The 72,089-nt window shown below is 41.2% G+C and overlaps 1 protein-coding gene across 2 annotated transcripts; it reads left to right on the top strand.

Annotated features, from left to right (window-relative positions):
* The first annotated feature begins 32,376 nt into the window (after positions 1-32,376).
* Positions 32,377-63,777, top strand: RBBP6 (RB binding protein 6, ubiquitin ligase). 2 transcript variants are annotated; one of them, XM_027610045.2, is made up of 18 exons: positions 32,377-32,542; positions 37,997-38,096; positions 40,673-40,709; positions 45,222-45,266; positions 47,354-47,442; positions 47,558-47,654; positions 48,051-48,190; positions 50,807-50,979; positions 52,219-52,322; positions 52,866-53,203; positions 54,624-54,720; positions 54,861-54,939; positions 55,042-55,096; positions 56,269-56,337; positions 58,082-58,444; positions 58,735-58,836; positions 59,686-61,446; positions 61,788-63,777. In XM_027610045.2, the coding sequence occupies exons 1-18, from the start codon at positions 32,377-32,379 to the stop codon at positions 63,355-63,357; spliced, it is 5,385 nt and encodes a 1,794-aa protein (XP_027465846.1). In that variant the 3' UTR covers positions 63,358-63,777. The 2 variants fall into 2 exon arrangements, with proteins under 2 accessions (XP_027465846.1, XP_027465847.1); XM_027610046.2 differs by lacking the exon at positions 58,735-58,836 and having other exon boundaries at positions 61,788-63,357.
* Positions 63,778-72,089: the final 8,312 nt, after the last annotated feature.

Genomic DNA, 72,089 nt, shown 5'->3' with positions numbered 1-72,089 from the left:
GATGTCCTATGTGTTAGCTGTTCTTCCCTTTCCGGTTGATGAAGACACAAATAATGCCCGACCCTATGTAAGGTCCACCCGATTCTGATGGGTGGTCTTTCCTTGGCCTCCGGTAGTGTTCTCACAGGAATGCATGATCAGCCCTCAGCTGCAGATTTAAAGGGAACTCTCTGCAGACCCCCTGCGTCTTCTCTCTGTTGAGAGAATCTGCTCCCCTTCCACCAGGACCTTGAACAGCACTTGAATGGGATCTTGAACCAATGAAGTTTTCCATAAGTAGTCGTTGCATGAATAAATATTGGCCTGCTCTCCATGTGGTAAGTGAACCTGGGTCAGGGCCTAGCTTTTGCCTTCCGGAAAACATCCCACAATGTGCAAACCACAGGCAGATTCTCCACTAAAAGAGAACAAAGGTCATTTCTCCAGGAGAGATAAAGTTGGAGATCAACATCGTGCTGGGACTTAGAGCCACCTGCTGACATCCGTGACCCCAGCCACCCTAGTGTGGTCCCTCCAGAACAGAGATTCCCCAGGCTCTAAAGCTGCTGCATCCAGTGAGTTGCCACTGGGCACGTGTGGCTGTCAGGCACATGAAATGCAGTTAGTCTAAATGAAGACGTGATTGTAAGTATGAAATACACCAATGTTTTCCAAGATCTAGTATGAAGGAAAGAATGTAATGAATTTGTCGGCTGAGAGCATGTGGAAGCGGTGATAGTTTAGGCATACTGGCTTAAATAAAACATTGTTAAAATTAATTTCACTGGTGTCTTTCCACCTTTTTAAGGTGGTTCCTAGAAAGTTTCAAACAACATGAGTGGCTCATGTTATAGTTCCATTAGCTGTGGAAGGAGAGGGCATCCCACCCAAAAGGGCAGTTCCGGGCTGGCCCCAGAGTCTTAAACCCCATCGCCACGACTTGAGGCTGATGGGAAGTGGAATGAGTGAAGGAGCAGGACGCACAGAGACAGATGTGATATATTCAGTTTCTTGTTACTCTGACGCAGTTCCCCACCCCATCCCCCAAGCAAATGAACATGAGTCACCGACCCGTTGCCTTAGGGAGAAAGTTGTCAGCAGCAAACCAGAGAACAATGGAAACGATGTCTGAGTTTGTAAGATGAAAGGCCAAAGAAAAAGTCATATTCCAGACTAAATACAGCCACCATCAGCTTCATCTCTTTACAACATCCAAGAGGGAGGGGTGGTGACCTGCGACCAATGACTTAGATTTGTGCAACTTGCTTTCTTCTTCTGGAACTGGGGCTGATAACCGTGCCCACCTCGCAAAGCTGCTGTGGGAGTTAATTTACACAAGGACTCGGAACACTGACTGACCCCTAGCAAGTGTGGCCAAAGTGTCTGCTCTTACCTGTGAGTGAGCCCTTGCCCAGTGTCATGGCTGAAAGGCCACATACCTGGTCCAGTAAGGACGGCGGTAGATGCCATGTTGATGATTGATTATCGCCGGGAGCAATGCCCGTATGTACCCCAGTCAATGCTCAAGGTCCTTCTGATCAATGCCGTGATGTCAAACCTCCCACCTTTCAATGAACCAGAACATTCAGATGACTTTCAAAGAATAGTATAGCTCTGGATTCCTAGTGGTAGGGGTCCCCTGGGGCAATTTTCTCCAGGGCCTGTGCTACACCCCTTTGTAATGAGACTTTCTCCCTGCAGTGCCCACACTCCCCCTAATTTGCAGAAGCCTGCAGGCCTTAAAACAAACAGGCTGTGACTGGGTTATAATGCGTTAGGGTTATATTTGCATTAGGATCTAAAGCTGTGTACAAAATGTCTGAAAGTGGTTGGCTTTTGAAGCAACAATTCTAGGAGCATTAGCAGGTTACCTGGACCAGCCTGTGCATGGCCATCTCTCCAGGGCATCATCTTCCAGTTCTTGCCGCTCGCATCACCCGCTGAGACTGTCTAGCCCCTGGGGTACTCTCCCCTTAGCAGAAGAGGCCATAGAGAGTTCTGCTTCTAAGGGGACAAGGGTCAAGTACACAGGAAATATCCATGCACATTAGAGGCAGCAGGGGAGGGGACTATTGAGATCTGAACTCATTGTTAGCAGCGGGTTTCGTAGACTTGAAATTCTCAAGAGCAGACATCTTCCACCTCTTTATGGACCCAGAACTTATCAGAATACAAGCACAACAGTGTTTCGGAATGAATGAATGAATGAGTGAATGAATGACTTAACAGTCATGAGGAAATGGCTGAAATCATGCACTCTCTATGAGATTATAGAAGGAGAGGCGCATCCACTTTAAGGGACATCCAGGGGGGAGAGTCAGGCAACCACCTATAAATATTTCCTGAGCACTTACCATGTGCCAGGCCCTGTCCTAGCCGTCAGAAAGAATGCACTAAATAAGGACTCTTCCCTCCAGAAACTCACATTCCAGAAGAGACAGAAGAGGAGTCAGAGAGGTCGGAAAGTGACCTGTGAACACAGTTCTAGGTCTTTCAGAGGGAGAAACTGAAGCTCAGTGAACAGTGTACTTGCCCAGACCACACAGCTGGCAAGTGGCCGTGCCAGGATTTGAACCTATGTCTGTGTGAACCCCCAAAGAGCCACAGACAGAAAGGAAGGAGAGAGGGATCAGGTGCCTGCCCTGGTCCAACACACCAAGAGGATGCAGCCCAAAGACAGAAAGAATCAGCCTGTAGCTGTTCACAGATCCCAGGCCAGAAATGAATCAGCTGCTTCTCTCCTTAGCTTCAGGCCTGGGCCCAGGCAAATCTTGGTCGCCTATGTCCCTATGCCAGCTTCTCATCTCTAAACTACTGATACCCTCCCCATCCAGCTTTAAAGCCCTGAATCAGTTGATAGGCATAAAACTCTTTTAAAAGTTCCCGACAGAAAAAAAGTAAATAAATAAAAAAAAAATAAAAGTTCCCAACACATAGTTAACTCTCAGAAGCTGTTTTTATGACTTCCCGTTTCTGTATCTTTTGTCCCCTTTTTTTCCCCCGATGAGTTCTCGGAAGTAACTCAACTGCATTTGCCCTCAGTGGGAACTCCCCATCCTCTCAGCCTAAGTGATAAAATCCAGGCGTTGGTTACCAGGGACAGAGACACACACCTTGGAAGGGGTTTGTCCAGTTTCCAAGCACACGTATGTTTTTGCCTCTAGAGGGTTAAGGGGCTTTGAACTTTGGGGTTAGCCTGACCTCTAGTGGTCACGCAGAAAACAACAGAAGGCTGGTAGCTGCCGCTCAAATGCAGAAAGGCTAAGGCTGGGCCCCAGCCCGGGGCTTTACTGGGCAGCCTTTATGGAGAGCTCACTAAATGCTGCGTTGTGCTAACGCACAGTGAAGTTACACCCCGTGGTGAAGTCCACTCATTTAAATGTGGCGGGGTTGGGTCTGGCTCCAATCCTCTCCGGCTCCAGAAACTTCTTTGCCCACAAGTCACCGTGCCTGGCTGGAGAGAACCATCATTTGTATTCAGACAGATAATCCCGCCTACAAAGCCCATTGCTTACATAACTGCAATGACACAAACATCCTGACAAAGGTTTTTACGCCTACTTTTCACACCTAGAAGCTGCCATTCTAAGGGCCCGCCCCCAAAGTCAAACTTGGTCCTCCGTTCAAAGCATATTTATCCATCTGCATTGGATACCACCCTAAACTCTGGCAATCGATGGAAAGCAAAACATGAGATCCCTGCCCGCAGGAACCTAGAGGACTAAGGAATTAGTTCCAGAACGGAGGTCCCCTGCTCCCTATTCAAATGCTCTTCTCTCTAGGGCATGAGAACCACCGCTACGGAAACAGCTCATTTCAGGGCACTGGGCTTCCCACCTGGATGAGAGACTCAGCAAAGACGGGTATGCTGACCCCTTACTCCACCCACGCAGCCTCCCCTGGGAGGAGGAGTCAGTCAGCTGGGAGCTTCCTGCATTCAACCGGGAGCTCAGGCGCCCCGCCCCTTCCGTTACACGGGGTTGGAGGGACTTGGGTTTGCTGCATGTTAGCGCCACTGGGGTTACCCACAATTTGTTGAATATGACCTGCCCCGCACTAAGCAGTTCGTGTGCATTCTCAGTCGGTTCTCACAGCGCTCCCACGAGGCAGGTTCCACTGTATTGCCATTTTACAGAAGACAAAACTGAGGCATCAAAGTGACTAAGCAGCTCGTCCAAGAGACGGTAGAGCCAGGACTTGAATCCAGTTCTGCCTGACGCTGAATCCCGCACTTTGAGCCGTGTCCTCTACCACCTCTGGCCACACTTCTGGGTGTCAGAGCTTGATCTGTAGAGCTCCACGCACCCCGTTTCCTACTCATTGTTGGCCTGAGAGATGGGATGTGAGTGCAGATAGTTTATTTGGGGAGTGATCTCAGAAGGCACTGGGAGAAGATTGGGGACGTGTATTAGTCGGCTAGAGCTGCCATAACAAAATCCCCCACCCTGGGTGGGCTTACACAAAAATTTATTTTTTTGCAGTCCTAGAGGCTGGAAGTCCAGATCAAGAGGCCAGCAGGGTTGGTTTCTCTAAGGTCTCTCTCCTTGGCTGGCAAATGGCCACCTTTTGCATGTCCTCAAGTGGTCTTTTCTCTGTGCACATCCCCCTTGTGTCTGTGTGTCCTAATCTCTTCTTTAAGGACACTAGTCAGATTGGATGAGGACCCACCCTAATGGCCTCATTTTAACTTAACCACCCCTTTAAAGACTCAATTCGGTTTTACAAACATGTGGCCCAGACCTCCCCCGAACAGTCACATTCTGAGGTCCAAGGGGGTAGGGTTTCAACATAGTCATTGGGTCTCCGGGGGGGACAGTTCAATCCATCACAGGAAGTAAGAGAGGGGAGAAGGAAAGAAGCAGATGAAGGATGCTTTACTGATTAGGTTACTGCTGTGGGCAAGCTGGGCTCTGGTCCCACTGAGGACATGTGGGAGATGGTGTAAAACCCTCTCAGAGTTATCCCATCCAGCTAGCAAGCTAATGGCTGCCCCAGAGCATTAACTCTCCAGCCCTCCTTGTTCAGGAGGAAAGATGGGGCTGAGATGCAGCCGCTTGGAGAAGGATGCAGTCACCATGGAATAGAATGGTGAATGCCCAGCTATGCCTCCACCACCACCCCCAGCTACTCCTGAGTCCATTGGATTCTTACGTTAGAGCACCTGGCTCCAAGTCAACCCTAGTCAGTTTCAACAGCGATTGTAAAGCGCTCTTTCTACATATGCGGATGTTAACAAGGGACAACGCAAATCAGAGCGCTTCCTCCAAACTTGCTCAGTTTCCAGTGTTTGCTGCTCTCCCCATCCTACAGCAGGAGCAATTTCACTTCCACACCTTCTGATGCAACCTTGTAAGAGGCAGGGTTCCGACTGCAAGTGGCAGAACCTCAGTTCAAATTGGCTTTAAAATAAAAGGCAAGGAGTGTTCTAGGCTCACGTCACTGGATACGCCAGCACTGCTGCTGCGGGCATTCAGACAATAGCCTTGGGAATTTATCTTTCTAAACCTCGTGGCTCAGTTTTCCAGTGTTGGCTTCTTCTGAAGGTGGGCGCTCTCTGTGTAGTGACACAGGTGACCCCAAACACCTCCCAATCTATATCCTACCAGTACCTATACTAGTTAGGATGCTTTGGGCTGCTAGTAAAAAACTGGCTCAACAATAAGGACAGCACCTAGGGTCCAGAAGTGGGCTGGACTTTTGCTAATTCACTTAGCCATTCCATGAATACAGCCAAGACTCCTGGGCAGCAACTCCAAATACATGAAGGACACAACATATGAGCTTTTTTTCTTTTTTTAAGATTTTATTTATTCATTTGAGAGAGAGCCAGGGCATGAGCAGGGGGAGGGGCAGAGGGAGAAGCAGACTCCCCCACTGAGCAGGGAGCCCAGCGTGGGGCTCGATCCCAGGACCCTGGGATCATGACCTGAGCCGAAGGCAGACGCTTAACCAACTGAGCCAACCAAGCGCCCCAACATATTAGCTTTTAAGGTATCTGCTCTTGACCTGTCCTCCAATCTATCCCCCACACAGAATCCCAAGTGACCTTTTACAATGCAAATGTAATGATACCACTCCCCTGATCAAACCCCCCCCCAGTGGCTGCCCCTTACTCTTTGGAAGTCTTCACCAGCACAGACAAACACCCCCCTCTTCACTGAGTACATCTGTTGACTTGGCAGATGAGTTATTTTCAATCCCCATCAGAAAGGAGGATCCTGAGCAGTTCAATTCACTGATCCAGAGCTATACCAACTCCTCTGCTCTTTGTCACAATGTAGTCCCAAGGGACCTCGATCTTCCGCGCATCCCACAGGTGGTCCGCTATACAAATGACACCACGCTCATCAGGCCTGGTGAGCAGGAAGTGCAAAATCTCTGGACATTCTGACCTGTCACCGGACAGCAGATGAACTCTACAAAGATTCAGGAGCCTGCTGCATTGGTTAAGTTTTCCTTCCAGCCGGGTGGTCTGGGGCATAGCAAGGCATCCCCTCCAAGATAAAGGAAAGGATACTGCACCTTGCACTTCATATCACCCGGAGAAAAATAGGGCTTTGCATTAGGTTTTGCACAATACAAGTGGATTTGCAGTTTGAGCCATAGAACATGGCAGATCCCATGGCATAGAGGTATTCATGATAGAAAGTGAGACTGTGAAGAATCTCCAGCAAGCCCCAATAGGAGAGTTGTAGCACAGACCCCTAAGGTTCTGGACAAAGGCCAGGCCATGTGCAGCAGAGAACTCTTTACTATTTGAAACAGCAGCTCCTAGCATGCTACTGGGCTCTAGTAGAGACTGAGTACTTCACCAGGGGACACCCATCATGAGCTGATTACTGTTAGATCCACCAGGTCATAAAATTGGGCAAGCAAGGCAGAAATTCATGGTACAGGGCGCCTGGGCACCTGCTCCTTGGGAGCCTGCTTCTCCCTCTGCCCCCCTCCCCCCATCTCTCATGAATAAATAAATAAAATCTTAAAAAAAAAAAAAAGAAATTCATGGTACAGTGGAAATGATACATTTGGGATCAGTCCTGAGCAGGTCAGGAAAACTCAATTAGGTTTTAAAAACATGTGGCCCAGACCTCCCTGTATCTACCTCTATTGCTCTGATACTCTTCCTCAGCTCATGCCTATGTCCTGAGGAAGAGTTTCCTACATACCTGCTAGAGAAAGAGAAGATCCAAGCCAAGCTCATAGATAAGTTGGCTCAATATATTGGTGTGAGCTGAAGATGTATTTCCCCTGCACTACATCCCCCCTTGGGGGCAGGTTTGAAAGACTGGACAGAGCCCTAGGCAACGGACTTGGTCATCAACTTTGTGAGAAGTAAGAAGTAGCCTGCATTAAGGATATTTGCTGACTTCTTGGCAGTGGTGAATGACTTAAATGATTGGTCAGGAGCCCTGAAGGAGCAAGATCATAAGATCAGAGATCTTGAGGCAGAATTCTGTAGACGGATCTGTGGAAGAGACACAAAGTACGTGCCTCCTTGTCCCTCAGGTCCATAACCATCACAGAGCATCCACGACAAGAAAGCAACTGGACCATGGGGTGGACAGGGCAACTTGTCCTGGAGGTCAGCCATCCTCCTGATTCAGCTATAGCTGTGCCATCACAGCGAGCCTTTTAATTGAATGACAATGTGGCGGAGTTGAAGGCTCAGCAAGGACTCAACAGCACACACTCCATCCCACCAAGGCTGATCTAGCCACTGCTGCTGCTGGACAATTGTCCTGTGCATTCATTGACACTAAACCCTCAGTATGGTGCCGTCCCTGGAGAAACCCAATTAGCCAATTGGTGGAAAGTTGATCGCATTGGGCCATTTCTATCCTGTAGCAGGCAGTGATGTCTCCCTACTAGGATTTATGGGGATTCCAAGTATATGTTAATCTGCCTTTCCTGCCCCAGGTGGCCAGCACCAGTAACTGAAGGTTCCCAGAGCGCCTGGTTTTCCATCATGGGATCTTGGGTAACAAAGTCTTAAGTCAAGGAACTCCTACTTTATGATGAGAGAGGTGACTATGGACGTGATATTCCATGTCACTCAGAAGCTGCCTATCTAATAGAACGCTGAAATGGCTTCTTAAAAGCACAACACCAGCTTGGGGATGACACCTTGAAGGGGGGCAGTGGTTAGGGTGCTGTCCTTCAAGACGCAGGATGTGCTTTGCCCCAATAGCCATTATATGGTAATGTGTCCCTAATAATAAAGTTATAATTCATGTGTCTGAGAGCCAAGAATAGCATCACTACCCCTGACCATCACTCCCAGTGACCCACTTAGGGAATCTGTGGTTCCTCTCCCTGAAACTTTAAGCTCTGCTGAACTAAAGACCCCCATTCCTAGGGGGAGGGATGCTCCCACCAGGTGACACACTAACCATTCCACTTACCTAAAGCTAAGCTGCTACCTGTTCGTTTTGGGCTCCTTATGCCAGTAGCCCAGCAGACAGAAAAAGCAGTTACTCTATTAGCTGAGCTAATTGACTCTCATTATCACTAGGACATAGGATGGCTGCCACATAATGAGGACAAAGAGGAAGATTCTGAAACTCAGAGGATTTGCTGGGGTGCCCCTTGGTGCTCCTGTGCCCAATTCTAACTATGAGGAGGCAATTACAGCAACCCCGGCCTCCTCTAGGCAAGGAAACCAGGGGCTCAGAGCCCGAGGGATGAAGATCTGGGCTAAACCACCAGACAAGCAAAATTGGTGGCCAAAACAAGCACATGAAAAGATGATTCGCATCATCAGTCTTCAGGGAAATGCAAATCAAAACCAAAATGAGATATCACTTCACTCCCACCAGGATGGCCATAATCAAAAAGAAGAACAAGTGTTGGTGAGAAAGTGAAAAAAATCGGAACCCTCATACATTGCTGGTGGGAATGCAAAATAGTACAGCTGGTTTGGAAAGCAGTTTGGCAGGTTCTCAAAAAAGTTCAACAATGAGTTACCATGTAACTAAGCAATTCCCCTCCTAGGTACAGACCTGAGAGAAATGAAAACACCTGTTCACACAAAAACTCATATACGGATATTCCTGGCAGCACCGTTCATCGTAGCCAAAAAGTGGAAACAACCCAAATGTCCATCTTAGGTGGGCCAACAAAATAGTGTATTCATGCAGTAGAATCACCCGGCCCGTGAAGGAACGAGGTACCAATCCATGCTACCACGTGGATGAACCTTGAAAATATCATGCCAATTGAAGGAAGCCAGACACAAAAACCACACGTCTGATTCCGTGTACAGGAAATGTCCAGAAGAGGCCAGGCCAGAGACAAGAAAGTAGATGAGTGGCTGCCAGGGTTTGGGTGGGAGGTGGGGGGGGCAAAAGAGGAAGCAGATGGGGGAGGGACCACTAGTTGTGTCTGTTAGGGGTGAGGCAAGTGTCCTGAACTTAGCTGTAATGGTTGCCCAACTTTGTGAGTACACTAAAAACCATGAAACTGTACACAGTGAGCAAACAAATTTTATCATTTGTGAGTTATAGCTCAATTAAAGGAAGTCTATGAGAAAAAAAAATTGCTGGCCAGAAGTTGAGGAGACTTGAGAATGGATATTGAAGATAAATTACAGCCTCAGGACCAACTGAAACAGCGGAGAGGGAGTTTATCCCATCAACACTCCTTTTGGTGTCTTTTTTTTTTTTAAGAAACGATGATAATGGGCCACCACCCAGAGAGACAGGCGACAAAGGATGGAGTGAAGAATGAATTAATATGAAGCATGAGGGAATCGAGGTGCCCAGCTCTCGTGTTAGCCTCCAGTGCAAGCAGCTGCAATTCTTTGCCTGGGACTCTGGCCACTGAGACCACCTGGTCCACCTGTGGGACAGGCTGGGCGTGCCCTCAGATGCTGATAAAAATGGATGTACCGGGGGCGCCTGGGTGGCTCAGTTGGTTAAGCGACTGCCTTCGGCTCAGGTCATGATCCTGGAGTCCCGGGATCGAGTCCCGCATCGGACTCCCTGCTCGGCAGGGAGTCTGCTTCTCCCTCTGACCCTCTTCCCTCTCATGCTCTCTATCTCTCATTCTCTCTCTCTCTCAAATAAATAAATAAAATCTTTAAAAAAAAAAAAGCTTTTAAAAAAAATGGATGTACCGGGCACCTGGGTGGCTCAGTTGGTTAAGCATCCGACTCTTGAGCTTGTCTCAGGTCATGATCTCAGGGTTGTGAAATCGAGCCCAATGTAGGGCTCCACGCTCAGCGGGAGTCTGCTAGAGATTCTCTCTCTGCCTCTCCTTCTGCCCCTCCCCCCTCAAATAAATAAATAAATAAATAAATAAATAAATCTTTTTTTTAAAGAGTGGATGGACCAATACTTGTGGTCAGGATAACTCTATGATGCATGTTCTACACGATCTCCCAGAGTCCCCGGCGGGGTTCACACCCCAGTTGCCCACAGCAGTAACCTGTTCCATAAACACTCCTAATTGGCTGGTTTCCTCCCCTCCTGTGTCTCATGACTCTAATCCCCTACTGGTGCTTCCTGGGATCAATTGCCAAGTGAACTGGTTGTACTCACAACCTTGTTGCGGGATCTCCCCAGTGGTCATCAGTAAATTCAAGTTCGCGACTTACCTTTTCAGCAACCTAAACCGTGGGGAAGAGACAGAGTGTTTCTCCTGAATTACTTTAGGGTCCTGGGAGGGAGGTAAAGTAAGGATCTCCAGGGGATTTCCAAGTAGAAAAGGCAACTCTTTGAGATTTCCAGAATTTCCTTGGCCCCCATACATTTCCAGCAGCTGCCAACGTTCCCTAGACGACTTTGCCATGTAAGAAGCCACCCGTGTCTTGACAGAATCTTGGTGTCCTTGGAGTGGAATCGCGGCCTGTGAAATCCTCCCCAGACTCTTCTTTTAGGGGAACATTTCAGGATGTCTCTAGCATGCTAACAAATGTTTCTAGATATAGTCAATGTACCATAACCCCATACCCAGAACAGTATACATGATACACAGCAGAGTATTTTAAGTGAAGGAGCAAAATAAACCATTGCCAGCCATCCCAGAAGCCTAGATCTTCGACGGCCCCATGAAGTTCATCCGGAATGTAGGGATCAGGGGAGCTGAAAGCAGGCTGCTCTGAGGCTGTGTGGGTTCTGGTAGACACAAAAGCCTGCTTCTTTTTTTTTTTTTTTTTTTGGTGGTTTTAGGGATGGGCGGGGCATGAATAGCATCTCTGCAGGGAGGGGAAGCATTTAATAAACCAACTCTAATTTGCTGGGTATGGTTTATGGTTTATGTAGATAAGTAAAGTGTGGGTTAGCTTCAGGCCTAGGCTAAGACAGGCCTGCCTGGGGATAATGTCAGCTCTCTGAGTTCTCCCAGCGCAGTTTCTTTGGAAAACAAAGATTTAAGATAAATGTGGAATGTTGTGACGCAAGACTTCGTCCCCACATGGCTAACATGGCCCCAAAGATGGGTGAGAAATCAAGGTAGGGGCTTCTCTGTGTAAGGGTGGTTTATGTACGCCTTGGCTCTTGTCATTGCAGCCGTGTGCGTGAGGGGGCAAGAGAAACTAGGCACGCGGGTACTGCTGGCTTTTCCAATGAGATAAAGAAACTGCGTAAGCTGCATCTCCCGCTTTGCATCCCTCTATTACAGTGCTTCTCAGCTGAGGGCTGTTGTGCTCCCCCCAACACAAGATATTTGGCAATGTCTCGGGACTTTTTTGGCTGTCACAACTAGGGGAAGGATGCCCCTGACACCTAACGAGTAGAGGCCAAGAATGCTCTTAAACATCCTACAGGGCACCCATCACAAAAGATGATGCGGCTCAAAATGTCAATAGTGCTTAGGTTGAGAAACTGTATTGGATTCAAGCCTGTCGTGCCTTTTAAATCTGATAGCCAACCCAAACGTGTAACCAAAGCCGGGATGGTACAGGCTGACCTTGATCAGTTCCCAAGAGTATAGTTATGCTGTCAAGGTAAGCATTTACTGAGGATTATCTGTGTTTGTTGTCTACTGGAAGCAGATGCTTACACAGAGCGGAGGCCAGGCCTCCTGGCAGGAAAGAGCTCAGCGCGCAGAGGGGTTTCTTACAATCCAGTGGAAGCAGTCTTGCAGGAGTCCACAAGGGGGCAGCCATCAGCAACCTCCTTCTGTGAAGGTGGCTTAAAATTAAATCAAAAGATAAAATAAAACAAGAAAAGATCTGCTGCCTGTCACCATGCTGTCCTAAAGAGAAGCGAAGGAGCCTGGAGTAAGAGAGACGAGTTGGTTAAAATTCCAGCTCTGCCATTCACCCATATTTGCCAAAGAAAGACACGCAGATGGGCAAAACATCCTATTTTTCCCAAGGAAATTTTTTCAGGGAAAAATATATGGAAGCACTGTCAACATATTTGTATGGAAAGTTACTTTAAAGTGGCTTTATGAAGACAGATTTTCTCTTTAAAAACATATAGTGTGGGGCGCCTGGGTGGCTCAGTCGGTAAGCGGCTGCCTTCGGCTCAGGTCAGGATCCCAGGGTCCTGGAATGGAGCCCCGCATGGGTCTCCCCACTCAGCAGGAAACCTGCTTCTCCCTCTCCCTCTGCCCCTGTTTGTGTTCCCTCTCTCGCTGTGTGTGTGTCTCTCTCTCTGTCACATAAATAAATAAAGTCTTTAAAAAAAATAAAAATAAAAACATATAGTGTAAGTTTCATGGGACGCCTGGGTAGCTCAGTTGGTGGAGTGTCCCACTCTTGATTTCAGCTCGGGTCATATCTCATGGGTCACGAGATCGAGCCCGGCGTCAGCCTCTGGGCTAGGCGTGGAGCCTGATTAAGGTTCCCTCTGTTCCGGGCGCCTGGGTGGCTCAGATAGTTAAGCGTCTGCCTTCGGCTCAGGTCATGATCCCAGGGTCCTGGGATCGGGTCCCGCATCGGGCTCCCTGCTCCTTGGGAGCCTGCTTCTCTCTCTCTCTCCTCCTCTGTCTCTCATGAATAAATAAATAAAATCTTAAAAAAAAAAAAGATCCCCTCTGTCCCTCTGCCCCCTCCCCGATCGCATTCTCTCTTTCTCTCTCGAACACACACACAGTGTAAGTTTCATAACTGCACATGCACATGGAAAAAACTCCAAATACACAAAAGAATACACAACAGAAAGTAGATCTCTATCATACATCTGTAAAGTTGGCCAAAAAAAAAAAAAATTAAAATGTTTGTCATTCTATATGTTGGGGCAAATGTAGAGCTGAGCTGGTGGGAGCAGAAGTAGGTACCACCACTCTGGAAAACAGAATGACATTCTTCAAGTTGAAGATGTACAATTCTTTTCCTCATGAAAATGTGTGTGAGGAAGAGACATGCTCAAGGTTATTCATAGGAGTATTATTCTTAATGCTGTTGGAAATATCCCATATGTCTGTCTGCAGTAGAATGTATAAATAAATTGTGGCATATTCATATAATGAATATGATACAGCACCAATTGTCAATTTTTTAAAAGATTCTTATTTGGGGCACCTGGGTGGCTCAGTCAGTTAAGCGTCTGCCCTCGGCTCAGGTCATGATCCCGGGGTCCTGGGATCAAGCCCCTCATCGGGCTCCTGGTTCAGCGGGGAGCCTGCCTCTCCCTCTCCCGTTCCCCCAGCTTGTGTTCCCTCTCTCACTGTGTCTGTTTTTCAAATAAATAAATAAGATTTTTTAAAAAAATCTTATTTATTTATTTTTGAGAGAAAGCACAGAGGGAGAGAGAGAAGCAGACTCTCCACTGAGCAGGGAGCCCAACAGGGGGCTCGATCCCAGGACTCTGGAATCATAACCTGAGCCGAATCAGATGCTTAACCGACTGAGCCACCGCGGTGCCCCTGTCAATCTTTAAAAAGATTTTAAAGATAGGGGCGCCTGGGTGGCTCAGTCGGTTAAGCATCTGCCTTCAGCTCGGGTCATGGTCCCAGAGTCCTGGGATCGAGCCCCACCTCGGGCTCCCTGCTCCATGGGAAGCCTGCTTCTCCCTCTCCCACTCCCCCTGCCTGTGTTCCCTCTCTCGCTGTGTCTCTCTCTCTCTGTCAAATAAATAAAAAAATTTAAAAAATAAAATTAAAAAAAGATTTTAAAGATAAAATCTCGGGACTTACTCATTTCTTAAAAACTACCAACTACTCCCAAAGAGCTTTTGTTTACATGGGTTATATCTATATGTATCTACCAAATGAGAAATTTAAAGTGAGAAACCTTTTTTTAAGGTTTTATTTTTTTTTTAAGATTTTATCTATTCATTTGACAGAGAGAGACAGTGAGAGCAGGAACACAAGCAGGGGGAGTGGGAAAGGGAGAAGCAGGCTTCCTGCCGAGCAGGGAGCCCAATGCGGGACTCAATCCCAGGACCCTGGGATCATGACCTGAGCCAAAGGCAGATGCTTAACGACTGAGCCACCCAGGCGCCCTTTTTAAGGTTTTATTTTTAAACAATCTCTGCACCCAACGTGCAGCTCAAATTCACAACCCTGAGATCAAGAGTTGCGTGTTTTACCAACTAAGCCAGCCAGGTACCCCTAAACTGAGAAACTTTTAATATATCTATTTGTTTATTCATTTTTAAAATAATAAATATATGACATAAATCATATTGATATGAAAAATAACTTTTTTTTAAACTAGCAAGAATGGCAGCATTACATTTTTGCAAATCTCTTTAATGTCTTCCTTAATAGAAGACAAGTGAGTTCTTATATCTGCTTCTGCATTCAGTCTGTTGCAATATTACACACCATGTAGTTTCTCAAAAGCTCCACAGTAACCTCATGAGAGAATGAAGATAAAAAAGGGCAAATAAGGGGCGCCTGGGTGGCTCAGTCGTTAAGCGTCTGCCTTCAGCTCAGGTCGTGATCCCGGGGTCCTGGGATCAAGTCCCGCATTGGGCTCCCTGCTTGGCGGGAAGCCTGCTCCTCCCTCCCCCACTCCCCCTGCTTGTGTTCCCTCTCTCGCTGTTGTCTCTCTCTGTCAAATAAATAAATAAAATCTTTAAAAAAATAAAATAAAAATGTTAAAAAAAGGGTAAATAACGTCTTAGTATTTATAGACTATGTTTGTGTAGTCGGTAGTATGAAAATAGTTCTGACTTCTGGGATGGCCTGATTTTGAGAAACACCACAATGTAGCAATGAAAATAAGTGAACTACATCATTATGTGGGATGTTACAGAGAGCTCTCACAAACATCATATTGAACAAAAGAAGCAAGATACAAAAGAATACATTCGGGGGGAGGGAGGATGGGGAGTTAACTGCTTAGTGGGTACAGAGTTTCAGTTTTGCAAGATGAAAAGAGTTCTGGAGATGGACCCTGGTGATGGTTGCATAACACTGGGAAGCACTTAATATCAGTGAAATGTCTTAATACCAGTGAAATGTACACTCACAAATAGTTAATATGGTGAATCTTACGTTACATGTATTTTACCACAATTAAAAATTTTATTTTTTTTTAAAGATTTTATTTATTTATTTCAGAGAAAGAGAGATGAGAGATAGAGAGCACAAGAGGGAAGAGGGTCAGAGGGAGAAGCAGACTCCCCGCTGAGCAGGGAGCCCAATGTGGGACTCGATCCCGGGACTCCAGGATCATGACCTGAGCCGAAGGCAGTCGCTTAACCAACTGAGCCACCCAGGCACCCCACAATTAAAAATTTTAAAAGAATACACTCGTAAGATTCCATTCATGTAATAACATTTCAAAACAGTCAAAACTATACTAAATTATTCAAGGACACATACATGCATGGTAAATCTTTAAGAACAAGGGAATTATTATAAAATCAAGATGGTCAGTACTCTTGGAGAGAAGAATGGGGTTGTATTTGGAGATCGACCTAAGTAGTACTGTATATAATTACTCTTTTTATAAAAAAAGATTTTTTTTTTAATTTTTTAAGCAATCTCTACACCAGTGTGGGGCTCAAACCCACAACCCTGAGATCAAGAGTCACATGCTCCACTAACTGAGCCAGGCAGGTGCACCTGTATATAATTACTCTTTAAACTGAACATATTTTATGTACTTTCTACATATATATGTATATATACACTTATATATGTGTGTATATATATATGTAAAACAAAGGAAAATACATATATATATAATGGATTGCTCTCAACAAAAGTCAAAAGGCATTCAGGGGAGAAAGGACAGTCTATTGAGCAAACGGTACTGTAACACCGGCAAACCCAAAATAACAAAACAAAAATAAGCCTTGACCCATAATCAAAAATTAACTCAAAATGGGGGCACCTAGGTGGCTCAGTTGGTTAAGCATCTGACTCTTGATTTCAGCTCAGGTCATGATTTCAGGGTTGTGATCTCAGAGTCGTGGGATTGAGCCACACGTCAGATTCCACACTCACTGGGTGTCTACTTGAGATTCTCTCTCTCTCCCTCTGCCTCTCCTCACTCTACACTCTCCCTCTCTCTCTCTAAAATAAATAAATAAATCTTTTTTAAAAAATTTACTTGAAATGGAGGACAGGCTTAAATGTCAAATCTTAAACACAAAACACCCAGAAGAAAACATAAGAGAAAACCTTTGTTATCTTGAGTCATGCAAGTGCAAAAATTTCTTAGATAAGACAGAAAAAGCGCAATCCACAAAAGAAAAATTTGTTGTATTGAACTTCATCAAAATTTTAAAACTTCTGGGGTGCCTGGTTGGCTCAGTCAGTTAAAAAGGCATCCAACTCTTGGTTTCAGCTCAAGTCATGATCTCAGGGTCGTGGAATCGAGCCCCATGTCTGGCTCTGCACTCAGTGGGGACTCTGCTTGAGATTCTCTCTCCCTCTTCCCCTCACCCCACTCGTGCACTCTCTCACATAAATAAATAGATCTTTAAAAAATAATAAAAACAGGCAAAATATTTGAATAGATAGTTCACTAAAAAGATACATAGACTGTCAATGAACAATCTGAAAATGAAATTAACTAAGGAAATGAAAAGACAAACCACAGACTAGGAGAGAATATTTGCAAAACACACTCTATATATACAGGAAAAATTCAAAGAACTCGTGAAACTCCATAATAAGAACATGAGCAACATGGTTTAAAAATGGGCAAAATATTTGAATAGACAATTCACTGAAGAAGATACAGACTATCCGGGCGCCTGGGTGGCTCAGTTGGTTAAGCGTCTGCCTCCAGCTCAAGTCATGATCCCAAGGTTCAGGGATCGAGCCCTGCGTCAGGCTCCCTGCTCGGTGGAGAGCCTGATTCTCCCTCTCCCTCTGTCTGCCACTCTGCCTACATATGCTCTCTCTCTATCTCTGTTAAATAAATAAATAAAAATCTTAAAAAAAAAAAAAGAAGATACAGACTATCAATGAACAATGTGAAAATGAAGTTAAAACAATTCCATTTACAATAGCATCTAAAGAATAAAATACTTAGGAATAAATTCAACAATAGTAGAACAAGATTTCTACAGTGACTATTAAAAACATTGTTGAAAATAATTAAAGAAGACCTAAATAAATAGAGAGACACACTGTCTTCACAGATCAGAAGTCTTGCTATTGGGCGCCTGGGTGGCTCAGTTGTTAAGCATCTGCCTTCGGCTCAGGTCATGATCCCAGGGTCCCGGGATCGAGCCCCACATCGGGCTCCCTGCTCCATGGGAAGCCTGCTTCTCCCTCTCCCACTACCCCTGCTTGTGTTCCTGCTCTCGCTGTCTCTCTGTCAAATAAATAAATAAAATCTTTTTAAAAAAAAAAGAAGTCTTGATATTAAGATGGCAATACTCCTGATTGACAAATTCAATGCAATCTGTATCAAAATTCCATGCAAACCTGAATTTTTTTGCAGAAATTGATAACCTAATCATAAAATTCATATCTTGAATATCCAAAACAATTTTGAAAAAGAAAAACAAAGTTGAAGGACTCACACTTATTTGTTTCAAAATTTACTATAAATCTACAGTAATCAAGAAAGTATAATACTGGTTTAAGGATAGAATTATAGATCAATAGAATAGATTTGAGAGTTCAGAAATAAACTCTTATATTTATGGCTGACTGATTTTCAACAAGGGTGCCAAGGCTACCCAAGGAAGAAAGAATAGTCTTAACTGAAGATGAATTGTAGGCCTAAATATAAATATAAATATAAAACTCCTAGAAGAAAATATACGAATATATCTGTGTGACTATAGATCAGGCACTGGTTTCTTAGATATGATACCAAAAGAAAAAAATAGAAGTTTTACATCAAAATTGAAAACTTTTGTCCTTCAAAGGACATCATCAAGAAAGTAAAAAGACAAATCACATCATGGGAGAAAATATTTGCAAATTATATATCTGATAAGGAATCTGTATCCAGACTATATAAAGAACTCTTATAATTCAATAACAAAAAGGCAAATAACCCAATTTAAAAATGTTCAAAGGATTTGAATATATATATATATAAAGGAAATATACAAATGGCCAATAAGTACATGAAAAGATGCTCAACATCATCAGCCACTAAGGAAATGAAAATCAAAACCACAATATGATAGGACTTTATGCCCACCCACTAGATGTCTATAATCAAAAAGGAGGACAATATGGGTGCCTGGGTGGCTCAGATGGTTAGGCGTCTGCCTTGGGCTCAGGTCATGGTCTCAGGGTCCTGGGATTGAGCCCCGCATCGGGCTCCCTGCCAGGCAGGGAGCCTGCTTCTCCCTCTCCCTCTACGGTTCCCCCTGCTTGTGCTCTCTCGCTCTCTCTGTCAAATAAATAAATAAAATCTTTAAAAAAAAAAAAGGAGGACAATAACAAGAGTTTGTGAGGATGTGGAGAAACAGGAACCCCCATACACTGCTAATGCAAATGTAAAATGGGTATAATTGTGGAAAAATAGTCTGGTGGCTCCTCAAGAAGTTAAACATAGAATTACCATATAACCATGTAATCCCATTCCTGAACCAAGAGAATTGAAAGATAACATCCATGCAAACATTTGTACTCAAACGTTCATATGGCTTTATTCATAACAGCCCCAAAGTGGAAACAAGCCAAATACTCATCAACTGATGGATGGAGAAACAAAACTCTATAGAATGGTTTATTACTCTACTATTAAAAAGCTGGGTAATTCAGCACGAGGTACTAATACATTTGAAAACATGGATGAGCCTTGAAAACATTACGCTAAGTGAAGGATGTTAGATGCCAAAGACCACATAGTGTATGACACCATCTATATGAAAGGTTCAGAATAGGCAAATCAATAGAGAAAAGTAAATTATTGGTTGGGGTGGGGCTGGGGCAAAGAGAGAAGTCAGGCCGGTATGAATGAGGAATGACAGCCAATGGCTTCAGGGTTTCTTTTTGGGGGTGATAAAAAATGTTCTGAAATTGAAAGTGGTGATGACTGCATAACTCTATGGATATATTTAAGCCACTGAATTGTATATGTTTAAAAGGTAACTTTTAGGGCGCCTGGGTGGCTCAGTTGGTTAAGCGACTGCCTTTGGCTCAGGCCATGATCCTGGAGTCCTGGAATCGAGTCCCACATCGGGCTCCCTGCTCAGCAGGGAGTGTGCTTCTCCCTCTGACCCTCCCCCCCAATGCTCTCACTCTCTATCTCATTCTCTCTCTCAAATGGATAAATAAAATCTTTAAAAAATAAATAAATAAAAGGTAACTTTTATGGTATAGGAATTATATCTCAATAATGCCGTAAAGGAAAGAAGATACATGGATGGCAGATAAGCAACATGAAAAGTTGCTCCACAACATTGACTTTTAGGGAAATTTATATTAAAACCACTGAGCCTGGCTGGCTCAGTCGGTGAGCATGTCACTCTTGATCTCTGGGTTGTGAGTTCGAGCCCCACGTTGGGGGTAGAGTTTACTTAAAAAAAATAATTAAAAAAAAACCCACAGTGAGATACTTCTACATATCTGTTAGAATGGCTAAAAAAAGGAGAGAGGACTGATAATGCCATGTGCTGGCAAAGCTATGGACTCACCAGACCTCTCATTCATTGTCTGTGGGAATGCAAAATGAAGCCACTTTGGAAAACAGTTTGGCATTTTTTGGGGTTTTTTTGGTAAAGTTAAACATATATTTACCATCTGCTCTGATAACCCATTCTTAGGTATTTACCAAAGAGAAATGAAAACTTATGTTCATGAGGTATGGAGGTTCCTCAAAAAGTTAAAAATAGAGCTACTTTATGACCTAGCAATTGCACTACTAAGTATTTACCCAAAGGATACAAACATAGTGATCTGAAGGGGCACCTGCACCCCAATGTTTATAGCAGCAATGTCCACAATAGCCAATATATGGAAAGAGTCCAGATGTCCATCAACAGATGAATGGATAAAGAAGATGTAGTACATACATATACAATGGAATACTACTCAGCTATCAAAAAAAATGAAATCTTACCATTTGCAACAATGTGGATGGAACTAGAGGGTATTATGCTAAGCAAAATAAGTCAGAGAAAGACAATTATCATATGATTTCACTCATATGTGGAATTTAAGAAACAAAACAGATGAACATAGGAGATGGGAGGGAAAAATAAGACAAAATAAGGAGGGAGACAAACCATCTAACCCATAAGAGACTCTAGGAAACAAACTGAGGGTTGCTGGAGGGGTTTGGTGGATGGTGTAACTGCGTGATGGGCATTAAGGAGGGCACTTGATGTAAAGAGCACTGGGTATTATATGCAACTGATGAATCACTAAACTCTACCTCTGAAATTAATAATACACTATATGTTAATTAATTGAATTTAAATTAAAAAAAAAGAAAACTTATGTTCATGGAAAAACCTACACATTAATTTTGTAGCAGTGTTATTGGTAATTGCCAGAACAGGAGATAAGCCCCCCCAAAAAAAGAACAGGAGATAACCCGAATATTCAAATGATGAGTCAACCAACCATGGTGCATCCATACAATGGAAGATTAGTCAGCAATAGGAGGGAATGAACCACTGGTATTACAGCAAGATGGATGCATTTCAAATGCAATATGCTAAGTGAAAGAAGCCAGCCTCAAAAGACAACTTACTATGCAATTCTATTTTATAAAATAAGCTGGAAAAGGTCCATTTGTAGGAACAGAAAACAGGTCAGTGAGTGTCAGGGGCTGGGGGTAGAGAGCGGTTGACCACAAAGGAGTACACAGGAATTTTGGAGGCTGATGGAAAACATTCTATATCTTGACTGCGGTGGTTGCTTCGTGATTGGATGTGTTTGCCAAAAATCAGACAAGCGTAAACTAAAAAGGAATGAATTTTTCTGAATGTAAATTATACTTCAATGAATCTGACTTAAAAAAAAAAAAAACAAAGAGGGGGAAAAGTGGATCTTCCTGTACATCGCTGGGCCAGTTGCTTAATTCTATTTTCCCTTCCCAGAAGACAATCACTGTTACTGGTTTGTAGATCCTTTCGGCTTCTCAGAAATCGTCTAGACATATACAAGTATGCATGGATACATGTATACGCATATACATTTACATGTATATACATTTACTTGTATATACATTTACACATACAAATGTGTGTGTGTACACACACACATGCACACACATATAAAAATAGCTTTGGAAGCATATTATACACTGGTCTTTGCTTTGCACCTAACTATAAATTTTGAATACCCTTCCACATCAGTATATAACAGCCTGTCTCATCCTTTTTTTTTTTTTTCTTTTTTTAAAGCAGGCAGTTAATTTGGCTAAACTTGAATTGCAAAACTCCTCCGTGGGGGTGAGTGGCAGCTAAAGCCATCAGTTCACTTTGCCTAGTGTTAACCCTGTATTCAAGTGCCCAGGTAGAGATGTAGGCAGAGCTCTTAAACAGAATCTGGGGTTCCCCTTCCCTGGATCTTCCTTTTCCAGGATTCCCTACTCAACATCCAGAGGCTGTGTTTGCATGTACCCTGTCCTCTGGTTCTTCAGGCCGGTAAGACCAGGTATCCTGGCAGAGTTTTGGCCATCCTCCTTTGGCACAGATTTGCCCTGCCTTTGAAAACAGGACACTTAGCCTGTACTGTCCCTTTCTTCCAAGGGATGACAGCCATCTAGCACCTGTCCGATTTTTGATCATTCCCCAGTGTCTACAGGTAGTTTGATGGGGGGGGGGGGGTTGTGTTTTTTTTGCTTTTTGTTTTTTGCATTTTGTCCAGAGTTTATAGTTGTTATTTGTGCAGGACCCATCTGTGAGGAGTTACTCAGCCATGACTGGGAGAGGAATTTTGCCTCACTCTTGAGCTACTACATTTCACCTTCCAGCCAACCCTGCAAGAAAGGTACTATTCTGCCACCTGTCTGCAGAGCAATGGGTACCATGGACCCATTGGACCCCAGATCATTTGAGCATTTGGGAATGGACTATATTTTGGTGTTTTGTTTTGTTTAAGATTTATTTACTTGAGAGAGAGAGAGGGTACGCGCCTGCAGGTGGCAGGGGAGGGGAGAGGGAGAGAGAGAGAATCTCAAGTAGGCACCACGCCCAGCACCAGAGCCTGACTCAGGGCTCGATCTCACGACCCCGGATCATAACCTGAGCCGAAATCAAGAGTTGGACCCTTAACCTACTGAGCCACCCAGACGCCTTGTTTTGTTTTTTCTTTTCTCCTTTGTTTTGAAGTCAAATACTTTCAGTATGGCTTTGGAAAGGTCACTTCACCTCAGTTCTCATTTGTCTATCTGAATAATCATGATACTTTCCTCAAAAGGTGGTTCTGAAGGGCACTGAAGTAGCACCACGGAGGCCAATGTTTACGTGGTGCTTACTCTGAGCAGGAACTGCCCTCGGGTGCTTTATTCCTTGCAGCAGCCTAGGAATGAGGTACTATTATTCTCAGCTCCATTCGACAGGGAGCAAACTGGGGCACAGCGAGCTTACACCACTTGCTCGGTGCCCCTTATGGCAGTATGTGGCAGAGCTGGGCTTTGCACAGAGGCTGTGTGGTGCCTGCCTCTGTGCACTCAGCCACGTGCACCCTAGAATGCGGTGGGTCTTTAATGCTGGCTATGCCTCAGAATCACCTGCATGACCTGCAAAGACCTGCTTGCTGAATCAGACTCTCCAGCCCCTGCGCTGGGTACAAGCTCCGGGCCTTGGTGCCCAAATATAGGCATTCCCCTCCCCTCCCTGGCTTCCTTTTCCTGACTCACTGGCTCTTTACCAAGTCATAGGACTAGATAATTAGGGTTACCTTTGACCCATTCCTGACAGAGCCATGTCACCAGCCTGCGTGACAGGTGGAACAGGTTCTAGGAGCTGCAGGAAGAGATGGCTGTCCCTGGGATGATCCTTCTCCTCCTGTCTGAAGCCACAACCCTGGTCATGTGACTACTGGGAAAGATGCTGTGAGCCATGGCGGATGTCTCACCCAACCTCTGTCTTTTAAATAAACCACATCTGACAACCCCATGTTATCCTGAGCCCCTTCAGGATGCTAGAAACTCCTGGGATGTTTCGGAAAGTATAGTTCAGCTGTAACTTGGGTCGTAGGAACCCATGGTACCAACCATAGTCGAATTGCCCTGAACGTTAAAATAAGATGGCCCTGAGTTCTCATACCCCTCTAGGACATTCCTCTCTCAAATCAAAATTTGTTTAAATGGGTGTTATGGTCTTACATGATCTGGCCCCTGCTAATCTCTCTGACCTGAGCCCAGTCACTCCCCATCATGATCCACACTTGAGCCACACCAGCCTTTCAACTGTGATGGCTCACACCTGAAGACTCTCACACTTGCCATTCATCCTACCTAGAACGTTCTTCCCCTAGAACTTCACACAGCTAGCTCATTCTTATCATTCAAATGCCAACTCCAATGTTACCTCCTCACAGAGGCCATCTGATGTAAAACCCCCTCCTCTACCCTCCCCCATCACTCTCCATCTTGCTAACCTTGTTTTATTTTCTTCATAATACTGGCAGGATATATACCCAGGATGCTTGGGTGGTGCAGTCGGTTAAGCATCTGCCTTCAGCTCGGGTCATGATATCGGGGTCCTGGGATCGAGCCCCGCATTGGGCTTCCTGCTCAGCCGGGAGTGTGCTTCTCCCTTTCCCTCTCCCTATGCCGCTCCCTCTGCCTGTGTTCTCTCTCTCTCTCTCTCTCTCTCTCTCTCTCTCTCTGACAAATAAATAATAAAAATAAACTAAAATAATTCCGTTTGTATAAAAAAATACTTATGACATTTCAGAGCTCTCTCTCCTTTGCTTGTCTAGGTCCTTATTGTATCTAATACTAGAATGGAAACTCCAGGATAGCAAAAGCTTTGCCTGCCATGGAACCTGCCAGAAGCCTGCCAGGAACGGTGCCTCGGACACTCCATAAGTATCTAGGACATGAATGAGAGCCTTTGCCATCAGCGCTTTCTCTCATCCCCGCCCCACTCCTCTCAACCAGGGTCCTCCAGGAGCAAAGCCAGCCAACTGAAAGCAGAGTGTGCCCCCTGAGATGGGCACAGGTGTGACAGATGCCACCGGGAACACCTGACAGAGAGAGTAAGCTCACCAGCTGGGTTCGAATCCTGGCCCATCCCTACCCACCATGACCCTGGCCTCGCCTCTGGGCTGTGTGACCTCGGGCTCCCGGCTGTGAGCCTGTTTTCTTCCTGTGTAAAAAATCAGACAAAGCATCAGACCTACCTCAAAGGGTCATGGGAAGGTGAAATGAGATAGTACATGTGAAGCACGTAGCCCAGTCTCTCAGACCCACAATCCTGGATGCAGAGCCGGGGAGGGGCACACACAAAGCCTGAAAGGCATCCCCATTGTACTTCCTCAAGGGAGGTTGGGGGGATGAGGGGACATTCAAGGTCACTGCCCTGCTTTAATTTACCCAGCTTGTTACTGCTGGAGAAGCCAAGCAGAACCACTTATCAAGAGTCAGTTTTGGGCTCCCCAAATAATTACCAAGCACCTGCCAGGTGCCTTAGGAAAGACATGGAGGAGACAGATGATGAGGTCTGGGGACTTAAGCTAGGAGCAGAGACAAGATAAAAACACAGGACCAAAGACAGTAGAGGTTAAGTGGAAGACAGAGGGAGGAGGGCCAGGGGATAGTCTGTTGGCAGCAGACCAGCTTTGCTCCTGATAACTGAAGGGAGGGCACCCTTCCACGGGCCCCTCCAAAGGATGCCTTGGCAGTAAAATAGAGTCAGTGGTTAAGAGAATGCCCTTCCCATTCAGGCACACCCCTTTTAAAATTGTGTTTCCTCTGTGACCTCAAGCACATGATATCACCTCTCTGAACCTCGTTCCTCATTTATGAAATAGGGATAATATTGGGACCTATTCACAGGGTTCTTGAGAGGATTTCAAGAAGTCTGCATTAAAAGTCCTTGGCACAGGGTGGTAAATAGGAAATGTATAGCCACAATTCTTGCTTTGTTGTTATGTTTATCCAAGCTGGAAGTATTTCAACTTCAAAGAAACCTCTCTAGCATTTGCTGCTTAAATTTTTCTTTTTTGTTTTTTAAATTTTTTAAAAAGATTTTATTTATTTGACAGAGGGAGAGAGAACACAATTGAGTGAGCATGAGCACAAGCGGGGGAGCCGTAGAAGGAGAGGGAAAAGCAGACTCCCCTCTGAGCAGAGAGCCCAATGCAGGGCTCGATCCCAGGACCCTGAGATCATGACCTGAGCCAAAGTCTTAACCCACGGAGCTACCCAGGTGTCCCTTAAATTTAGTTTCCAAACAACATTTACATGGTGCTTCTGTGCCAGACTCTGTCTTAACAACCTTATAAGGAAGGTACTATTTTTTGGTCTTTTTTTTTTTATACATAAAATTTACCATCTTAACCATTTTTAAGTGTACAGTTCAGTAGTGTTAAGTATAATCACACTGTTATGCAACAGATCTCTAGAACATTTTTGTTCTTTTTTTGTTTTTTCAAAAATGAAACTCTGTACCCATTGAACATCATCTCCTCACTTCCCCTTCCTGTAACCCTTGGTTTCTGTTTCTAGGAAGGTACTGTTTTAACTCTGTTTCAGAAGCCAAGAAACCAAGATCAGCTACATAGTTTGTGGGACTCGGTGCAAAATGAAAATGGAAATTATGAGGAATGGTCAAGATGATCACAGCAGAGCACTACATCAAGCACAATCACACAGGACCCATGATATAGGCCCTGGAGGAAACCAGGGGCCAGAGAAGGTAAGTTACTTTCCCAAAGTCACACAGCAAGTTTTGGAGTCTCTGAAATCATTTACTTATCGTAAACTCCCTGCAGGCAGGGGTTTTGATTTGTTCACCGCAGAGTGGCCAGCAACCAGCATAGTGCCTGGTGCCCTTGGTCATTCATTACATAGTTCATATCTGAGGGAATGAATAAATCGGTCACATTCACCTGAGAGAGAAGGGCTTTGTCCAAGGATCTGTGCTCTGGCACAATAGCATTCCCATTCCTCTTCCTCCTTTGTGTTTACCTAGAGCCCTTGGATTTCTAGGAGAAGCAAGTGTGGCGCGTGTCTTTCTATGTATAACGTCCCCTGGCATTTTTACGAGTCCTCTCCTCTTCAAAACATTCCTGGTTTCGAGTCCCACCTTCACCCGTGGAGTGGAATTAGAAGTCACTGGATGGGGGCGCCTGGGTGGATCATTCTGCCAAGTGTCCGCCTTCAGTTCAGGTTGTGATCCTGAGATCCTGGGATCGAGCCCTGAGGGTCCTGGGATCAAGCCCCAAGAGTCCTGGGATTGAGCCCCACATCAGGGCTTCCCTTCTCTCCTCCCTGCTCATGCTTTCTTTATCTCTGTCGCTATCTCTGTCTCTCTCTCAAATAAATAAATAAAATCTTAAAAATAAAAAAAGAAGGGCGCCTGGGTGGCTCAGTTGTTAAGCGTCCGCCTTCGGCTCAGGTCATGATCCCAGGGTCCTGGGATGGAGCCCTGCGTCGGGCTCCCTGCTCTGCAGGAAGCCTGCTTCTGCCTCTTCTACTCCCCCTGCTTGTGTTCCCTCTCTCGCTGTGTCTCTCTCTGTCAAATAAATAAATAAAATCTTAAAAAAAAAAAAAGAAGTCACTGGATAAAGAGAGGTCACTGGTAGCATGTTCTGGCCCCAGATCCCCAAAAGTCTGATGGCTAAGTCCCCTCCCTGATCTCAACACAAGAAAACTAGAACCAAACTGTAAAAGAGTTTTATTTACAGTTACAGCATTCAGTGCTGCAAAAGAGTTTAGGGAACTAGCCTATATGTTTTGTTGCTCTGAAAGGGATTTCATTTTTTTCTGTCTGACCGTGAGAGTCTTTGCTGGCAGTGAAAAGAAAGGAGAGATGAAACCTCAGGGACATATCAATGGATTAATCATACTCCTAATCTCACAACCTCTTATTGTTCTGTACATGATTCCCTTTTAGTTTAAGTATTCTTTATTTGTCCATTTTCAGTACACTAATGACTACATGGGAACCCACCCAAGAACTAGGTCACTGCTGATAACTCCTATCTCCTCTGGGCTCCTCACCTGTCTCATCCTTCCATCTCAGAGGTAACCACTGTCCTGAATGTTGTGTCTCCTGGTTGCCAGTTTTCAGGTGCATTAACATTTGTGTGTGTGTGTTTTTTTAAAGATTATTTATTTGAGAGAGCGAGAAAGAGAGAGAGAGAGCACATGAGAGGGGGGGAGGATTAGAGGGAGAAGCAGACTCCTCGCTGAGCAGGGAGCCCGATGCGGGACTCGATCCCGGGACTCCAGGATCATGACCCGAGCCGAAGGCAGTCGCTCAACCAACTGAGCCACCCAGGCGCCCCTAGGTGCATTAACATTTGTATGCCTCCCTAAATAATGCATTGTTTGCTTTGAGTTGTTTCTGAAATTCATAGGAGGGGTATGTCAGCTTCTGAGACTTGCTTTTCTGACTCCAGAACAGCTAAAAAGATCACATTGCCATGTCGTTACACCTACTGTTATTTTATTTATTTTCACTATCGCGTTATACTTCACTGTCTGGATAGACCATCATGTATTCACTCCTTCCCCTCTCAAGGGCATTCAGGTTGTTTCAGCTTTTTGCTCCTGAGAAGAGAGCTCCCATGAAATTCTCATGCAACTACATGAGTTAAATTTTGCCTTGGGTATATATAACCAGGAGTGCAATGACTGATTCATAGGGTATAGGAACGCTCAAATTTGCAAGAGGATGCCAGATCGTTTTCCAAAATTACTGTTGCAAACCCCCCAGTGATCACAGGGGACCCCATTGATCCCCATCTCCCATCTGGGGAAGATACATCAGTGATATAAAGGATCTATCTATCTTTTGTGAATTTGGGCTGAGAACACAGAGGCCAGACTCAGAATCTGGTGATGTGCCTGCTGTTGGCGCACTTGGTGGGATTAGATTATAAGAGTATAGAGCAGCCTGGTAGGTCTCATTCTAACCTCCAGAGCCTGGATAGTAACACAAGTACCCTGTAGGGGACTGGCAGACTTTCTTGGGTCTCCCAATTCTGTTCTCTGAAACTGAAATATTGGCATACTAAAATAAGGTAGGGGATCTACTAGATGTATGTGTTCGGTGGGGATGTGAGGGTACAATGAGTTTGAGAGTGACAAAGGTTAAAATTCTAGGAGGTGGGAGCTCCGGAGTTGCTACATACAATAAGTTTGGAAAGGTAGGTACAGTACAAAAGGCTTTGCCAGGGCTTACACGAATATCGGGGTGGGCGAGGGGAGAAGTGGCTGGGAGAGCAGCTCCATATTACCAACAGAAGTTTACAAAGTTGAGATTTGTTAAGGAATTTCATGAAATGAACCAAACGTAACATTTTGTCAATTAGGCAAGCAACCGAATTAAATCCCATCACAAGCGCATTTTATGCGGGCTGTGGGTGAATTTTGACCTGTTCAATGTGATACAGAGTGAGGTCTCCAAAAGCATTGTAAAGGGTTCTTGGCTGAGGAGAACCATTGGACCAAATCATAACACTGACTATATTCTTTCCAAGGAGACATACTCATCTCTGGCAGGTTTCTAATCCACTCTATCCTGAGGATGTGGCCTCCTTTGAGTCCCATCAGGTTGGTTAAATTAGCACTGAATGAAGTGTGAAGGGATAGGCCAAAGACTGGTGAAAGAGTATAGATTTACCACTTTATTTTTTTATTTTTATTTTTTAAAAGATTACTTATTTATTTATTTGAGAGAGAGAATGAGATAGAGAGAGAGAGCATGAGAAGGGGGAGAGTCCGAGGGAGAAGCAGACTCACTGCTGAGCAGGGAGCCCGATGTGGGACTCGATCCCGGGACTCCAGGATCATGACCTGAGCCGAAGGCAGTTGCTTAACCAACTGAGCCACCCAGGCGCCCTAGATTTACCACTTTAGAGGTGTGAATACCCATACAATACCTCGTTTTCCTGTCCACCTTTTCTTTTGTTAGATGTAATTTCCCCCCCTTGGTTCATACAGGTTTTTCAAGAAAAGTAGCCATTCTGAAGTGGACCCAAGAGTGAGAAAATTTTGGTCAGTTACCAAAGATAAAGGTAGGAGAAATTTGTTATATGTGAAAAGCACTGATGCTAATGATGTGGCTGAGTTAAATCGTATCTGTGTCTCTCGGGCTGCCTTGATTTGCCAAAATCTTACTGCCACGGTATTTCTATAGATCACATAAAAATGTATTTATTCAACACATTTATTGAGTGCTTACTATGTCCAGGCTGGGGTTGTATAAGAGCTGGGTATACAGCATGACCAAAAGAGAAAAATCCCTGTTCTCAGCTGTGGGGGGAAACAGAAAATTAAAAAGTAAATATATACCATGTCAAATAGTAACAAACGCTTGGAAGAAAATAAAAAAGAGGAAGAGATAGAATGATGGCCATCCTATTTGGATAAAATCGCCCCAGGAAGACATTCCTGACAAGATGATGATCTACTTAAACCACCTTCTGCAAGGATTGGGTGTATGTATTTAGGGGGCCCCTGGCAAACTGCCCCATCACGGCTGTGTGATCTTGTTCTCAGTGACTAACTTCTCTGAGCCCGAGCCAGTAACAATCCAGAGAGGATGAGGAAAATGCACTGTAAGTTATAGTGACTATTACAGTTTATGAATGCAATTTTGTATAGCATGAATTTCATGGATGTTATAATAACTTCCCCATGCCCCAAGGAAAAAATAATCTCCAATCTACCGAGGGGGGTCTTGGCACAGTTCCCTTCGTTTACAGTTAGAAATGGGATTTCGGACCCCGCTATAAAGCAGGCATCCCCCTGATTCTGAGAATTCAGAAAGTTCTCGATTGCTAGCTTCGTTCCCTCATCTATAAATCCGAGGTAATGGTCGTGCTGACCACTTAGGGTTTTGTTTTTTGTTTTGTTTTTTTGATATTAAAAAGACATTTATTGAGCTACATGTGAGACACATTGAACCATATGCCAGGCATAGTCCTAAACAATGGAAACATATTCATTTATCTAATCCATAACAACCCCGTAGACCGAGTACAATTTTATTTTATTTTATTTTATTTTTTTAAGATTTTTTATTTATTTATTTATTCATGAGAGACAGACAGAGAGAGAGAGAGAGAGAGAGAGAGAGAGAGAGAGGCAGAGGGAGAAGCAGGCTCCCAAGGAGCAGGGAGCCCGATGCGGGACTCGATCCCACGACGCTGGGATCATGACCTGAGCCGAAGGCAGACGCCCAACCATCTGAGCCACCCAGGCGCCCCCGAGTACAATTTTAAACTGCACTTTTACAGGCAAGGAAACTGAGGCACGGAGGAGTTAAATCTTGACCCCCGCACCTAGGGTTCCAACCACCACAACTGGGCTCCAGAGCCTTTCAGTGTTACAAAGGGCTCAGCCCTGTGCCTAGCACATAGTAAGGACTCAATAAATCTTTATAGTGGTGGTTTTGTCAGTTCTAGCCAGGGGGCTGCTCCAGAATTTCCACTTAGAGCTGAAGGTAGCCGGTTTGTTGGAAGGGGAGGCTAGGGGGCACTGCATAGCAACTATAATGTTTACTTGAACTGCGGGAGTTGGTGGGGATTGCGGAGAAGGGGAGTTAGCCGGCCACCCCTGGGCACCCCACTTTGCCGCGGAGACTAACAAGCACCGTAGCAGCTGAAATCCGAGCTTCCCCCCCCCCACCACACACCCCTCTCCGGAGCAGCCGGGTGAGCTGGCCCTCCGTGCAGCGCCCCCTTCCTCTTGAGACAGATGGTTCCTTCGTTCTCCGGGCTGGCACAGGTTCCGCGCTCCGAGTCACAAAGCGCGGGGTCACGTGGGCGGGCCGGTGCGCTTTGTGACGCCGCGGGCCCCGCCTCCCGGCCCGCCTATCCGCGCACGCCAGCCCCGCCTCGCGCGCGCCGCCCGTGCAATCCCTGCTTAAGAGACCCCGGAGTGGGGCGCTCGCCCGAAGCCAGGCCGCGTCCGCCATAGTGCCTGGCTTGGAGGTGTCGCCGGCGCTGGGTGAGGGCCCGAGAGCGGCAGGGGGGCAAAACAAAAAGAGAGCCCCGAAGCCCTTGCCGTTGCCCGGCGGTTTCCGGGCCTCCTCTCGCGGTTCGGGGCCGAAAGGCGACGGGAGCGAAAGGCGAGAGAAGCGCGGAGCACACGGCGAGAGGAAGCGTCGGGGAGCCTCGGCGGCGTCCCCAGGGTCCGCCAAAGCCACCCGGCCGCTGGCTGGGGCCCGGGGTGGTGAGGAAGTGCTTCGAGGCCTAGTTGAGGCCTAGTACCGGCTTTGTGTCTGAGGCGGCGGCGGCGGCGGCGGCGGGGGGGAGGCGGAGCCGGGGGCGGCCTGCGGGAAGGCCTCTCCTCCGCCGACCGCGCGTTTTTGGCCTAGGCCGCGGGCCGCTCGTGGCCTCCGGGGAGCAGGCGACAGGGGTTTGTGTGTGGGGGGGCCTGGGCCTGGGGAAGCTGACGCCGGTCGTCCGGAAGCCAGGAGGAGGCGAGAGGCCGCTCGTGGACTCCGGGCCTAGGCCCTCTCCCCCAACCTTCTCCCGGGGCCTGGGTCACCCCAATCCACGGAAAGAGAGACCAACCGGGAGGTGCGGCCGCGCTATGGACCCCTGACCCCGCGGGGTCATTCGGACTCTAACGTGTGGACTGACCGCTACTGACTGCACCGCCTGCCCCCCGTCTCCTGCCGGCCCTTAGCATGAGCGAGGGGGACCCAGCCGGGTGACATTGTGCCCGTTGGCGGATTCTCGATTTCCCCTTTTCCCGTCCTCGTCCGCTTCCTCCCGTATGAAGTGCTTCTGAGTATCGGGGGGGACGGGGGGGTTCTGGATTACTGTTTTTACGAACCCCTGCTTGTGGTTGGGGGGGTATTTAATCTGAGGCCTTAGGGTCCTTCGGTGTCTTTTGAGTGTTTTGTGTGTGTACATATTTTGCTCTTAAGTTTATAAATATACATATATTGAGAGTGTCCACGTCTCCTCGCTGAACCTTAGGAATCCTTTGGCACCATGTCCTGTGTGCATTATAAATTTTCCTCTAAACTCAACTATGATACCGTCACCTTTGATGGGCTCCACATCTCCCTCTGCGATTTAAAGAAGCAGATTATGGGGAGAGAAAAGTTGAAAGCTGCCGACTGCGACCTGCAGATCACCAACGCGCAGACGAAAGAAGGTAAGGGCCACCTGGGCTCCAGATACTTGCTGGTTGAAGATAGATATTAGTTGTGCTAGGTACTGGTTGCCTGGCAGAAGGCTAACCGCCATTACGTCTCTTGTGGGACGGTTCATTCTAATACTTTTGATACAACTCTTATTGAGACCCCAGGGTTGCAGCGGTCGGCCTGGGAGCTTAACTGGTTTATTTGATGTCTGCGTACGTGGGATCATCGGTAACAGGCTAATCTGAAAACGTGGAAGTCTGATGATTCTTCTCAAATGTTATTTAAAATGAAGATTTCAGTGGGAGACGGTGAGGGGTGTTATCCAGGTTCTTGGTATTCTTGCCTTGTGGCGTTTTCGAGCTTTTTTTTTTTTTTTTTTTTTTTAAGATTTTGTGTATTTGACAGAGACACAGCGAGAGAGGGAACACAAGCAGGGGGGTGGGAGAAGGAGAAGCAGGCTTCCCGCAGAGAGAGGAGCGCGATGCGGGGCTCCATCCCAGGATCCTGGGATCACGACCTGAGCTGAAGGCAAACGCTTAACGACTGAGCCACCCAGGCGCCCCGAGCTTGTTTTTTTATCAGAAGGAGGGGAGGAGAGCATATGGAGGCTTCTTGTTAAAGCAGCAGCAGAGATACTTCTCTTAACTTTCTAACCTGACAACGGTGTGGGGTTCATTGGCAGGTTTTATGTACTCCTTTTCTTCCTGTCCTTGTGTACTTTATTTTTATTTTGGAGTTGCCTGTGTTTTGGAGAAGGGATCCTCACTTAAGTATTTTTTAAGGATTTAATCTAGCCAGTCTTTAATGTTGGAATTGGTTTTGGAACCTGATGTGTTCTGATGTCACCACTTTTGTGTGTAAATTCCAGAATTAGTAATACAGTAATTAAGTGGTTGAGTTTTCAGTTCATCACATTACTCTTAAAATTTAGTAGCAATTTAGTAAAGATCAAAAGTAAAGGCTTTTCTTTTTTAAAGTAGTAATTGCTAGACTTTACATGATTATGTTGTTAACTAGGATACAGAGAATAGTAGGCTGCTACCACATGAATTTGAAACATGCCACTGATAGGAATCTTTAAGTTCTTTCTCCTTTTTAAAAGCATTTTATAATGTTGCAATTTTAACATTAGATGTGACAGCGTGATAAACAGTTTCTTCAGATTCTGGTTCTGCATTTGTTTTGGTTTCTTTTTCTCGGTGTTGTAATGCTGATGTGTAGTTTTCAGTAGGTTAATGTGGGATCAGAAGAAATTAAGAAGTTCTAATTCGCTTAGGGTATTTTATAGATCACTAAATTTGGCTTAAGGTGTGACTTGGGTTCTTTAGTTGAAATTGGGGGAGTCCCTCACTTGTAGCCTATTCGGGGTTTGGGGTTTTGTGTGGTTTTCTTTGTTTTTTAAGTAATCTCTACACCCAACGTGGGGCTTGAACTCACAACCTCAAGACCAAGAGTCGCAAGCTCAACCAACTGAGTCAGCCAGCACCCTTAGTTTGTAGTTTTTAATAGAGTAAATCTTGTCATGTAAAAGAGCTGTTTTCCATTTACATCCAGGTATAATTGTATTATGTTAAGGAATGGCACTACTGGCATGACTCAAAAATAGTCATTAAGAAAGAACTTTACTCACATGATAACATGGGAAAGAATATTCTGTGCTGCCCCCACCCCCTTTTAAAATGTTATACCTAAGGGATATTTCACGTGAAGCTTTGGTGATTGTAATTATGTGTAGAATACTCATTTCCGTAATTACTCATTACGGAAAGGAAAAATTGCTGGTCATCTTGAACAGCTGAGAAACAGCTTTTTAAAATAGCATTCAAGAAAATACCTTACAGGAAATATTCTTTTCTTTAAGGCCGCCAAAAGTGTCCCTTAAGTATTGCAGCCACACTTCACAGGACAGATGGGTTTATAAGAATTTCAGGACGTACTGATATGTTAATGATACTTACAAATGAGAGGAAAAAAATACAAATTAAAGACTATTAAGGCAATTTTAGTCCTATACTTATGCAGGTTTTACATTTTACTGGAGTATTAAATGGTTTTATCATAGACTTTGTGTATTTTCTCCACCTAATAATTGAATACAATTTTGTTAGATTGGAGTAAGTTATAGTTGATGAAATTCTTGTCCAAAAATCTAAGAGTTTTGTGACATTGTGTTATTTTTTTTTTCTAAGCCAGGAAATTATGTGATGTATTATTTTTACAAACCCTTAAAGCCAGGGAAGTGTTCTGCCCAGCAGCATGTTTTCTTTTATATGTTTGGGTCAACTGTCCTTATTGGAGAAAGCTTTGATGTTAGATTAAGAGAAGGAGCTTCTGGGGAGACAATGTGCGTTCTGTGCAATCCTCAAATTAAGAGAGGAAAAAATAGCATTGATAGTAGCGCAGAGGATATTCACTTAATGAGTTTTACGGGGGAAAAGCGTCCAATGTCACAGGCAGCTGAGTAAGAATGGGCTGGGTTTTAGCACCATCCAGTGAATTAGAGAGTACAAAATAAAAGTTTATAGCCTCAGAGTTAGGAGATTGCCTAGGAGAAGATGCTGAACTGGATCACTTAATTTGTTTGAATTAATGTTTAAATTACCCAGTATATCATATTTCTGTAAAACATTCCTTAAGAGTTTTGGGAATCTGTCCATGTTTAGGACCCTTAAATCTTGATTAGACCAAAATGCTTGGATCAAAATTTCATGTTTTAAAGAATCTTGCTCCTTTATTTCTAGACTCTTTCAAAACAAATCCCAAATGATCTTCCTGTATTTTTTAATAATAGCTTTTCCATATAAACTTGTTTTCCTACCTTTCAGCTCCCCCCCCCAAAAAAACGCAACAAAATAAACCTTCATTCTGAACTTAAGTGTGAAAGATTTGAAAGCTGAGAATGAAGTATTTTTAAAAGACTCTTATCTTTATCCATTTCTCAGATTCATCTTGTTTTTCATTCCGAAATCTATGGTCTTCATATTTTTGGATCAGAAATCACACTGGCCCCTGGAAGGGGTCTTTTGACGCTAACAGGCTACTTAGTAAGGTATTTTAAGGGTAGGAAGTCACCAATGTAATTCAGGTACTTAAAAAGGTCAATCAGAGCATCTAGTGTTGGGGCACGTGACTTTTAGTCTGACAGTACTGTGCTGATCAAATTAATAAGCTGTCTTGGAAAGCTACAGTGAATGCTTTTGAGAGTTGTTACATATTCAGAAAGTCTTTGTCAAATGTTTGACACCAAGTTTTGTTTCTAGAATTTGTTTTTTGAACATCTCCCATCTTCCAGTTTTTCTTACTCGGAGCTTGCTTGAAATCTGGAACTGTCATGAACTATCAAGATAATGATGATGGTCTCTAACAGTCTAGGAAATTGCATTGCTCTGATTGGATACCTGAGAGATACAGTCTACTACTTGAAATATACTGCAAAGAACCCTTTCTTGAACAATTTAGTTTGTAACAGGAAATAACTAATAATGTTATGATTAAAATTAATAGAGTATATATAAGCTTAAAATGCTCACATGTGTGATAAATTGAAATAACTGGAAGAACAGAAGTGTCAGCCACTTGGTGCTGAGTAACTTAAGTGAAGCAAGTAAACTCAGTTGGTTAAGCGACTGCCTTCGGCTCAGGTCATGATCCTGGAGTCCTGGGATCGAGTCCCACATCGGGCTCCCTGCTCAGCGGGGGGGTTCTGCTTCTCCCTCTGACCCTCTTCCCTCTCGTGCTCTCTGTCTCATTCTCTCTCTCTCAAGTAAACTCCATAATCTTAAAGAGTGAACCCTAATACCTGATTGGGGGAGATGGGTACATTCTCATGTCTATCTCCTTATTTTTCTTTTTAGTAATTTTAAGTTAATTGGTCCAGGTTCTCTTTTAATTTCATTCTTCCAGAAGTATTGCAAGTAATAGGGAGTTTAAAGAGTAGAAAAATTGGATCCATTCATCCTCCCTGTTTTCTTCGCAGTGACATCACTGTTCTTCCAGTTGGCTTAAGCCAGGAACCCAGTTTTTTATGCCTGATTGCTCTTTTTCCTTCATCTCCTCCCCCGCATTAAATCCACTGATAGCCTTATCAGTTCTACCTCAAACATTCTGATTCTCTTCTGTCTTCATCTGTCACATTCCAGCACAGACCATCATCTCTTACTGTGACTTCGCAGCAGCCTCCTTTTTGGTCACCCTCTTTCTGCTCTTGTTCCCCTCTGGATTCATTGTGTATATAGATACGGGAGTTATCTTGTTTGTTTGTTGTTAATGTAAACCAAATTGTCATCATTTTTGTTTAAAATCCTTCGGTGACTTCCTGTTGTTCTTAGAAACAAAATATAAATCAGTGTGTGATCTGTATCTTTCTGTAGTTCAAGTCATTCTTCCCTTTCATTATCTTCCAGCTATTCTGGACTTAGGATTTTTTTCCCACATGCTTTTCTATCTGAAACACTCTTTGTCCAGCTTTTTTGCACATCTGGCTGGCTTCTCAGTCTCAAGTGTTCCTTAGAAGAGCCTTAAATCAGCGTTCTATCCAAAGTTGCACTAATTGTTTGTACTAATTGTTTTTACAAAACCCTTTTTTCTCTATTCAAAATATGTCATAATTTCTTTAGTCTGTCGTTTTTAGTAATACTCAGGTTGAGGGGCTTGGAGGGACAGAATAACTTCGTTTTGAATTTTTTTTTTAAGATTTTGTTTATTTATTTGACAGAGAGAGACACAGTGAGAGAGGGAACACAAGCAGGGGGAGTGGGAGAGGGAGAGGCAGGCTTCCCGCGGAGCAGGGTGCCCAATGCAGGGCTTGATCCCAAGACCCTGAGATCATGACCTGAGCCGAAGGCAGACGCTTAACGACAGCCACCCAGGCGCCCCCAGAATGACTTCATTTTAAATAACCGCTTTTTCTCATAGTTTAGATGCTTAGCATTACTAGCTAAATAAACTGAAGAATGACTTAGTCTTACTGAGATTTGGGGTTCCACAAAAGTAGGGCGCTAGAGCCGAGAACCTGGTGACCATATTTGGTGTCTTTTGAAGAGAACCTCCTGTGAGGACTTGCTTTTTTTTTTTTTTTAAAGATTTTATTTATTTATTTGAGAGGGAGAGAATGAGAGATAGAGAGCATGAGAGGGAAGAGGGTCAGAGGGAGAAGCAGACTCCCTGCTGAGCAGAGAGCCCGATGCGGGACTCGATCCCGGGACTCCAGGATCATGACCTGAGCTGAAGGCAGTCGCTTAACCAACTGAGCCACCCAGGCGCCCGAGGACTTGCTTTCTTTTGACTTTGGATATTTGTTCTGACAATATCAGTAATCCAGATGCAAGGACCATGTAGTGATTAATGGTCTTTTAAATTTAAGTTCATTTTCCATGAAGTTTATGTTTGGTTGAAGTTTTCTAATTCTTGAGGACTGACTTCTCCAAATCGCCAAATAGAAATTCAACTCTCTATCTTTTTTACAGAATATACTGATGATAATGCTCTAATTCCTAAGAATTCATCTGTAATTGTTAGAAGAATTCCTATTGGAGGTGTTAAATCTACAAGCAAGACGTATGTTATGTAAGTTTTTATCAAAACTCATGTACTTAAGTCCTCAAAATAGACTTTTTTGTTTCACAAGAAAGAAGTATTTTAGAACTGAAGTCATTACGTTAATAAGTGTATCTTCTTAATCCTTAAAACTGTGAGAATGGGTTTGTTTTTTCCTGGTTTCTTCCCCCTGTTAACTTAATCTGTAGTTAGTATGAGTTATCAGGAATAATTTTTTGCTATATTATATAAGTGTGTTAAGAGATTTGTCCTAAATATTTTGACTGCATCCAGAGTGTTCAGTAATGCTAACATTTGCTTCTCAATAAGGGGCTTTTGTTGGGAAGCTATAGAGTTTATAGGATTTATGGAATCAGGCTTAGGTTTGACTTCAGTAGCTGCTTTACACCAGTTGTGTGACTTTGGATAAGTTATCTAAAGCCTCAAAATAGATTTCTCAAAATAATATGGGGATATGAGTACTTAAAGAAGAGAGCTGGAAGAATTAAACAGTGCCTGGCCTATGGTAGACTCCCATTATTGAAGTAAGAACACAGCAGTATTTTAGCACCAGCCTAGAGCTTAAGGAATTCATGGAAGATGCAGGATTAAAACATATCTTTTAACTTTCCCTGCCTCCTTGCAATTTTTTTTTTTTTAAAGATTTTTATTTATTTATTTGACAGAGAGAGACACAGTGAGAGAGGGAACACAAGCAGGGGGAGTGGGAGAGGGAGAAGCAGACCTCCCGCGGAGCAGGGAGCCCGATGCGGGGCTCGATCCCAGGACCCTGGGATCATGACCTGAGCTGAAGGCAGACGCTTAATGACTGAGCCACCCAGGCGCCCCTACCTCCTTGCAATTTTAATGGTGTTAAAATTATAATAATGTGAAAGGGGTAGTGATTTCCACTTAGAAGTTAGGTAGCCTTATTTGAAATTTTGGCAAATTCTACTTTTGGCTAATGAAAAATTCTGGAATTTGCCAGTCCTAGGAAATGGAATGTGTTCCTGGAATTGAGGTAAAATAGTCATTTCTTGGAGCTTTACCTCATATGGGCAAGTATTCATTCTAAAATTATTGTCATTAGTTTGCTATAAAGTTATATTCCATGTTTTAGCATTTGGAGATCCTTTTGTGTAATATTTTGTATAGCAACAACTTAAAAACCTGCATACTTTCTTTTTCTTATAAAAACCAAGTGAATTATGTGCTTTTAACTTTGTGTAATTGTAAGAAATTATAAGGGAATAATTAATTCCTAGAATTCAGTGTGAAATTATACTTTAATTTACCGATTGCTTTTTAATAACAGTAAACATTCAGTTTTCAGTTGATTTTTTTTTTTTTTTTTGACACTAAGAAAGTCTTAGGGAGAGAATTACTTGAAGTACACAGGAAAATAAGTTGCCTCTTAAAATTGTGTGTTAATTTATGTGTGAGATTTCCTTTGTAATCTATTTGCCTCATAAAATGCCTCTGAGTTTATTGAGCAAGTACTAGAAAACGAAAGCTTCATTTTTTATCCCAGGACTTGAAAATCCCATGTAAACTTAGAAACTCCTTTCAGATGTGCACTAACATTTCTCTGTAGTCAGGATAGCATAAACTTCCAACTAAGCATTTAAACGCTGTATTTAGCAACTCAACCCCTGTCCCCTTTCCTGTGAGGACTTTTGAAAGAGTTTCTTCTTGGCCTTTATTTGTATGTACTTTAAAAAAATCAGTTTGTTCAATTCTTCATAACCATCAGACTCAGTCTTTGAACTAATATACTGTCAGACTATATTGCGTTTTTCTGGAAGTTAGAATTCTTGTTTAATCTTTGGTCATTGTTTTGAGACTTAGAAGAAGTTAAAGTAACTATCAACCTTTCTGGATTTGAAATTTAGTTTTTGGAGCACAGCAATTTCTCAGGGATCCAAATTATAAATGTTAACAGTGAGTGGTCTTCATTTAAGAAAATCTGATGTATGAAAATGTACATTCGTTACCTATTAAAAAACCTGCGAATAATGTAATTTGGTTGTAAAATCTATTAAGAAATAGCTACAATGTTTCTTTTCTTTCCTTTTTTTTTAGATTTTATTTATTTATTTGAGAGAGAGCGTGCGCACAGGGGAAGGGGGAGGGGCAGAGGGAGAAACAGACTCCCCGCTGAGCAGGGAGCAGGGAGCCTAATGGCGGGGCTGGATCCCAGGACCCTGGGCGGAAGGCAGACACTTAACCCACCCAGCCACCCAGGTGCCCGAGAAATAGCTACAATGTTTCTTAACAAAAGCTCTTCATTCTACCTGTGAGAACATCTATTGTAAATGGCAGGTTACACCTATTCTAGAATTCCTTAGTATGGAATTTTATTTTATTTTATTTTATTATTTTATTTGCCACAAAAAGGTCTTAAACTATTTAAAGGTGGTAAAGATTAATCAAAGTAGTGTACTTATTATTACCTAGGAAATTGGTTGTTTTTAAATCTTTGTACCAAAGGAAATTTGTGTTCATAAAGATACGTGATTAGAGATATGTATTAAGATGTTTTAGCACAAAAATCCATAAATAGCTGCTCATAATTAATGTTATTTTCATTTTTGTTTATTTTTTAGAAGTCGAACTGAACCAGTGATGGGAACTTCAAAAGCAGTATGTAAAAACACAATCTCACACTTTTTCTACACATTGCTTTTACCTTTATAATGTAGCAGTGAAGTAAATCATTTAGAACTTAATATCCAACTGATCATAGTACACATTGTAAATAAAATGTATTTTGATGACAGCTCAGTTGAATATGGATATATGTGGCATAATTTGCACACTTACTTTGTAGAAATGGGTAATTTGTGCCCCCAAAAAACACTGTTTCATATTAAATATGATAGCATCCTCCCTGTATGACACTGTGTTGTACAGTTAATGTATGATTCTTTTTAGCTCATGTAGGTTTTACACTAATGAACATGATGACATGTTCTACATCTGTCTGTCTATAGTTAGTATTTTGTATGTATGTACAGGCTGTTGTGTGCTTTTTGTTTCTTGCAATAAAAAAAATGTTTGGAGTGTATATTTTGCCATTTTCACGTTGTATCACTTAGTTTTTGTTAGTTTTTTTTCCTGCCTGATTGATGGCTTTAAAAAATGCATTAGCAATGTGCAAAGCTAATGTTAAAGTTTGATGCTTTCTCCAAGTTCAGACACATATAGAAAAGAGCTTTCCAGAGACTTTTGATGCAGCTTTATTACTTAGTTTTGTCTTATTTGGCAATTTCAAGCTTTTATTCTTTGTTTATATCTGTACTATAAAGTGAGACCTGAAATTGGGCCCCATGAGTATATGAATGTCTCATTGATGATTTATACAATAGAGTACGTTGTTTTTAAATTTTAATACAAGGTCTTTCACTTCCAGCCTGCTTCGTTCTCCAAATTAAAATATTTCCCTCTTTCTCGTAAAGATATTAAAATGCTGCATTAATTGTAAGCTAATTGAAAGCTGTAGCTCATCAAAGGTAACTCCCCTTAACCCGGGATAACATCTTAATTTTTATGATCACAGCTTAAGTATGACACCATGTTGACTTGGAGGTCTTAAGTAAAAGGCAGCAGTATTCCTAAGTTGTGGGGTGACACATCTGTTTCAGAGCATAGGGCTGTAGTAATTGGGTTCTGTAAACTTGATGGTTCTCGAAACATTTTACTGCTCAGGCTTGATCTGTACACAATACAAGATGTCTGAAATCTTGATTTAGGGAATTCAAGGGTATTGCTTGCTGTTTCACTTTATCTTTTTAAATACTACTGATCTTTGTGTATCAGGCATTTCACTAACCTTGGATCATTGCATCTTAAACATGATAATATAGAATATCTGAACTTTGGACTTGTTCTCTAAAGTATATGGCCTTTAGTTCTCATGGAACTAAATGTGGTGATTCAAAGGTCAAAACTTAGTGTTTTGGGGTTCCCCCCCCCGGGGGGGTATATGGGGTTTTTTTGTTTTTTGGTTTTTTTGTGGTTTTTTTTTTTGGGCTTTTTTGTTTTTTTGTTTTTTTTTGTTTTGGTTTGGTTTTTTGGTTTTTAAAGCATAATGCTGTAAAAAACTGTCCAAATTTCTGTTTTGCTGGTGATTGGTTTAAAACTGATTTTATGTATCCAAATGCTAGCACAAATTAGAGTGACTATCCTGGTGACTGTAGTAGTTAATGTAACACATTTTGTATAAAGTACTTTTATATAGTATTTAAACTAATTCAGATGAAGTTTTATTTCTTGAAAAGTTATTTCCTTTTTGTTTATTAGCATGTGTATAAACACAAATCACATGTTCATAAATAAAGTTAACATTCTTTTAGCCTTGTGTGTTCCCTGGCATGTCTGTATTACACTTACAAGAAGCAGTTTATTTTATGCTTATTTAGGTTTCTCTTTTTTTCTGTTTTTTTTTTTCTTTTTTCCTTTTTCTTTTTTCTTTTTTTTTTTTTGATACTTTAAAAGTGGCTTTAATTTTTAGGTAGAATGTCTGAAATCAGGAGACATTAAATAATTTAATATCCCCATCATTTATTTGCTTGGGGTACAGTTGCTGGCATTTAGGTTGAGAATATATTCATCAAGCATAGTTAATGCCCATTTTACAAATCACCTGTTATTGTACACATTCACAAAAGCCAAGATAGAGCCACCAAAACAAATTTCTGAATTCTGATTAATAAAAGTAAATGTATGTACATTTTTGGTAACCTAAGCCAATTGTAATCAAGGATGGCTATTTCTATCTATATTCCTGAGCTTTGTTTTATTTAGTCATCCTTCCTTGTTGGTACTGCAAAGCTGGATGTTCTTCCTGCTTACTAAATACCGGAACTGCATTTTGTAGGATCCTTTAATTTCAAGCAAGGGTAGGTAGCATAAGAAATTTCAGATTCTTTCTCCCAGAAGTAAGACCACAAATTAGATGTGGGGAAGTGGGTTAATTTTAATGATGTTCAAAGTATGCATTGATTAGTTTTTTTTAAGACTACTTTTTTTTTTTAACATGGTCCATTTTTTTAATCATTAGTATCTGAGAGTTAATATGTGTAATGACGCTTAGGACATGTAAATTCCTAGTCATTTTTAAACCATTTCTTGTCAGCAGTTTTCACTAATTTCTAGTACCTTGCTATATGCAGAAAGTAATTGGATGCCTTTCTCAATTTGTGGTAAATTTTACTGCCTTGTGGATTTTAAGGTATTTAAGGTGCTAAAGTGATTGTTTGGTGGGGAAAAAAAGTGATGTAGTTGTCAAGTATCTGAAACCACTTTTTAGGGTACTAAAACAAGTTGGTAGAAAACTAAAAGGGCAAGAAAGCCTGGCGTAAGAACCAAAAGACAGCTATATCTTAGGAATGGGAAGAACAAAAAATGTTAGTATTTTAGTTCCAGCTGTAAGAAAGTTAATATAGCTGCTTTCTTTTAAATGATCAGTATTAATATTCTAGATAGTAATGGATTTATTTTGAAGGGCTATTTTTGTTTCTTTGGTTAGAAACAGATGATGCTTGACAGTAATTTGTTCAGTTCTTGTTACTTAGATTCAAGTAATTCCTAGCTAATATAAAATGTAACCCTCTTGAAGATAGATGATCAGAATTTATTCTGGATAAAAATAAGATATTTGTGTACTTTTTTTCTTTAAGCTTCCCTTTGAGATTAGTTCTGTAAGGAAAGAGCACTTAAAAGCTAGATGAAAATAAGAACACATTGGTGGATTATACGGTTGTGTATTAGGAATGCGGAGTTAGTGCATTATGAACTCTGCCACCCCTCAGTGGGGAGCTAAGAACCTTTTGTTTAAATAAGCATCCCAGTAATAATATCCATTAAACTAACTTTTAAAACCCTAAGATATTTATAAGGTGTGTTTTAAATTTAGCCAACATTATTTTTACTTATTGAACTCCTACTGTGGTAGGCATTGTGCTAAGAACTTCATATTGAAACTGGTAACATTTCTATTTGGGACTCTATTGGGACTCTTCTATTTGGGACTCATGCTGTTTTTATTTTAATACTCTTAGTTCTCTGGAATATTTGAAAAATACCTGATGGAGACTTACTTTGTTGTTGTTGTTGTTGTTTTTCTTTGATCCAGACATTTCGTTACATCCTCTCCATTTTAAACAAGAGTTCTGACCAGTAATGCATGAGAAATTTATAATCTGTTGAATAAGCAACCCAGTTACTACCTAGGAAGCTAATAATGTTTTCATTTTGGCACACCTATAGGGAAATCATATCTTTAGAGTTATATGCTAAAGGGGGTGTGTGTGTACATATGTACACATATACACTTTAAAAAACTGATAATTAAAATCATTTCAGGGATCAAATAATGAAAAAATTTTTAATATCACATTTGAAAATACATTTTTAAAATCCTTCTTACATCCTTCAATATATAATACTTGCTCGCTCCATTTGATTAAATTAACTTTCTTCACACATTAAAGTCCATCCTCTTATGATAGCCCTGTTTGCGTTTGCGCCAGGCTACCTTTGGTTTCCCTTTTTTTGGCTTAACATCTTTGCCCTGATAAAGCTGTGGTTTCTTTGGCAAAAAGCCATTCTTACTCTTTGTATGGGAGAATAAACAAACTTACTCAGAATGAACAGTACATGCTCAAAAATAGAGAAAAAAGTAGCAATTATGTGGGAGCTGTTTATTAAAGCAATTATCTGAGCCTTTAAAGAGCTGCTTGTTTTTACAGTGTTATATGATGGCATTCCAGGAAAGTTAGATTTCTTATTCTCTCTAGTGTACATTGTCTTGAGCATTATCCGATTTAGAGACCATCGATAGACACGGGACTCTTCTTGAATATTTAGTCACTGCTCTGAACACATTTTCTGTGATATATTTTTCTTCACCCTGTTCTTTTCATTGTAATTGAGTCCCCTTCAACTTTAGCCTTTTACTGTGTGTGAAATACGTAGAGAAGGGTAAAGCAGGGTGAGCTACAATTTCAGCTTTAAAACTGGAAATAACATTTTTTAGAAAACTTCTAAGAAAATGCCCAATATTTGAACATTAAGTGGCAGTAGGGACTAAATGATCACTTTCAGATGTTTTCAGTGTGGAACTTGAATGTGTGTTTAATTTTTTGTGAACAGATTGATGACTCTTCTGCGTCTATTTCTCTGGCCCAGCTTACAAAGGTATATATATATATATATATATATATTCTTGAAAATATAAATCTTTTTCTAACATCGTATTTTTTTAATGTGGAACAATTGTTTGAAGAGGGGTTGGGGGAGGATGTATTTTGCGAAAACATTGTACACATTATTACTATCCTGTAAAGAGTAGTTGCTGTTTTGAGAAGATAGGGGGAGTATTTTGGCAGCCTCACCATAATGTTGGAGTGTTCATCTTCAAGACAGAAGAAACACATGAAGCTACACTTACTTGGTTTTTTTTTCCCTCATACATTTTGTTTAATTATACATTGGAAACTAACAAAGTTCTGGAGGAATTTCCTGGTTTTGGCTGTAAATTATGTGGACTTTCTTTAAGCAGCCAAAATAGAAGCTTTCCTTTACATGGACGATTGCACGGTTATTTCTCGAATATTTGAATTGATCCCATGAAGGTCAACATTTTAAATGTGTTACAATTGTTTCTTTATGCTATAGACTTGTAGTCTGTCTGCATTAGAAAAAGTTTTAAACAACCTAATTTGTTTGAACACAGACTACATGAATTGTGTAAATGTATAAGCTGTTTGCAGGAATATACCAATGTGTATGTTTGGCAGAGGGGCAAATTGTTACCTCCTGAAATAATTGTATATGCCATGTTTTGCGATAAAATTGCTTGCATTTTCTGCTCAACAATGTGTACTTTTGTTTGGGAAAGCACTAGTGATGGATTACTTTTTAAAACTATAGATGTAGTTTGCAAATCATGCCTTAACAAAAAAAAGACATATATTACAGAATAGGCAGATTTTTGAGGACCAAGAAGGAAGTCTTCCAATTTTCCAAAAATCCTTTTTCCCCTGCTATCGGAAATGTAAAACCAAACTTAAATAACCAAGATTAACGAGTTGGATGGATTTTCCATTAGTGCTGTCCCTATCTTAGCCTTGGCTTTGTTAGAGGTTGTGTCCTTTTCCCTAGAATGTATCCCCCCAAAATGTCCTAGTAACAAATAAGCTTTTTAAGCTCTTGTTCCGGGAAAACTAAACATTAAAATTGATGATTCTAAGACACAAGTGGGCTGAAACCATCCTCTCACAATTTTCTAATGCAAAGTGGTCTAGCATAGAGTTAACCTCTTAAGCAGTTTATAGTTCATGGTTTTAATTCTTATGTGCTGTAAGGACCATATTTGAGTTTTGGTCTGTTCCTACCATTGTTTCTTTGTGGGAAGCAGTTGGGGAATTTTGGAGGTTTGGGGGATTTTTTTTTTTTTAACTATTTGTAAATTAATGTTTGGGTTCAAACAAATTAGTTGTTCAACATCTGTAATCCAGTTTTCTGTAAATGTTGCTGTTGTTCTAAGCTCTGTTAATGTTAAGCATTCTTTGTATATAAAATTACAATAAAATGTTAAAACTGGTTGCTTGTTTTGTGGATGAATGTAAAGATAAAACCCAATGAATGGCTGATGTGAGTGCTAGATGCTTGAAGATTAAAGTTATTAGGACTCACTCCCTTAGACCCTGCTTATATCTAGACTGTTCTGTATATAATACCTTAAAGATGAATGAAGTTCATAAAACTTTGGAGAGTTGGATTTATAATTCTGAGTGCTCAGTTGCATGTGCTTTGCACTAATTTGAAACTGATGGTACTACTTAAAGAGTCTTCTGGCTTAATACCAGCTGCAATAATATGTTCAGTTGTTCTACCCACAACCCTACCTCCAAGTTGATAATATTAAGTCTTTATGTTGTGACACTTGAATTATTTTGAAGATTTAAAATATCAAGTGTTTCCGTAATCTGCTTTTAACTCTTAGAGGAATCATATGCAAATCTTAATGTAAGGTACAAACAGGGTCTAAGGTTTGAGTGCCCCCAGAACAACCTTCCTCAGCCCTGCAGACACCCAAACATCATGTAATGACCTAAGGAAACTCCCGGGGCCTCTTCTAGGTTATACATGTAAATAGTTTTCAGTTTTAGGTTTTATGCAAGATTAGATACTGCTCTTTACAGGATGAGTGGTGTTGTCTTTGGCTGTGTGGTCTTAAATGTGTTTCTAATGTGTGTGTCAAATAATTACCTGTTAAACAGACTGCCAATCTGGCTGAAGCCAATGCTTCTGAAGAAGATAAAATTAAAGCAATGATGTCGCAATCTGGCCATGAATACGACCCAATCAAGTAAGTCCATAAATGCTTCGTACTAATAGGTACTTTGGGGTGGGTTTTTCCCCCCCAATCAAAAGCATTGTTTTTTCAAGTTTTTGTGTACATGTAATTTTTTTTTCCCTTTCAGTTACATGAAGAAACCTCTAGGTCCACCACCTCCATCTTACACCTGTTTTCGTTGTGGTAAACCTGGCCATTATATTAAGAATTGCCCAACAAATGGGGTAAGTCCAGAGTAAAAATCCTGGTACACTTTATTTTTCTTAATTATTTCTTAGCCATTGTGTTTTTCTTGGTGAATACTGCCTTCACTATGACAATGGCAAATGAGTACAGGCTCTGGAGCCAAATTACCAGGCTTCAGACCCTGGCTCTGCCACTTAATAGCTGGGTGAGCTTGGGCAAACTACTTGATTCTTCAGGTCTGTCGTTTCTTCTCTGTGAGACCGAGATGCTTATAGCAGTATTTCCCTCACATGGCTATTGTGAGGATTAAATGAGATCATATGTGTAAAGCACTACAAATAATAGAAGCTGTTAATGAGCACGGTGCGTTAGTTCATATTAAATAAAGGTAATTGCTTGCTTTCTTCCTCCTTTCTCCTTTCCCCTCCGAATAGGATAAAAACTTTGAATCTGGTCCTAGGATTAAAAAGAGCACTGGTATTCCCAGAAGTTTTATGATGGAGGTGAAAGATCCTAACATGAAAGGTGCAATGCTTACCAACACTGGAAAATATGCAATACCAACTATAGATGCGTAAGTATGCGAGTTAGGTATGACCTGTGAGGCCGCCGTCCGGCCAGGCACCAGTACTCTCTGTAGTCTCAGGCTCATAACGTGGCTATTTGGATTTCTTGTGAGCATTGTATAGCAAGACTGTTATTCTCCATGTGTTGCATTTCTATGTGAAGAATGAGAGGCTGCAGTCTGCTCCATGAAATGCAAATTTAAAATGGATTTGGGGTTTTTTGTTATCACCGAGTGCCACTTCCCTTGTAGTCTTCTGATTTTTTCTTTTTCTGTCATACCCTGCTTTCTTCCTCATTCACATACATACTCCCATATAATCTTATATGCTATCTACATTTTTTAAGTGAAGAAGACAAATATCTTAATCTTTTTGAGAAACAAAAGGCTTAAGCATAAACGTTCTACAAGATGTCAAGGCAGATATAAGTGCCGAGAATAAATGAAAAACTGAGTCCTCTTGAATAAGTTCAGATATACTGTGTGAGTGTTAAGATTCTAAAATATGGTTTATTTTATAAGCCATTAGCTTAGAAGAGCTACAGCGCTGTATGCTACAGCTTCGTGCTTATTTTGAATGGGTTTTCAGATTTTACTTAATGAGTCAATTTTAATGAAATGGATGTGAAAACCTAGTGGTATAGTTCAACTAGGTAACTTCTCATTTTATCTGCTCTTATTGATACATCTAATTACATTTGCAGTTGCCCTGGGCAGCTGTGAATTCATACTACAGAGCACAGTATTAATTGTCCCTTTGGACTGCATTCTCTAACCAGTCCTCCAGTGGATTATGAAGTGAGCACGTCCTCAGGACATACCTTGAGAAACATCAATTTAGAGAATAGCTGGCAATGTTCATAGTGACACAGGGAAAATGTGCAGAAGAACAGTTTTCCTCAGCTTCATGCTGTCATGTTCAAGTGTAGTGAGCTGGTGAGGGTGATGGAGAAAGATGGCTATGCTACCGAAATGATATGGAACAGACAGAGTGGTTTCAAGTATGTGCTTTAGTAATAAGTACCTTGTTTTAGTTCACGGATAGGAATGAATGTTCTTCCAAACTCCCAACCCTGTTCACTTTCTCAGTTTCACCCCCATCTATTTTTTATCCGTCACCATCCTGTGTTTTGTGGTTCATCTTAGACTAGTCTGTTGTTATGCTGTTTCTAATTCAGACATGTCATACATGCTTCCAAACAACTTAGGTTGAAATGGTTGATTTTTACAGACACAATTTAAGAGCAGACCGCTTCATCTTAATATAATATATACAAGTAAAAGTATTTAAATAAAAATTTATGTTGGAAAAATTAACACCACCCTTGTGAACCCTAACTAATAATTAACTTCATTGCCTTTGAATGCTGAAATACAAAAGCCCATTTGTGCCAAACACACAGCAAATACTGGGGAAAAATGGGAGCCCAAATATTTTAAATGAAACTTTCACCCTCTCCACTAACACCACTGATAAGCAACTCAGACTCTTCTTCTGTTTCTTTTTCTATCCTCTGTTCTCCTCTTTTTTTTTTTTTTCTTTTCTTTTCTCTCTTTTGGGCAGTGGGAGACTCCTCTTTCACAAATTGGGAACAATGGGGCATAAGCAAATTGATACTTATTTCTGGAATCGTGGTGATGTCTATGGAGCAACTGCAACACAAATAACACACCTAAGGTACCCTACTCCGTACAGCTGAGATTCTTTCATTTCCAGCGTTGAGATTGACACACTGTTCCTAAATGAGGTAGAAAGAATTTAGGAATTCCTGTGTTTCATAAATCTGCCTGATTACAGAGAAGATGGGGGTGTTCGAAATAGTGACAAGTCTGAGAATAGTGTATTGTGTTTCTTTCTTTTTAATATATTAAATATACAACATTTCTGCAAAATGCACTTCAACCAAAAAAATGGACCCCATGGTGGAAGTGTTACTTTATATTTTTGTAACACATACTCTGATCACTTAAGTCATTTATATTTCTTAGTTGGCTTTAATAGATTAGTCTCTCTTTTAAAATACTGATGATGAGTAGACCACTGGTTTTGCAGTCTACTAGCTACTGGTGTGGTTGGCAGTGTCCTATTTCCCTTGAAATATCCCCCTTGATTGTGTAATGTCAGCACCAATTTCTATTTCCTGTGGTACAGCATTCACTCTGGTACCTTCACACATTCTGGGACTGTGGGACTGTGGAGGGGAAATTTCACTTGTTTTTCAAGTAATATGGTAGGATAGGGAAAATTGTGGCTAAGGTGTTGTCAGGTCTAAGTTCAAATCCTGTCTCTGCCACTTAAACATAATTTTGTGGCACCAAATGTGTTCCTTTATTCTCCGGCCCTTAGTTCTAGAGTTGTGGATTCTTAAGATCCTGTTAGCCAGTTTTATAGTGTTTGTTTCTTTTTGTTATACTTGTTTAGGATTTTGTTTTATGTCTTTTTTGTTGTTTAGGGGGAGGATGTTCATAATTACTCCCTTATTTTGGAAGGTGCTACACTTGTGTAAACAAATTTAGCATCGTACTGAATTACAAGTTCCAAATATGGCATAGTAGAACATGTGTGTATCTTGGAAATACTTTGCCTTCTTAACAGTGTTAAAACAGTAAAACCTTCTTTTACAGAGAAGCATATGCAATTGGGAAGAAAGAAAAACCACCTTTCTTACCAGAGGAGCCATCTTCTTCTTCAGAAGAAGATGATCCTATCCCAGATGAATTGTTGTGTCTCATCTGCAAAGATATTATGACTGATGCTGTTGTCATTCCCTGCTGTGGAAACAGTTATTGTGATGAATGTAAGAAACATTGAACCTTCAAAGAGTAGATCTTAGAACGTGTGTATTTACCTGGAAAGGCTCTAAGCAACATTATAGGTTTTAATATTGAAGTATAAAATGTCAATAATTGGTCAGTTCATCAGTGAGCATTTAATAGCAAGGACCGTCTTTGTCGCTGCTTTTTTTTTTTTTTTAATAACAACAGCCTCTTTGTCCTGTTAATTATTAGTTAGAATGGACCACCTCTTATACCTTCATCAGGGTAGCTGTACTGAGGTTTTATGAAATGTAGGATTTTTGTTGCCTATACGTTTTAAATGGAATGCAAAATTTTGAAAGCTTTTTGGGCCTTAGATATTCTGGAAATATTTTTAAATGGTACTTAAATCCCTTTCCTGGATTGTGAAAAATCACTTACTCTAAATTCCTAAGTTTGATTGAGAACTGCTGTCTGTAAAGATACTGCCCAACATTTGCCATGTGGTGGCTTGGGACTTTTTTTTCTGATCATTTATATTAGCATTTGTTTTTTTCTGCCACGTATTCTAAATTTGCCCCTTCTTAACCCAGATGAAAATGACATCTGAAAATTTTACTCCTCAGTCCTGCTCTGGCCTTTTTCATTTCTAAACATAGCTTTGGAATATAAATCTTTATTTTGGGGTCTTTTTAGTGAACGCCAAAGTCACAAAGAGGTCACTCAAGATTTGTTTCAGAGTGTGTCTTAGATTTAACAAAGCACTTATTACTGGATTTTTTACTACACTGAAGCATAATCAGTGAATCTATAATTTAGCGTTATTCCTGTGCACTGTGCTGGAGGTGTCACTGACCTTCTTGCCTGAATAACCCTTCTGGTCTTTATCCTATACTTTTCTTGTGAGGCTTTTTTAAAAAGCCTGTTAGCCATGTAAAGTTTTATCTTTCTAGACTGTATCTTACTTCTATTTTCCCCTATAATATTCCAACTACTAAACAAAGAGAATAGTATTTAGGAAAGAGTGCTTTTTCTCTTAGTTTAAATGTTTGTTGAAATTATATTCATGATTTCTATTTTTAAAGGTAGAAGTTAGCAGAGGAGTGCTATCAGGCGAGAGATTTTACTTCTAAGTTTCTTAATCTTATCTTAGAAATGATTAGTGATGTGTGCTTGGAAACAGTAATGTAACTGATTAGATATAAGTGGTCTTTGTAATTCATTCTCTAAACACTGAGTTTGTACTCTGCTTTTATTAATATTTAAAATATTTGACATAGGTATAAGAACAGCACTCTTGGAATCAGATGATCATACATGTCCAACATGCCATCAAAATGATGTCTCTCCTGATGCTTTAATTGCCAATAAATTCTTACGACAGGTAACTATCTTTGTATCCCTTTTCTAAAATATTTTTTAAAATTTTTGATTGTTGGGGCGCCTGGGTGGATCAGTCGTTAAGTGTCTGCCTTCGGCTCAGGTCATGATCCCAGGGTCCTGGGATCGAGCCCCGCATCAGGCTTCCTGCTCCGCGGGAAGCCTGCTTCTCCCTCTCCCACTCCCCCTGCTTGTGTTCCCTTTCTTGCTGTGTCTCTCTCTGTCAAATAAATGAATAAAGTCTTAAAAAAAAATTTTTTTTTGATTGTTCAGGGGCGCCTGGGTGGCTCAGTCATTAAGCGTCTGCCTTCGGCTCAGGTCACGATCCCAGGGTCCTGGGATCGAGCCCTGCATTGGACTCCCTGCTGAAGCAGGGAGCCTGCCTCTCCCTCTCCTGCTCCCCCTGCTTGTGTTCCTGCTCTCACTGTCTCTCTCTCTCTCTGTCAAATAAGTAAAATCTTTAAAAAAAAATTTTATGATTGTTTAAACTGTACTTGAGTAAATACAGCCTTACATTTTCCTGCATTTTTCTGTTTGGTATATATAGGCTGTTAATAACTTCAAAAATGAAACTGGTTATACAAAAAGACTACGAAAACAGTTACCCCCACCACCACCCCCAATACCCCCTCCAAGACCACTCATCCAGCGGAACCTACAACCTCTGATGAGATCTCCAATATCAAGACAACAGGATCCTCTGATGATTCCAGTGACATCTTCATCAACTCACCCAGCTCCCTCTATGTCTTCATTAACTTCTAACCCGTCTTCCTTGGCCCCTCCTGTGCCCGGAAATTCATCTTCTACCCCAGCTCCTGTACCTGATATAACTGCGACAGTCTCCATATCAGTCCACTCAGAAAAATCAGATGGACCTTTCCGGTAAGTCTGTGTGCAGTTCTCACTCTTCAGAAACAAGTGAGATCAGTAATACAGTTTTTTATTGTTGTATATTGCTCTAGTAGTTGTAGTGACCTGCAGTATGTATCATCCTTGTGAATCATTGTACTCAGTAAGGTGGGGGAATAAAGTAACCCTCTTCTAAAGGTTTCCTTGTAAGAGATGACTTAATCTTAATTGGAAGAACAGATAAATGAAGGAGATTCACTCGGCAAATGATTAAGCATCCCAAGGTCAAGGACTATACAAGTTGCCAAGAACCCTTGTTAAATGTCAAATCATAGAGAGAATTCACTTGTGGTCATAATGGTGGTATTAGAAAGAGTTGATGTGAGCAGAACTAAGCACAATTTGGATCGGTGGAGTAGAGGGAATAAAACATTGGTGGCAGTAGAAAAGTCAGAAACAAACTGACAGGAGCAAACTTAGGTAGAAGATGACCAGTGAAAACTCACTTAAATCCTCTACCACTTGCTCCTACCACTGGAGCAAAATTAGGTAGAAGACGACCAGTGAAAACTCACTTAAATCCTACCACTTCAGACACAAAAAGGACCTTTGACCATGTCATCCAGTGGCTCATAAATTCTTAAAGAATCAACAACTTTTTTTAAATTTTTTATTGTTATGTTAATCACCATACATTACATCATTAGTTTTTGATGTAGTGTTCCATGATTGTGCATAACACCCAGTGCTCCATGCAGAATGTGCCGTCTTTAATACCCATCACCGGGCTGACCCATCCCCCCACCCCCCTCCCCTCTAGAACCCTCAGTTTGTTTTTCAGAGTCCATTGTCTCTCATGGTTCGTCTCCCCCTCCGACTTACTCTCCTTCATTCTTCAGAAGTACAGATTTGTGATTCAAGAATCAACAACTTTAAAAAAAAAAAAATAGATGCCAGGGATCTGTACAGACCTACTGAAGCAAAAATCTTGAAGACTGGGACCTTTACATGTATATGGAAGACTTCTCACTGATTTTCTGTGATTAACAGTGGGAATGAGTCTCAGGGTTCATTGGCTTTTCTAAGATCACCCCTTTGATTCAGTGGTGGAGCTGGAAGTAGAATTCACTCTTAATCCTGTCTTCTTTAGGTCCCACACTTTGACTTTTTTTTTTAAGCTTTATTATTCTTAGAACTGAACTGATTTCTTTCATAGCTATCACAGATGGGACTCCTTAAGGAGATTCCTTCTTTTTACTTACATTGTGTGTTTGAGGAACTGTGCAAAGGTCTAGGCTTCTCACTTTCCTCCAGAGTTTTCTTCAGCTTTGATTTAACTCACCTTAATGCAGGTGGTGGGTGGACAGACTTAGTAATAATATGTAAATTTTTTACTCTTAATCCTCCATTTCTGATGACTTCTTAATGTATTGCAAACTACATTGTTTTGTAGGGACTCTGATAGTAAAATACTGCCGGCTGCAGCCCTTGCGCCCGAGCACTCAAAGGGTGCCTCTTCAATCGCAATCACTGCTCTTATGGAGGAGAAGGTAAGTTTGATTGGCTTTTAAATTTGGAGGTTTGTCTTACAGTTTTTCTTCCAGGTTTTTTTTGTTTTTTTTTAACTCTCCCTCTTTTGTCTTTTTTTTTTTTTTTTAACTTTCTTTTTATTCATGTTTTTTTCCTACAGGGTTACCAGGTGCCTGTACTTGGAACCCCGTCTTTGCTTGGACAGTCCCTATTGCATGGACAGTTGATCCCCACAACTGGTGAGTAAAATCATTCTGGTTTGAACATTTTCTCCATTCAAAAATAGTTGTAACTTTACTTAACATGCGATTTCATATTTACCTATTGTTTTTGTTTCCAAGGTCCAGTAAGAATAAATACTGCTCGTCCAGGTGGTGGTCGACCAGGTTGGGAACAGTAAGTATATGTTTAAAAAATCTACAGATGATTGCTTTTGAACTAGATAATGGGAATTAGAATCAGATGTGTTGGTGAATATTTTTTATTGTGAACTCCTCTTTCATATGCCACGTTAACGTAGTTTTTATGTAAAGTGGCATAAATTCAAGATTATGTGAAGAACTATTTTCTAAAAGAATGAGTAATTCTTTTCTGAAAATGGTAAAATACAAATTCGTATCAATTTTTGTTACTTTCATGTCTTAGCAAATGGTGATCTTGACAGGATCTCAGTTCATGGATAAGTAGTAATTGAAAGTAGGGGGTTTTTTTTTGTTTTTTTGAAAGAGTGTTTTAAATGTTGAATCACTTACTGTGCTAATAGATTAAATTTTTTCCTAGCCTTGATATGGATTTTCAAAATTTGATTTGAGTAAACATATTAAGGCTACCAAACAGTTTCTCATTTTGAATAGTCTGTATTAGTGGAATTTTATTACATATTAAAATCTATAGGATTTTGATCTTTGTATTGATAATGGTCTGTAGCATTAAAAATTAGTGTATTTATTTATGAATGGTCTTTATACAATCATTTCTGTTTCTGTAATCTATATAAATGGGCTTATATATTTATATAAACTGGCTTATATTCTAAAATTTTGATCTGTTTGTTTGAAAGATAAGTCAGTTTTTTTATTTTCAAGAGTATGCTAAGTGAGAGACTTAGCAGATTGTGTTGGTAGAAGGAATACAGGATTTGGAGACCGGTAGGCTTGGGTTGGAATCCCAGCCCCTGCACTTAGCAGCTATATGACCCTTGGGCATGCAGTTTTACTCAGCTCCATTGCCTCATCTGCAGAATTGGAACAGTGCTAGTTCCTTAGCTGCACAGTGCCCAGCAAATAAAAGGGCTCTATTTCTCTTGTAACAAGTTCACAGTCACTTGTAGAATGCTAAATGGAATACCATATTGTGAAAAATATTGTACATTGAGGTTTAATTATTGTCACAATAGTTAATTGAAAAAATAGTTTAATACTTGCTCATATCCCCTCTATCTGGAACAAATTACAGAATGGGGGTCAGGAAGAAGAAAAAGTTTCTAGAATAGTTAAAATATGTGTCTTAAAGTCCACACACTAAGAGATCCTGTGTTATACTCAAGCCCATTTTATCTTTCCACACAGTTCCAATAAGCTTGGATATCTGGTTTCTCCACCACAGCAAATTAGAAGGGGGGAGAGGAGCTGCTACAGGTAGGCTTGTTAAACATCTTGAAAAACTGTAATCTGATGACATGCTGAAAAATATAACACAAAGAAATTAAAGCACAGCAGTGGCACGAGAGGGAGGTCATTTGGTTTATGCTTATCTCACTTAAGTCCTCAGTTGCCCTTGAGGCCTAGAGAAGAATAGATTACATTTAGTCTTTTAAATGATGGTTTTAGGCTACATCTTTAATACTCCTTCCCAGTGACTACTTTCTCCAAGCACACGGCAGAATATTACCTCACATTTACTCTTTTGAGGGTAGAAGGACATCATTAAGGTCCAGACAGTATTTAAGGTGACAGTTTAATTTAAGATGAAAGTTAACTTGCTCACCTCCCAAGTGTGAAGGCTTGCATTTATTTCTCTTCTAGACTCCATTTTCTGAATCTCCTCCCACCTTCTCTTTTCCAAAAGAAGAGACAAAGAAATTGTTCACGGCTTTTGCCCTGGACAGGCAAAAGCAATGTTACTCTTCAAAGCCCTAAGTCTTATTATCTAGGTCACACTCGCCACCAGGGTAAAGGGCCTCTAAATTAACTCTATAACAAGAATATTAAGGTTTATCTTCTAGTGCTGCCTTGAGAATTGCTAAGTAATAACTTTGTTACTAGATCACATGTTAATAGAAGATAATATTTACTAATTCAGACTCTGAAAAGAGCTTAAACTCTAAACCCCTGCTGCTGCTGTTGTGTACCAGTTATTCATAATTTAAAGAACCTTTAGCTTACAGAAATAAGCCCACCTTTTAAAGAAGTCACTATTTCTTTGATGAGGGACAATTCAGAAACTTTGGCCAGCACTCTTTATTTTTACCCAACCCTTAGAAATAAAACATTGAGATTTTTAGTTGTTAGTGACAAATGTTAAGAGTGGTACTTATTTTCTTGAGGATGAAAGGTAGAGCATAGGGAATATAATCAGTGGTATTGTGATAGTGTAGTATGGTGACAGTAGTTACACTGTGAACCTCACATAAGGTATAGACCTATTGAATCACTGTGTTGCACACCTGAAACTAATGTAACCTTGTGTGTTACATTCTAGTATAGTTATAGTATAGTATAGTTACAAACTATACTTCCAGTTTTTTTAAAAAATGTGACCAATTATTAAAAAGTACTTTAAATGCAAAAACGAAACAAAACCAAAAAGCTATGAAGCCATTTAAAACTGTGTTTCTAAAGACATTTTAATGACATCGAGAAATGCTCATGATGTACATAATGTCAGGTGAAATATGAAATTATGAAAATCAAAAATACCTTGTACTTAGGTATTTTTGAAGTACCATTTAGAAGGATCCTTTCCACACTTCCTACCTCAAAGGATTACAGGAAGTGGTTTTTATTCATCGAAAGTTTTGGTTTGGAAGGCATTTTGGGGAGGCCTGGGTCAGAGAGGCATTAACCTTGTCAGTTCCTTTAAATGACAGATTAGGAAGTCACAAAAGATCTTTGTGGAGTGGTAATCTGAACTTCACAAAAGAGAACTTCTAAATATGGCGTCTCCGTAGAGAGAAGGCCTTATAAACTTGTATCATTTTGGTCCCCAAGTGGCCTTAAAAATTGTATTTTCATATGAATAAGTTCCTATTCTTATTTGAATAGTTGATTCTATTCCATCATTTGTAAGTTTGAAGATAATTACAGATAGAAAAGACACTTACTTGTCTTGTCTTGGGTGATTATAGTTTGAAGGAGTAATATCTCGGATTTATTTCTCCAGAAGTATAAACCGCGGACGACACCACAGCGAAAGATCACAGAGAACTCAAGGCCCGTCGCTACCAGCAACTCCAGTTTTTGTGCCTGTGCCACCCCCTCCTTTATACCCGCCCCCGCCCCATACACTTTCTCTCCCTCCAGTTGTGCCTCCTCCACAGTTCTCTCCTCAGTTTCCTCCTGGCCAGCCACCACCTGCTGGCTACAGTGTCCCTCCTCCAGGCTTTCCTCCGGCTCCGGCCAATTTATCGACAACTTGGGTATCCTCAGGAGTGCAGACAGCTCACTCAAATACCATCTCAACAACACAAGCACCCCCGTTGTCCAGGGAAGAATTCTATAGAGAGCAGCGACGGCTAAAAGAAGAGTGAGTGCTTCAGTTTGAAATTCTCATACACTTTCATTTTCTGATGTAACATTCAACCAGGTATCTTTGGAAACATTTTCTAGTGTTTCCAGTTAGTACAAGAAAAATCACCTAAAAATTAAGCCAAAGCCATACAAGCAACTTCCTCAGGGATTCTTAGTTATTTATAGTTTTAAAATGGAAAACTAATGGCAATTTCATTCATTTCATTCATGATCTAATTACATTTGTCTTGTTAGTTTTCTTAAATGGTTTTTGTTAACTTTCACTCTTTAACTTTATTTTACTAGGGAAAAGAAAAAGTCCAAGCTAGATGAGTTTACAAATGATTTTGCTAAGGAATTGATGGAATACAAAAAGATTCAAAAGGAGCGTAGGCGCTCATTTTCCAGGTTAGTGTTTTGCAAGCCTTCACAACAGAATTACAAATGGGACTTTGAATATCCAGGGATTAGCTATGGATATAAATAACATTGCACTTACGGAATTTTTCTGATTCGGTCTAGGTTTATAGAAATGGACATGTAGCTTATTTCCCAATATCTGTTTATTGAAATAATGTCTCAATGTAAATTCTATTGTGTAGAACGAGCAGTTATGGGGATGAAATTGCCCTTGTCCCTCGAAGTTATTTGTAGCGTGAAATAATTGGGAAATGTTTGTGGAAGGAAAGAGAGAAATAGCTGAAGAACATTTCTGAGGACCCTTTTACCTGAGGCTACAGCTTCTTGCTGGAACATTAACCTGTGTAATTGTTGAAGTAGTGGTAGAATACAGACTGCTTTATCGATAGAAAAACTGAATTATAAAAATTCCCTGGAAGTTTGTTTAAAAGACTTATTTTTTAAGCTTACATTTGAAATGTGGTTCCTTTCAAAGCTAGACTATTGGCCAACGTAGGACAAAGAAATTACTCCTACTTAAATAACCAGATAGGAAGTAAAATTTAAATTTAATTGGCATTTTGTTTAATGTTAATTAGCTCATATAACTCACGGTACATTAATGCGCTTCACTCTTAATTGTCAAGATTTCACTTTTGTTTTGTAACAAATGATTGCTCTGATCTTTGTGTACTTTATTCCATTCCAGTAGAGGTCACTGTGCCTCTTTAATCATCTAAGATGAAATTTGATATAAAGAAAGATGGAACCGTGAGGAGAGCATGCTAGAATCTGAGTCTGTATTTTATTTTGTATATATTTCTCAACTATCAACTATTGTTTTGTTTTTGTTTTTAGGTCTAAATCTCCCTATAGTGGTTCATCATATTCAAGAAGTTCATATACTTATTCTAAGTCAAGATCTGGTTCAACACGTTCACGTTCTTATTCTCGATCATTTAGCCGCTCACACTCTCGTTCCTATTCACGATCACCTCCATACCCCAGAAGAGGCAGAGGCAAGAGCCGAAATTACCGTTCACGGTCTAGATCTCATGGATATCATCGATCTAGGTCAAGGTCACCCCCATATAGACGATATCATTCACGGTCAAGATCTCCTCAAGCATTTAGGGGACAGTCTCCTAATAAACGTAACGTGCCTCAAGGGGAAACAGAACGTGAATATTTTAATAGATACAGAGAAGTTCCGCCACCTTATGACATGAAAGCTTATTATGGGAGGAGTGTTGACTTTAGAGACCCATTTGAAAAAGAGCGTTACCGAGAATGGGAGAGAAAATATAGAGAGTGGTATGAAAAGTATTATAAAATAGGTTATGCTACTGGAGCACAGCCTAGACCATCAGCAAATAGAGAGAACTTTTCTCCAGAGAGGTTTTTACCTCTTAATATCAGGAATTCTCCCTTCACAAGAGGCCGCAGAGAAGATTATGCTGGTGGACAAAGCCATAGAAGTCGAAATTTAGGTGGCAACTATCCAGAAAAGCTTTCAACAAGAGACAGTCACAATCAGAAGGACAGCACAAAGTCGAAAGAGAAGGAGAGTGAAAATGCCCCAGGAGATGGTAAAGGAAACAAACATAAGAAACATAGGAAAAGAAGAAAGGGGGAGGAAAGTGAAGGCTTTCTAAACCCTGAGTTATTAGAAACTTCTAGGAAATCGAGAGAACCTACAAGTGGTGAAGAAAATAAAACAGATTCATTGTTTGTTCTCCCAAGTCGAGATGATGCTACACCTGTGAGAGATGAGCCAATGGATGCAGAATCTATCACTTTTAAATCAGTGTCTGAAAAAGACAAGAGGGAGAAAGACAAACCAAAAGCAAAAGGTGATAAGACCAAACGGAAAAATGATGGTTCTACTGTGTCCAAAAAAGAAAACGTTGCAAAACCTGCTAAGGGACCTCAAGAAAAACTAGACGGAGAGCGTGAAAAATCTCCTCGACCTGAACCTCCACTTAAAAAAGCCAAAGAGGAGACTCCAAAGACTGACAATGCTAAATCGTCATCTTCCTCTCAAAAAGATGAAAAGATCATTGGTACCCCCAGGAAAGCTCATTCTAAGTCGGCAAAAGAACACCAAGAGACAAAACCAGTCAAAGAGGAAAAAGTGAAGAAGGATTACTCCAAAGATGTCAAATCAGAAAAGCTAACTAATAAGGAAGAAAAGGCCAAGAAGCCTAGTGAGAAAAGTAAGCCACCTGACAGCAAGGGAGAAAAAAGAAAAAGAAAAACTGAAGAAAAGGGTGTAGATAAAGATTTTGAATCCTCTTCAATGAAAATCTCTAAACTAGAAGTAACTGAAATAGTGAAACCATCACCAAAGCGCAAAATGGAACCAGATATTGAAAAGATGGATAGGACCCCTGAGAAAGACAAAACTTCATCATCAACTGCCCCAGCCAAAAAAATCAAGCTCAACAGAGAAACTGGTAAAAAAATTGGAAGTACAGAAAATGTATCTAATACAAAAGAAACCTCTGAAAAATTGGAATCAACATCTAGCAAAGTTAAACAAGAAAAAGTCAAAGGAAAGGTCAGACGAAAAGTAGCTGGAGCTGAAGGATCCAGCTCAACGCTTGTGGATTATACCAGGTAACTGATTATGGGTGGTTGGGTGTGGATGTTTGGGGAAAGAATTCCTTTAATTTTATCAATGCTTTTAATTCTAAAGTGTAGTATGTTAAGAAGGGGTTAGCTTGGTTTATTCTTGTCTTTAAAGAAAGGAGTTGAAGGTTGTAAATAGATTTTGTGGGTGAGCCTTTTTTTTTTTTTTAACACAATCCTACATTTAAATCATTTAATCTCAGAGTAGGGCTATTGGCTTTTGAGAGTTAAAAGGACATTTATGTTTAAGTTAGCCTTTTTTATATTTATCAGTGTTCAGTAGTAGTAAATTCCTCATTAAATTAACAGCATTTTAATTTTTTTTTTAGTACGAGCTCAACTGGAGGCAGTCCTGTGCGGAAATCTGAAGAAAAAACAGATACAAAACGAACTGTCATTAAAACTATGGAAGAGTATAATAATGACAATACGGCTCCTGCTGAAGATGTTATTATTATGATTCAGGTTCCTCAGTCCAAATGGGATAAAGATGACTTTGAATCTGAAGAAGAAGATGTTAAGACAACACAGCCTGTATCAAGTGTAGGAAAACCCGCCAGTGTTATTAAAAATGTTAGCACTAAACCCTTAAATACAGTCAAGTATACTGAAAAAGAAAGCGAGTCATCAGAGAAAATTCAGAAACTCACCAAGGAAGTGAGCCATGAACTTATACAACATGAGATCAAAAGTTCAAAGAACTCTGCATCCAGTGAAAAGGGGAAGACCAAAGATCGAGATCATTCAGTGTTGGAGAAGGAAAACCCTGAGAAGAGGAAGAACAGCGCTCCGCCGGAGAAAGATAGTAACTTGGACCGTCTGAATGAACAAGGAAATTTTAAAAGTCTGTCTCAATCTTCCAAAGAGACGAGAACTTCAGATAAGCATGATTCCGTTCGAGGTTCTTCAACTAAAGACTTTACCCCCAACAGAGACAAAAAACCCGACTATGACAACAGAGAATACTCAAGTTCCAAACGTAGAGATGAAAGGAATGAATTAACAAGAAGGAAAGACTCTCCTTCTCGAAGTAAAGATTCTGCATCTGGACAGAAAACTAAGCCACGGGAGGAGAGAGATTTGCCCAAGAAGGGAACAGGAGATTCCAAAAAGAGCAATTCCAGTCCCTCAAGAGACAAAAGACCTCATGATCACAAAGCCACTTATGATACTAAACGCCCAAGTGAAGAGACAAAACCTGTAGATAAAAATCCTTGTAAAGATCGTGAGAAGCACATGTTAGAAGCAAGGAACAATAAAGAGTCAAGTGGCAATAAATTACCATATGTGCTTAACCCACCAGACCCACAGACTGAAAAAGAGCAAGTTCCTGGGCAGACTGACAAGAATGCAGTGAAGCCGAAACCGCAGTTAAGTCACTCCTCCCGACTTTCCTCCGACTTAACTAGAGAAACTGATGAAGCTGCTTTTGAACCAGACTATAATGAAAGTGACAGTGAAAGCAATGTGTCTGTAAAAGAGGAGGAAACTTCAGGAAAAGTTTCTAAGGAACTGAAAGATAAAGTCGTGGAGAAAGCAAAAGACAGCCTGGACCCAGCAGCAGGCGGCCAGATAGGCACAGCCAGGAGCCAGAGTCAAAGCAGCCCTAGTGTTAGTCCAAGTAGAAGTCATAGCCCTTCTGGAAGCCAAACCCGAAGCCACAGCAGTAGTGCCAGCTCTGCAGAGAGTCAGGACAGCAAGAAGAAGAAGAAGAAGAAGGAAAAGAAAAAGCACAAGAAACATAAAAAACATAAGAAGCATAAGAAGCATGCGGGCGCCGAAGTAGAATTGGAAAAAAGCCAAAAACACAAACACAAGAAAAAGAAGTCAAAGAAGAGCAAAGATAAAGAAAAGGAGAAGGAGAAAGATGACCAAAAAGTGAAATCTGTCCCTGTATAAAAGGACGGATTTTTAAAAATTGACTTAATTACTAAGTCATCTGTATTAAATTTTGTTATAATGTAAAGAGATTCAAGCCTTGTAAATAATGATATGGAAGACCCTGTGCTGCACTTAAAATATTGCTGCTTGATTATTTGATTTTTACATCAGAGCTTTATAACACGAACTTTTGTACAGAATTGTGAGTTGTGACCATGTAACATGAGAGGTTTTGCTAGGGCCTATTATTTTTAACCACCATTAATTAGTTGGGGTGGAGTTTACTGTACTGTGAAATTTTCACATTTGAATTTTTTTAATTGCCTGGCAAAAGCTGGTATCAGTTCTAAAATATCAGCAGAATGATTTGCTGAATTCATTACAACCCCAGTATGTCACTTTTTGATTACAATAAAAGTTTTCAGTAAACTTTTCAAATGTCGAATATATGTGTTATTTGAAGGAAGTGTGTCATGTCTCTTCCCCCTTCCATTTCCTCATTTAAAATAGCCTTTGAGCCTGTAGTATAAGCTGCACCAAATATACAAAATTATGAAGTAAACATGGTAGGTAGACTTCATCAGTGGGCTGGTAGTAGGTGGCCAGAAATAAGAAATCAGGATTAATTGGAGAGCTGGTTGAAAAAAAATCTGAAAGGGTCTTAGAGTAATTAGAAGTTTGGACTTGAATTTTAGCGATGAGGAATTGTGATTTGTTTATGGTTCTTTTTCTTGAAACCCTGTTAAACAAGTGTTAAATTCCTTGATAAAGTGCCCACTAAAGCGCACAGTCATGAGCGTCTGTGGCCTGCCTGGTCTGCCCTGTTGACGAGCAAGCAAGTAGGAGGTCCAGGAGCATTGGGTTAGACTATAATGGGCTCTTTGGGGCTGTGGTTCAGGAAGTTATTGTAGGCAATGAAAGGCATTGAAAGGATTTGGGGAGTTAGGGTAAGAATGGTACCTCAGAAACTTGGCAGTATGAACAGGGATCAGGATGACAGCGGCTGGAAGGAGGAAAAGAGACCAGCTCCAGTCTGAGTAACAGTTCCCCTGAACTGTTACTAGTGGGAGGGGAAAGGAACTAAATTAGCAGCGACTTGCTTCTGTGAACCTCCTGTGTCTGAGCCTTTAAAGGATTTCCAGGCTGGGCCGTGCGGACGGTATGCAAAAATACTTCAGAGTGTGTTTTTAATGTAACTTCTAATAGTTAAAGAAAAATGATTTAAGGAGATTAATGTGAGTGTCACAAATGCTGTTGACCTCATGAAAGCCATGCAAGACTGAGTTAAGTTTGTTACGTGTTTGTCAGAAGTGTGTTAAACTAAGTTAAACCAACTTTCCTTTAAAGGGCTCTGTCACTGGGGATGCAGGTGTCTGTTGTCCCCCCTTGGAGCCCCACCACACCGCACCCCACACAACACATACGACCACTTCTACTCTGAGGTACTCCAGCTAGACTACCCTCTTCATTCGTACTAATCAGGACCCCAGATATAGATCGTATCTCCCACGTTCACTGAGGATTTTAGCACCTGGGACTCTTTATATCATAAGCTTCATCAGGTGAGGTCAGGTTTCTTACCTAGGTAGGCCCCTGGCCTTTCATTTTCATCTCAACTGACCTTTAACAGCCGTCCACTCCTAGGACAGTTTTCCAGAATTCATCATCTGTGGCCATTGGTTTAAGTTTAAACCAATCTTTTCATCTTCCAGCTCTATCCTCTACTGGCCTTTCTTAGGCGTAAGGGTTTTTTTTGTTTTTGTTTTTTTATTATGTTACTCACCATACATTACATCATTAGTTTTTTTTTTTTAAAGATATTATTTATTTGAGATAGAATGAGAGCACGAGAGGGAAGAGGGTCAGAGGGAGAAGCAGACTCCCTGCTGAGCAGGGAGCCCGATGTGGGACTCGATTCTGGGACTCCAGGATCATGACCTGAGCCGAAGGCAGTCGCTTAACCAACTGAGCCACCCAGGCGCCCCTACATCATTAGTTGCTGATGTAGTGTTCCATGATTCGTTGTTTGCATATAACACCCAGTGCTCCATGGAGAACGCGCCCTCTTTAATACCCATCACCAGGCTAACCCATCCTCCCACCCCCCTCCCCTCTAGAACCCTCAGTTTGTTTTTCAGAGTCCATAGTTTCTCATCGTTCGTCTCCCCCTCCGATTTCCCCCTTCATTCTTCCCCTCCTATCTTTTTTTAACATATGTATTATTTGCTTCAGAGGTACAGTTCTGTGATTCAACAGTCTTGCACAATTCACAGCACTCACCATAGCACATACCCTCCCCGATGTCTATCACCCAGCCACCCCCTCCCTCCCACCCCCCACCACTCCAGCAACCTTCAGTTTGTTTCCTGAGATTAAGGATTCCTCATATCAGTGAGGTCATATGATACATGTCTTTCCCTGATTGACTTATTTCACTCAGCATAACACCCTCCAGTTCCATCCACGTCGTTGCAAATGGCAAGATCTCATTCCTTTTGATGGCTGTGTAATATTCCATTGTGTATATATACCACATCTTCTTTATCCATTCATCTGTCAATGGACATCTTAGCTCTTTCCAGTTTGGCTATTGTGGACATTGCTGCTATAAACATTGGGGTGCATGTACCCCTTCGGATCCCTACATTTGTATCTTTGGGGTAAATACCCAGTAGTGCAATTGCTGGATTGTAGAGTAGCTCTATTTTCAACTTTTTGAGGAACGTCCATACTGTTTTCCAGAATGGCTGCACCAGCTTGCATTCCCACCAACAGTGTAGGAGGGTTCCCCTTTCTCCACAGCCCCACCAACATCTGTCATTTCCTGACTCGTTAATTCTAGCCATTCTGACTGGTGTGAGGTGATACTGAGGTTTTGATTTGGATTTCCCTGATGCCGATCAATGTTGAGCACTTTTTCATGTGTCTGTTGGCCATTTGGATGTTTTCTTTGGAAATAGGCCTGAGGTTTTAACTCCTCCCTTACTCTTCCATCCTATGATTGCCTGAACCCCGTCACTTGCACCACAGGACACTCCCCAAATCTGCTCCCCCTTCATCTTCCTGAACCTAAATAGCTTAACTCCCAACCCTAAATAAGGGTGCTGAATGGGCTGCTTAATGAAATTAAAGGCTTGAAAGAAACTGTAAGAAGTAACTGCCAGGCACTGTGATAGTTGCTTGTATTTATTTGATCCTTAAAAATTCTAGCTTTTGATGTCTGGTACTACTTTGAGGGGGAAATTCTACTGCCTATGAAGGTTCAGTCCAGCCTTGGGTACTCAAGCCTCGGCGCCTAAGTAGTCCAACTTATCCCTGCCATGTAGAGAGGAGTGGGACATAACATGTTAAGATTCATCTATTTTTGCTGGACCCCAGAAAGGCCATGTTCTATTTCCATGTCTTCTATACTTGGCTGTTTTTGTCTGGCTGGAGTTTTCTTCCTCCTCTGCCTGTTTTACAGTTTCCTACCCACTGTTGAAGAATTAGCTTGCCTTTTTTTTTTTTTTTTTTTTTTTTAACTATTCCCTCACGGTGCCTGCCTGCCCACCCCCACACACACCCAAGATGGAATAGCATCATTGAATATGCTGTGAGGACACGCCAGTTGTTTTCTGTGGGTTCTGGTTGTCTTCCTCAATGGACTGAAAGCCTCAAAAGGAATGTGGGTATATATTCCAGAAGCCAAAACACACCTTGCACATTATAAGGTTAATAATTGATAAGATGAAATAAATTTTTTGAACTTGAAGTTAAATTTTGCTAACTTTCTGGGAACCAGCGATAACGTCAACATTTTTAAGGGAGGAAAATAATTTTTGAGCTACTATAGACTTGGAAGATAGTATCTTTCCAATAACCAGCTGCTTCAGTGTGCCAAGGATATTGCAAAGCCTTACGATCAGGGGCCTAAGAATAACTCCTTTGCTAGTCTCAGCATGCCAAATGAAGAGCGCTAAATCCCCTCCAAAATTTTTAAGCCTGGAATTTCAGAGTTAGCTAGTGAATGGTTTATTCATCCCGATTTGTGCAAGTGTTCCCATCTGTCTTGTCCACTTTTTCCTGTCTTTAACTCCTTTAATGAATGTTGTTCCTATTGTACAAAACTACACGGGACAGAACCTCTGGTTTGGAGCAAGCTCTTTCTTTGAGCCCTTTTATACTATTGCTATTTATGTAGGCCAATTTCACCTGGTCTCTTATTTTATTTTATTTTTTTAAAGATTTTATTTATTCGACATAGACAGTGAGAGCAGGAACACAAGCAGGGAGAGTGGGAGAGGGAGAAGCAGGCTTCCCGCCGAGCAGGGAGCCCAATGTGGGACTCGATCCCAGGACCCTGGGATCATGACCTGAGCCAAAGGCAGACGCTCAACTACTGAGCCACTCAGGCGCCCTGGTCTCTTATTTTAACAAAGCCTTACTAATACGTAGATACGTGTATATATGGTGTGCTCTGCTTTCTCTCTGTATATCATAAACAGGTCTTTTCAGCATTAACATTTTTCATTAATTTTAAGTGTTGCAAGTGATCACGAAAGAATTGAATAAAGTAAGCCACTTAAACCCTTAAAGGGTAATGTGGCTCTGCTGTGTGTGAATGATGGTTCAGCACACTAATATGAAAAATGGGGTTAACAGGAATGTTCAGAGATTTCATGAGAATTCTTTTCAGTAATGTAGTCTAAACACTTGATCAAGGCTTCTCTTTGTTACAGGCTTCTGACATTATTTTTACGATCATGTTAAAAGGACTTTTAAAGAATAGCTCTTGCTAATTTTTACAGTTAAAAAAAAAACTGATGGGGGGTGAACAGTGATCCCATTTTAGAACCCACATCAGAATGAATCTTGCTTTTCCACCCAGAAATGTGGCTACTTAATAATTTGCTATGAAGCTGGCTTGGCCAGTGTGGATCTTTTTCAATTTAGTTCTTCATTTTTAAAGTCTAAAGTAGTAAGAGATACTACTAAAAGAACGGACATACCTTTAGAATTCAAAGTAGTTTTTGTAGAGACATTGACACCTTAAAATTTTGGTAATTATTTATAAATATGTTTTAACATTGGCTTAATGACCTATAACTAGATCTGGTAGACCGATTCCTTTTCATGGCCTAAAACTTAAAACTAATAAAAACAAGTTGGATGAAAAGTGAACAAACATAGGAGGAAACTGTATCAGTGCTAGAGTCCAGGGAAAGGATGGGAGGGGCAGACAGCCAGAGATGTGGAATTTTGCCACAATGCCACATTTTAAAAGTTGTGTTTTTGTTTTTGTTTTTTAAGAACTAGAGACAAGATGCCCAGAATTCTCTTCCTTGAGAAAGCAGATGGCCTCTTGGGAAGTGCAAATAGAAGATCTTGGGCAATATGAATGCCTCATAATCTGGAGGGACAATGGTAGGTTATGGAGCATATGAGGAATACTCCCTTTGTGGTCATTTTAATATGATGGAAATTGCACAAAGGATACCTGAAGCATAGGCTACAACTTTGATGGGGTTAGGGGAAGGTTCCATCCAAAAATAGATATGCTGTATGTGGTCTCAATGCCAGGAAGGAGGTCAGAACACAGAGGCTTCATTCCCCTGGCTATTACAGGTGGGGGTGGGGTGGGGAGATAATACAATTTTCTAATCATGATAGTGTCTCTACTAGAACAGGTAGACAAATTGTGGAATTGAATGAAACCCCAGAAACTGGCCCAAATAAAGTATTTGATGACAGTTTCAACATAAATAAATATGAAAGAGGTCCATTTTTCAGTAAGTAGCTTTGAGAAAACTGGATTACCATTTAGAGAAAAAATTTTTCACACCTGAAAATTCTAGATGGATTAAATCTTTTTATGAACAATTTTATTTTACATAACCCAAGTGTTGGTCAGTTTTCCTTTTTCTAGGATCAACTTCTCTTTAATAGCTTGGGTCTTTATTTTTTTTCAAACTGGCCAGTCAACTGGAAATCCAAGATCTTCCCCAGTATTTCTGACAGTGCTTGTGAGATGTGGTTTATCTTGGTCTGCTCCTTTCTGATTCCCTGACATCTATTCCTGGTGCTGATTGTTCTCTTCAGATCTCACTATGTTAGAGTCTCAGTCTTCATAAGTTTATGACATTTCCCTCAGAATACATCACATCCTCTCACTTACCCTGTGTTCAACGTCTTTTCTTCTTTTCTGTCCTCCACCATAGGCTCTCCATCTTTTAAGGTATTTTCTGAGTCAAGAAACAATCACCCTGTGATGAATTATACCATTAGAGAGCAGAAGAAGCTGCAGGCAGTTCTTTAAAATAGCAACTCTTTTCTTCCCTCTACAATTTTTAAAAATTACAAACTTAACTATTATACAGAATACAAATGGCCAATTGATATTTGAAAAGGTTAAATGTCACTGGCAATAAAAATGCCGGTAAAACAAAGTTCCATCGCCTTCAGGCATTTAGAGTTACCTGCAAGTCCAAAACCAACCCAATTCTCCCTCTTCCCACCACCTTGGCATTTCCATCAGCATTTGTCTGTGGTGGTTAACTTTTCACTAAGTTTGCTCAGATCATAATATGCATCCTCAGTTTGCAGGCTTTTAAAATGTGTTTTGCTTTTATTTCTAACAAAGCCCTACAACGATTAAAAAGTCATAAAATTCTTCAAGGCATAAAACACTTGAGCCTGCTGCGCCAACCGCACTGCACCCTGACCAGCTCTTCAGATGCAATCAATTCCAACTCTTCTAGTTCTTTCTTTAAAAACAAAACAAAAACACTTGTTGAATATAAAAAGTGAACTCTTACCTTGATGTTTCAGTTTCAAGTGTTAGCTACTACTGACTTTAGCTCCTCATCTCCCTCCCCACGCTACCCCCACACATGTATCTTTTCCCATCCTCCAAATAAAAGTTCCCATTTGGACTACATTGAAACGGTGTGAACATTATTATGTCTTGGGGCTCCTGGCTGGCTCAGTAGGTAAAGTATGAGACTCTTGGTCTCAGGGTCATGAGTTCAAGTCCCATGTTGGGTGTAAAGCTTATTTTAAAAAAAAAGATGATAGAAGACATTATTATGTCTTTACATCTGTAGTTCAAAATCAAGTCATTTGGTATATTAGGATTCTTTTTCCTGTAAAGTTTTGGTTTCCCTGGAATTAATAACTGACTTATTTTTTTAAAGTTTTTCCTGTCCTACAGATTGCCAAGAAATGTAAATCTCTCCTCAGTATATTCAGATGAATCAAGTGGCCTTTTAGTTTTATCTTTTTTCTTGTGATAACTCTCCTGTAAAAATTGGTTGTCCTCTAAGCCAGCCACACAGCTCTGACCCTGCAAGCTTCTTTACTACCATCCTGGGGATTTTCCTCACCCTCTCTCTGTAATGGATCTCTGTGTCTTCCATCTTGTATCTTTCTCTTTCCAGGTTGGCTGCCTCACTTGGGGTGAAGGGCACATGTAGATTCTTGAGAAGGGCTGCATGAAGAGGTACATTTTTTTGAGAGCTTACTATATCAAGAATGTTTTTACTCCACTGCCACACTTGATTTATGGTTTGGGTACAGAATCCTAAGTTGGAAATTATTTTCACTCATACTTGCAGACATTGCTTATAATACAGCTTTCAGCACTGCTGATAAGACTTCAAAGGCATTGTGACTCTTAACCATTTTTGTGACTTTTTTTCTCTCTCAGAATACTTTTGGGAACTTCCTTTTATCCTGAGTACGTTAAAAATCTGATGATGTGTGTTGATGTGAGCCTTTTAAAATTTATCTTGCTGAGTGTTCTATGAGCCCTTTCAGTCTGGATACTCAGGTCTTTCAGTTCTAGAAACCATCTTTTATTACTTGTGAGATAATATTCTCCATGTTTTTCTGGGACATATTTATTTATTTTTAAAGATTTTGTTTATTTGCGAGAGAGTGCATGACCCTGGGGTAAGGAGGTCAGAGGGCAAGGGAGAAGCAGGCTCCACACTGAGTAGGAAGCCTGATGCAGGACTCGATCCCAGGACCCCGGGACCATGACCTGAGCCGATGGCAGACGCTTAACCCACTGAGTTACTCAGGCACTCCTGGGACATATTATTTAGATGTTCAATTTCCTGGACTGATTCTCTGATTTTCTTACTTCTTTTCTCCTATTTTCCATCCCTGTTTTTTGCAAAGTTTCTTCAACATATTCCAATTTTTATTTCTGCTAGCATATTTATAATCTCTCAGAATTCTTTTTTGTTTTATTGTTCCCTTTTTATAACACCCTGTTCTTTTTTCATGGGTATAATTGGGTTGGTGAAGATGTGATAGGTTTTTTTTTTTTTTTAAGGTTTTCCTATGCTCCTTGCATTAGAAACTGTGTGCAAGCTTTGTCAAGTGGGTTCTATTGATCTGATCTGATTAGATCATTTCATTAGGGGATCCCCAGCTGCCAACATCTTCCAAGCATTTTCCTTTTTTGAAAAATTATTTTAAAATTTAATTCCAGTACATTAATGTACAGTGTTCTTTTAGTTTCAGGTGTACAATATAGTGATTCAGCAGGTCCATACATCACCCAGTGCTCATCGTGGTAAGTGTACTCTCAAGCATTTTTCTTGGGCTAGTTTTCTGAGGAAGGAATTCTCTACTCTTCAGTGTGGGCTAGAGGAGGAGCAGTATAATTACCAACCAGACTACCAGGAACTTTTTTGGAGGTAAGTAGGCTCTGTTAAATATAAAGGCTTACATTTGATCTCCCTGTTTTGATTACAGCACCCCTG

The sequence above is a fragment of the Zalophus californianus genome, chromosome 10 (genome assembly GCF_009762305.2).
Source record: "Zalophus californianus isolate mZalCal1 chromosome 10, mZalCal1.pri.v2, whole genome shotgun sequence".
NCBI lineage: Eukaryota > Metazoa > Chordata > Mammalia > Carnivora > Otariidae > Zalophus > Zalophus californianus.
This window is presented reverse-complemented; position numbering and strand designations above follow the sequence as displayed.

What these genes read in the sequence shown, in the direction of transcription:
- RBBP6 (XM_027610045.2), top strand. Translation starts at nt 32,377, where the DNA reads ATGTCCTGTGTGCATTATAAATTTTCCTCTAAACTCAACTATGATACC. An exon ending in TGATGGGAACTTCAAAAGCA is followed by an intron (nt 40,710 to 45,221) that starts GTATGTAAAAAC and finishes TTTTGTGAACAG; the next exon opens with ATTGATGACTCTTCTGCGTC. An exon ending in GCAATACCAACTATAGATGC is followed by an intron (nt 48,191 to 50,806) that starts GTAAGTATGCGA and finishes CTTCTTTTACAG; the next exon opens with AGAAGCATATGCAATTGGGA.